Source organism: Dysidea avara, chromosome 3 (assembly GCF_963678975.1).
Source record: "Dysidea avara chromosome 3, odDysAvar1.4, whole genome shotgun sequence".
NCBI classification, from domain to species: Eukaryota; Metazoa; Porifera; class Demospongiae; order Dictyoceratida; family Dysideidae; genus Dysidea; species Dysidea avara.
Window position 1 is genome coordinate 24,280,172 of NC_089274.1, and position 72,089 is coordinate 24,352,260.

The 72,089-nt window shown below is 38.1% G+C and overlaps 6 protein-coding genes across 6 annotated transcripts; 3 read left to right on the plus strand and 3 right to left on the minus strand.

Moving 5' to 3' along the window:
* Positions 1-4,054: 4,054 nt before the first annotated feature.
* Positions 4,055-18,940, minus strand: LOC136250382 (putative leucine-rich repeat-containing protein DDB_G0290503). Its single transcript, XM_066042588.1, has 30 exons — positions 18,639-18,940; positions 18,028-18,177; positions 17,715-17,942; positions 17,285-17,410; positions 17,090-17,224; positions 16,526-16,612; positions 16,386-16,469; positions 14,950-15,180; positions 14,151-14,309; positions 13,922-14,047; positions 13,422-13,568; positions 12,864-13,031; positions 12,328-12,402; positions 11,526-12,266; positions 11,285-11,326; positions 11,186-11,227; positions 11,060-11,122; positions 10,688-10,813; positions 10,243-10,389; positions 10,143-10,184; positions 9,844-10,044; positions 9,702-9,785; positions 9,168-9,251; positions 8,580-8,726; positions 7,501-7,610; positions 7,287-7,319; positions 6,745-6,886; positions 6,379-6,524; positions 4,617-4,752; positions 4,055-4,338 (listed from the first exon to the last, which is right to left on the minus strand). Exons 1-30 carry the CDS (start codon positions 18,888-18,890, stop codon positions 4,243-4,245), a joined length of 4,350 nt encoding a protein of 1,449 aa, XP_065898660.1. The 5' UTR covers positions 18,891-18,940; the 3' UTR covers positions 4,055-4,242.
* Positions 18,941-18,951: 11 nt separating this feature from the next.
* LOC136250387 (large ribosomal subunit protein uL16-like) lies at positions 18,952-20,183 on the minus strand. Its single transcript, XM_066042592.1, has 6 exons — positions 20,051-20,183; positions 19,962-19,988; positions 19,853-19,911; positions 19,551-19,797; positions 19,213-19,375; positions 18,952-19,159 (listed from the first exon to the last, which is right to left on the minus strand). The coding sequence occupies exons 2-6, from the start codon at positions 19,982-19,984 to the stop codon at positions 18,998-19,000; spliced, it is 654 nt and encodes a 217-aa protein (XP_065898664.1). The 5' UTR covers positions 19,985-19,988; positions 20,051-20,183; the 3' UTR covers positions 18,952-18,997.
* On the plus strand, positions 20,103-44,916 carry LOC136250383 (uncharacterized). Its single transcript, XM_066042589.1, has 23 exons — positions 20,103-20,291; positions 20,343-20,411; positions 21,724-21,857; positions 22,558-22,619; positions 26,613-26,728; positions 26,785-26,858; positions 35,810-35,910; positions 36,445-36,520; positions 36,649-36,704; positions 36,930-37,147; positions 37,635-37,765; positions 37,815-37,911; positions 39,914-40,115; positions 40,581-40,695; positions 41,105-41,253; positions 41,431-41,516; positions 41,753-41,888; positions 41,962-42,080; positions 42,204-42,271; positions 42,319-42,395; positions 42,642-42,755; positions 44,027-44,195; positions 44,596-44,916. The coding sequence occupies exons 1-23, from the start codon at positions 20,152-20,154 to the stop codon at positions 44,820-44,822; spliced, it is 2,736 nt and encodes a 911-aa protein (XP_065898661.1). The 5' UTR covers positions 20,103-20,151; the 3' UTR covers positions 44,823-44,916.
* LOC136250385 (src kinase-associated phosphoprotein 2-like) lies at positions 44,869-49,543 on the plus strand. The gene is made up of 2 exons (XM_066042590.1): positions 44,869-45,018; positions 47,781-49,543. Exons 1-2 carry the CDS (start codon positions 44,970-44,972, stop codon positions 49,421-49,423), a joined length of 1,692 nt encoding a protein of 563 aa, XP_065898662.1. The 5' UTR covers positions 44,869-44,969; the 3' UTR covers positions 49,424-49,543.
* On the plus strand, positions 49,537-55,160 carry LOC136250386 (neutrophil cytosol factor 4-like). The gene is made up of 10 exons (XM_066042591.1): positions 49,537-49,690; positions 49,745-49,820; positions 49,973-50,129; positions 50,341-50,417; positions 50,735-50,886; positions 51,009-51,171; positions 51,375-51,473; positions 51,532-51,630; positions 53,435-53,562; positions 54,851-55,160. Exons 1-10 carry the CDS (start codon positions 49,662-49,664, stop codon positions 55,065-55,067), a joined length of 1,197 nt encoding a protein of 398 aa, XP_065898663.1. The 5' UTR covers positions 49,537-49,661; the 3' UTR covers positions 55,068-55,160.
* Positions 55,161-64,523: 9,363 nt separating this feature from the next.
* Positions 64,524-64,994, minus strand: LOC136248428 (uncharacterized). The gene has a single exon (XM_066040210.1). It carries the CDS (start codon positions 64,992-64,994, stop codon positions 64,524-64,526), a length of 471 nt encoding a protein of 156 aa, XP_065896282.1.
* Between the last annotated feature and the right edge of the window lie 7,095 nt (positions 64,995-72,089).

A 72,089-nucleotide genomic window follows, 5' to 3' on the forward strand; every position in this document is an offset into this window, starting at 1 on the left:
TGTCCCATTTACCCCTTCTGCCTCTGCAATAGCTACTGCACTGGGCATACAACTTACGTGTAGCCTTCCAACATTCACCATGCAAAATTCCTCCAGGTTGCAGCTATTACAGGATTCATCACAATACCAACCCTCTTACTCCTCAGCACAGGATAATCTCCATCAGGCAAGGCCTCTTAGAATGCACCATGACAAAGCCATCCACTTCATACATGCTCTGGCCAAACCATTTAGATTCATTAATACTCATATCAAAACAACGCAGCTCTTCTACCAGAAAATTAATCTTACACTTTATTTGGACTCCTCCCTCACAGATGCAGTAGCATAAAAACTAACAAGGGAGTGCATATTCCAGCAACCGATATTAAGCCAGAACTGATAATGGTTGTTGAAACAACCGGCAACTCCTAAACGACTACCTGTCATTGATTCCACAAACTTGTCCAGATTAAATAAACACTAAGAGCTCGCAAAACACAATGGCATAAAACACAGTACTTTGTGTGGGTACTAACAAGTCAGAATGGAACACCACACAAAGAAGCACAGTTATGTTGCCCTTCCCCCCCCTCTCTCTCTCTCACACACACACACACACACACACACACACACACACACACACACACACACACACGCACACACACACACGCACGCACACACCATGGCACACACAACACACAATCTTGTAGCTACACATCAACATATTATGGTTTAGCTACAGCAGCATTTCTACTACCGGCAGAGAAATACAAGTTGATTACAACATTTCAATTACATCTAAGAGACTTAGTTGGAACATTAACAGCAGAGTAGGATAAGCTGATGCAGGTGAGAAAAATTTTGAGGAGTTATAAACCATGAAAAATTTGATAAACTACAATCATGTCTTGATCATGATAGTAAAGAAAGGCAAAGTAAGATCGCTCCCCATAAAACAAATTCAAGTGGCACATCTTTAGTGTACTTTTCTAAGAGTGAATTAGCATGCATGGTCTTTATTTGGAGGTGGTCTTTATTAAGAGATGGTCTGAAACAGGTGACCAATGGCTGAAATTATCTACTACATCATTCCATTTCCAGTCTAGGATTCTATTCCACCATATCCCACTATTCCAGTCCACCTTTCCATCCCACTGAGTCCAGACGCCCGCATGCCAGGTCCAACTTCAGTGGCTGGTGTACCAGACTATACTGCGTTTTAGCTATTCTTTTACTTGAAAATTAATTACACGAAGTGAACAGGAGCTCACCTTCTTTAGGTTTTGTAAAGCGACTTTGACTTGTCCCAGCTACATGTATCGCCGGATGTCCGCCAAAAATCTTGTCGCGCCAAGTGAGACACAATATTGCGCATGCGCATTATTACCGCAGTAGGGTTTCCACTCAAAATTGGAAGTTGCTTATTTTTGGCGACACAGACTGACCTTTAAGCAAGTGCTAAAATCTATTATTGAGGCATAGTCTTAATACACGTAAATAACCAAAAGTGGTCGCGTGACCAAAAATCCCTGCATTGGACGGACAGCCTATTCAAAAATACGGGGGATGATCCTCTGCTTCTTGTTACATTTCCCGCCAATTCCAGGATCTCAACAGCTAGGTATTTCATGACTGCAGCAAGGTAGCCGTGGGATTGTTGGTCACGTGAGAATAGCTTATTTTATAGGCATCTTCCTATAAATTATTACAGACCTTCAGTGCTGGTCACTGTAAAGCATTAATACAATAATACAATACAGTGAAAACCCAAGCCTTGGTCACATGATCACTTTTGGCTATTTACACTATGTGTTAAAGCATATATTATCTATGGTTAAAGTGCTGTAAAAAACTAATATCCAGCATTTGGTTCCACATGGGGTACTTTGAGATAATAAGTCACTCTCTGGAGTTCCTTGGATATATATACATGAAATTGACAAGGAGAAAACATCCTGACTGCCTGGCAGACTCCTGTAAGCATTCGAGCATTAATCGGATGGCTGCAGGTTCGAGGCTGCGTAAGTCCAGTCATGGATTTTTCTCCTTTCTCCACCTTTTCAAACATACTTTCTGTAACAACCTTAAACAGGCTGTAGGACCAGGTGTCCTGCACCTTCAGCACTTGTGCTGTAAAGCCTTAATTATACAACCAAGTAGTAAGAATAATAAGAAATGCGGTTAAAATTACGTCATTACTGAATAATGAATGAATAAATAATAAATAATAAATAATGTTTGAGAAAACTACAAGGCCTAGAGACATGAACTAAGCGGGGATAGATTCGCCTATGAATGAAGGCACAACCGTATAATAAGTACGCCTGTTTGTGCTGATGACCTTACCGTACGTGTAATTCTATATAACGCCCGGCACCACGCCCTTGTTTAATTACAGATTGCTTGAACGAGAAGATTAGTAAACGTCCGCGGAGAGGCCAGGCGCCACCTTACTGGTAAGCAACAACATTACAAGTATGTTTAAACGTTTGTAACTGTGTCTTTTGTGTGAGGATATGCGCTCCAGGCGTCATGCAGTGAAGGACCACTGAGCTGATGACCAGTTGGGATACCAGCTGATGCACTTATAAACAACCAGCTGGAACAGCAAGGTAATGAGTAATGTAATACTTGTATTGTGGTTTTCTGATGCCAGTTAAACTCCCTTGCCTGTGTACGTATGCATATGTATCATTTCCACAGGTACACGCACACTGCTCTGAGTGTTTCCTATGGCACTGTTTATACTTGCCCAATGGGTAGGTTGCAACGTTGGTGTATGTACTTGGTTGTATGTGACGCGGTCCTAGTAATAATAATAATAATAATAATAATAAGTTACGCTGCTGCAAACAATCAAAAAAAGTAGCTAAGTTGTTTCAAAAGGTCAGTCGATGTGATAATCACCTGAAACAGCAAAAAGAGCTGTTTTGAGTTGGAAACCTAAAACGTACAGGAGAGAGAGAGAGAAAACCATATCAAGATGATCAAAAACACAACATACAACTACATATACCTTGGACTTGTGTGAACTGACATGCAAAAAGCACAGTTTATTTGTTGCTATCCAGCTCATTTACTAGCAGACATTTTATTGTGACAATCAGGGCCATAGCCAGACTTTTATCTGGGTAGGTTCTTTTAGAAGAAAAGGCAGACCTTTTTGTGTGGTATGATGCTGGATTACATCGATAAAATGGATTAAATAGATACTAGATTAAATAGATACTAAAAGGTTGAATTTGGTGGCATTTCAGTCAATAAAAAATAGCACAATTTTTAGTAGCACATTCGTATAATAGCTATATGGATGACATCTCTATGTCTAAATGTATTGGAATATCACAGTGAATCGGAGCACTTGATATTTATTAGCTTACTTATTAGTGGAATTAGTAAACTGTATAGCAACTAATATTATTATTAAAGCTTTACAGTGACCAACACTGAAGGTCTGGCAGCAACTTGTACTGCAACCTTTGGATTACCTAACCTAATAAACAGAATTGGAGACTTTTGCTACTGAAAATTAGGACTTGTGTACTAAAATTGTGAACTTTTTAACTAAATTTGTGGACCCTTTTACTGAAACTGAAATTGTGGACCTTCTTCAGAACCCCCCTGGCTACAAGCCTGACTGTTATCAGTTCCAACATCATAAACTGTGGACTATGCATGTAGCTATTAACTATATTAGCATTAGTCTAAAAAAAGTTGATGGTTTATAATGTCACATTCTAAGCTTACTGTACACTTAGAATGTGACATATTGTAAGCTGCTTACAACATAATGTGTTCAAAACTTACTAGACGTAACTGTATTCCCAGAATGTTACGTGTGATAAATGTTTGCAGAGATCTGCAATTGGTGATTTAGAACCCAAATAAGGTATATACTTAGCCCAAAAAGGGAGTCAAAAGGATAAAAGGTACAATTTTTCTTGAATCACATAAGCACCATGTGGATACTAACTCCACTCTTTCTGGCATTGTAATTCATGTAGTTATTCTGTGTAAGTGATTACAATCAGATTGGACATCACTGATCAGCTTGACAGTATTACAATTGGACTTTAGTGTAGTAGAGACTGATCATTACCTTGTTATGATACACAGGGTGATACATTGCATTAAAATTAGTACAAACATGATATAATGCAGAAGACCTGCTCCAGAGCTGAAAATAATGGAGTACAAATACAAACATTGCAATATATTTACAAAAATACATTATTTCATGAAATACATCATTTATTGAGTTCATTGATGTAGTGGGGATACTTCTTCCAGTTGGCTGGATAACTGACGTACCTTATCAGACCAGTACGCACTAGATTGTTGTAGTTGCATTGACAACTGTGAGAGGAGAGAGCAATATCAACAAAAGCAATAAAACTAAAAATTCAAATGTGGAAAGGATGGAATGCAAATGCAACAGTTTTGACTTTAAGTCAAATTCTGCAATACGTTTTGAAATATTTGTATTTCTCTATATCATTTTACAAAATAATCTTTTGTGGCACTAATTGTACAGTACAGTATATACTGGAGAGTTTGGGGAATATGACAAAAATGTTCTAGAAAAATGAGCAATACTACTGCTGTGATGACATGAAACACAGTCTAGTGCTAACCTCTCCTGCTCGGTGTATCCAGTAGGCTTTGTCAAGGGATGAGTCATGTGCAGTACGATGTGTGTCACTATCTACTCCACTATCACTGCCATTGTCCTTAAGTGAGATCCTCGGAACCTCATCCGATGTCTCAGTCCTAAAACAGAAAGCATAATTATGTATAGGATATGTAATGCACTGATGTACACCAGAATGTCACATGTGACTAAACATTATAAATAGTTAAATATGGTAAGGCTGATGGAATTTGTGCTGGAAAACACCATCACATTGAATAAGTATTACAATACTAACCTAGCCCCCTACGTGTGTGTGTGTGTGTGTGTGTGTGTGTGTGTGTGTGTGTGTGTGTGTGTGTGTGTGTGTGTGTGTGTGTGTGTGTGTGTGTGTGTGTGTGTGTGTGTGTGTGTGTGTGTGTGTGTGTGTGTGTGTGTGTGTGTGTGTGTGTGTTAGTGATCTGCAATACATTGCATTTTGTGTATCGCGTATCACCATCAATAAACTGTTCGATACGATACTGTATCACGATATTACAATGCAGTGATCATGGCTAGTTATGACCGGCATATTAGCTAATAGTTGTAACAATATCCAATTTATCTTTACCTTAAAGAGCCAACACTGATTCTACATTCGCTGTGTATGGAGTATACTGAATTTCTTAGTTTATTCAGTGAGTGATGATACTACAGTATGACAAAGAGCTAGTGTGTTTTGTATGAAAGCACTACATCTCTACTTGGATACCTGCCTCTATTACACCACTCAGACAATTAGCTATATACCACAAACATTTTAATGCATGCTCCCACAAAGGCTTGTCCGGATTACTCCGAATTTTGATGAGTTGTCAAGATGGCTAGTATCAGCAGATTGTTTACTGCTTAGTAGTGCAGTTCTTTATACTTGAAGTATAACCATTTAGAAGACCCTGGTAAGAATATTTTAGTCATAACAGGCATTAACAGCAGCACTATTACACGCGCATTTGTATGGCTTCTTGTAATGCTACATTTAAAGCACATGTAAATAGAGAGGCTTTCTATTTGAGTATCTAGATCACTGTTACAGTAATAGAGCAATCACTGACTGTTTCTACTAGAAAACTTTGATATATCGATATTTTCTAAGTACAGTATTGTATCATGATACTTATTTGCTGTATCGATATATTGCCATATTGATATGTATTGCAGATCCCTAGTGCGTGCGTGTGTGTGTGTGTGTGTGTGTGTGTGTGTGTGTGTGTGTGTGTGTGTGTGTGTGTGTGTGTGTATGTATGCCCCCTGGCTCTCATCATTAATTTGAGGTGGGCTTTGCTACTTTGTTGTGGCTAGGTGTTACTCAGTGGATTAGTAACGAGATTAGTAACTTTGTTACTTGTGGTAATAAAATTACTTTCGTTACTGTAATTTCATTACTTATACTTATATTCAAGCTACAATTGTAAAGTAAAGCACTTACAGTAGTTACCACAAAAGTAATAATTTACCACAAAAGTAATAATATTACATAACTCGTTACATAAGTAATGCGTTACTTCCAACACTGTATGCTAACCTAGCCCCTACATATGTATATACACATAATATCATACATAGTTGCAATTAGTTTACACATAAGACTATTCATTATACAGTGAACATTGACATAAAGTACATAGTTTAGACAACAGAATCAGTTGTGGTCACCGTAAACATTCATACCATATAATATTCATATATATATATATACAATCCCAATACAACACACAGTTACTCACAGTCCTCTCTTTAGAGCAGCTGCATATTGTGATTCCATTAGGAACCCACTGGTGGGCGTGGATGGCATTGGCTTCTCCTGATTGGGCGAAATGATGTCAACATCCACCCTGGCTCTCAGCTTGGCAATGGGTGAACTGCCCGTAGACTAAGTGAAATGAACATACATAATAACATTCCCTTTCGGCTGTGGTTTATATGCAGACCAATCTATTAAATTTACTGGATAACTGAACCAAGAATTCAAGGTACAAAGCTAAAACAACTTCACAAGCAGAAAACATGGTGCAGGCTCAAAAATATTGATACACACAAAATTTTACAACATCAACTAGTGTCTTAAATGCATTAAAACACTAATTTCTTACCCGTTGCTTTTCAACCCCATGTATGGCTTCTGACCACTGTAGTTTGGTTTGTAGTTTACTATTGGAGAGGAGCAGTGACTCATTCTTTAGTTGTAGTTGGTGTCTGTCAGCCTCCAACTTCAATATGACTTGTTGTTGGTCTCTGTAGAAGAAAGATGAAGTTGTGTAGTGTCAAAAGTTCAATAGCTACCAAGTGCAATTGTAAATAACAGCGAAGCCACATTTTCTTAAATTGAATGTAGAAAACAAACCTCCATATTATGGACTTTTGGTTCCATACAATAACAAGTACAATGCACACAATGGCCGCAAACTGTTAATATCACTACTGCTAATGTACAGTGTATTTGGTGAGAGGCAAATGTAAAAGATTAGGCCACATGTGTGAGACTACAGTGAAACTTATTTGGCCCCCTCTATCACTTAATCTGAGTGAGAGACACTTGCTTAGTAAGGCCAAGTCATTGGCAGTTCCATTAGCTCTCATTGCACAATATGCTTACACAACTGCACAAACTGACACAATGATTGATTTGTATCACCTGATTTTGTTGGCCATACTCTCATTAGTCAACCTGTTAAAATACAGTAGATATGAGTTTAATGAGTTATACACAAGACATGAGATGTATACAAATAGCATGCTACATAACCCTAAAAAAATCTTTCTGTGAAAGTTTCCTAGCTGTATACATCTGTGCTGTCTATTCTCCAGCCACACCCACCAAGAACCCCACCCACACAGAGTTCACATACTTCTGCTGTTTAGCCCATGAGGAAACATGTTGGGTGATGTCAGTACAGTCTTGCTGTAGTTTGGATGATAACAACTTGTGGTCCTGTAAGTCTTGTTGAATGGCTGATAACTGTCAAGAAGAAATGTCAACAACATTATTGTGACCACTCAAAGATACAATAACAGAACTATGGAAAGTACAGTACCGTATAGTAAAAAACTTTGGCGGTAAAAGTGTGACAAAACCCCTCTGTAAAAACTGGCAGAAAAAACTTTGGCAGTTGAAATAATATTTGCCAAAGTTTTTACTGCCAAAGTTTTTACTGTACGGTACATGAGGATATTACGACAAGGTGTCTGCTCATCAGTTAAGTAGTGTAGTAAGTGTATAGGTAGCTAGTGTTGTTGTTGTAGCAGTACTTTTGTAACTACTGATCTAATGACGTGCTAGCTAGGGCGTGTTTCGCTATCTCCTGCGATGCTGAGAGCGACCGTATTTACTTTTTCAGTGAACTCTAGTAGCAGAGGTTATCACGTATATCAAAGTATTTGGCCACATCCATTGCGAGACAATGAACTAGCTGACGTGCGAACGGGAAGCCGGTTGGAAATGCTATCCCAAGGAGTGCTTACAACTGTGAGACACATTCCTAGGAAGATCTTTAAAGTCAGCTAAATCTTTATTGCGTGGTGGTACGAGCTGACCTTCATCTCAAGTTCTAGTTACTCAATGTGCTCGTGTGATCATCTAAAATAATTGGCAAAAAAAACTTTGGCGAATTGAACGCTATTCGCCAAATTCGCCAAAGTTTTGGTAACTATGTTATAATGTTCATCTGCAAATACATCACTGTACTACATACTGGTGCTCTCTTATATAAGATACGGAAAGGGACAAAAATAGTTTACTAGCTTTGCACAACTTATATATTTACAAGTATCAAATGGTGAAGTTTTACCACAAAATAATTGATCAAAGGTGCCAGCGTCTATACTGTCACATCAACTAGCAGGTCAATAATCCTGCACAAGTTTTCTCTACTCCCAAAACACAAATATTTAGTGCTCCAGCTACCTCTTCACTAGCCACAACACATACCTGTTTCTTGGTGGTGTTGTGTGACCTCTCTGACTGTTGTAGTTGTTCTTGTAGTTGTGAGATCAAGAGGTCCACCTGACCCCTCTCCTCCATTTGGTGACCGAGCTTCTCTCTCAATGTAGCCACCTCTTCTCTCAACTCTGAACACTAAAAGAACAATGAACACAACCATAGTGTAAGGAATGCTTTGAATACAACAAAGTACAGTATTCATACTTACAAGGTAATGTTTTAAAAAAATACTTTAAAAATATTTTACTGTAAAACAAATTGATTGGCTGAATATCCTGTACATAAAACACTGACTCACTGAGTGAGTCATTTTTAAAACGGATTTTACGAGTCATAGCTCATCATGTGTTTAATCTATTGTCTTAAAATTACAGTCAGGAATAGTGCTATATTAGGAGTATAAAGTGACCACATTTCAGGCTGGTACCATACTCACTAGTCAAGTTATGCAAGTGCATGCAATTGGAAAAGCCCTTTTCGTAGATCCAGTCACAAACTACAAATATTAAACAAGGTGAAATTGTTTTGTTACAATATGGCAAGAGATACAATACAGTGTACAACTGAAGTATATACCTGCTCCTGAGTGGTGGTGTTTTGGTCATGGAGGACTCCAATTTGTTCTGTTAGCAAATCAATTTGTGATAAGCTAGTAGTGAACTGTGAGAGAAAATCATAAATGTACTATACAGCAATACACGCATATACAGGTATGTATGAGGCTGAAACAAATAGCACATTATTCGTTCATTAAGCAGTCAATCAGACGTTTACCTTAAAGAGCTGAAAACTGTCATTCTAAAGCACATGGATGCACATGAAGGACTTTTCATTGCATAACATTCAAATTCTAGTAGTGATTAGTGTGATATCCCTTTCTTAAAGAACAATTTGTTAGTTAATTTGAGCAATATTTTGGTCCCCAATAGTAGGCAACTCTTCAAATGGTAGAGAACCAATTTGATGTTTCAACAAAGCAGACAAATTAAATTAAACACACCGCGATTTTTTTTACCAGGCCACTTACGTATTTCTAGTACTATACTGTACACACATATACACATGACCGTTGACCACATACCATATACAAACACACTACACACACTTTACCTCTTCATTCACTCTATAGTGTGACTTCTCTTCCATTGATAATTTACTTTTAGTCACTAACAGTTCTTGTGACAATTGATTACTCTAAAACACAAACAAATCACACCAATAACAACACTTTGCTTCACTAACAAACGACTACCTTCTCTCTTTCCAATTGGTGAGCCATCTCAATTTCTGACAGTTCACGTTTAAGTCTCTTGCTCTCAGCCTGGTAGTCTTCAATGGAGGACTCCAGGAGGGAGCTTTTCTGTCTGTTGCTAGTTAGCTCCTTGCTTAAGAACGCTATCTCATTATCTTTCTCTGCCTGAATGTACTTGATCTTCTCCATTACCAGTGTGTGCTATAGTACAGGACACTCTTCTTCATATAATCTGTTGTATTTGCACGTGTGTGATGTGTGTTTGTGTGCTCGTGTGCATGCTATGTGCTACCACTCACCTGTTGCTGTTGTTGCTTTGCTGCATGTTCTACAAGATTAATCTGTACAGGCAGAACAATCACATATAGTGCTCCTGCACAAAGGTGGGGGGGGGCTCACTTTACTATGAGACTCAGCCAGCTCTACACTAGCTCTCTTGTAGTCTACTCTTGCTTGAGCCAGCTCTGTCCCCTGATCAGTACAACGCTGCTGCAACATTGTGTACTGGCCATTCAGCTCCTCACAACTTAGCACTGCACACCTCAACTGTGGGAATTGCAAAACAACTATAATCAAAGTCATCAACTATCAAATATTAGTATGAACAAAGTAATGAGCAAAAATTCACAGCAAGTAAAACTTTATTAAGCTATGATAAACCAAGCTATAAATAACACAATAAACTCATAATTATGATCACAAAGTAACAATTAAATCTTGTAATCAAAGTCAAGACCACAATCAAACTACAATCAAGATCAAACTACAATCTACTGTAGATCACAACACAGTTAAGCTCACAACTAATCAATACATTAAACTCAGGATCATCAATGGTCCTCACCTTCTCCTCAAGTTGAACTGTCTTGTTGATTGCCTCTTGATGTTGAGCTTCTAGTCGGCTCACATGATCATTGGTCAACTCCAGCTCTTGTTCCAGTTGACTCTGATTTTGTTGTGACCTTGAAACCTGTGAGTAATGAAGGGCATTAACTAGAATTGAATAGCAAACCAGAGTAAAACTAATGAACCTATATGTTATATAGATGGGAGCAAAAACAATGCATCCAAGCTACCAAACAAGTGTGCACCGCCAAAAAAAGTTCAAATACATGTAGTACATAGTCCCTCCTTTAAAGTATGTGGGTTTCAATATATGGCGTGTACATATACGAATGAATGTGTGGCACTGTGTAATAGTGTGTCCAGGTTTTACTTTGATTTCCAAGTCTCCTTTGACAATCTGTAGTTCCCTACATCTCTCCTCCACCTCAGCTAGCTATACAAATATCAACACGGAAAGATAACCACCACACATCACACCATGCAATACATTACCAACCTCCTTCCTGATTGAACTCAAGTCCTTATCTCTGTAAGCCAGCTAAGATGACGAGACACGAAGTGTGTTTAGTGAAAATAAGAGAATAGTTGAGTTTACCTTTTCCTTTAATGAGTCAATAGTAGTATGTAGCTTGGCAGACTGTGTAATAAACACCATACAAGTATGTCATGATGTCATTGTTACATGCTATGGTCATTGATAAACAGTGAGAACTGTTCTAATGGTCCATGGATGGTAACAAGCTCATATTGACCTAATGAAATTATTAGTTTTTTAAGGTTGGCTTGTTTAAAACAGGTCTCACAGTAAGTAATAAAATATTTGAATATGGTCTTACATCTTCACGATGCTCCTGCATGGCTTTTGTGTTACGGTCCGACTGCTGAAGAAGCTGCTGATGTAGGTCTGATATCGTGCTCCTTGTAGCAACCAGCTCCTCCCCTTTTTCTGTAACCTCATGTTGAAGCACTGAAATCTCATTGGACCGTTCTTGACACACCTTCTGCCATTCCTCCAAATCTGATGAGTGGCATTCAACAGTCACATGTAAATCTGCCAATGATTTTTGTTTAATCATCAACTGTTGGTTTAGTTTAGCCAATGCTTCATCTTTCTGTCTCAATTCTTCTCTCAAACTTTTTATTCCATTCTCCTTAGCAGAAAGTTGTTTTTTCACAGAAGATTCTTCAACTTTCAGTTGATTTGATAAACTCTTGGCATCCTTGAGCTCTGCTTTATAAACTTCTATGTCCATTTGTAGTTTAACAACAGTCTTTTCCTTATTTGACAAACTGTTTCGTAATGTTCGTTCAGTGTCGGCTGAACTGGCCATTACATGAACCAAGTCGGCTTCTTTTTTGGCCAAACAAGTTTTTAGCTTTTCATTTTCAGAATAAAGTAGGGATTTCTGATCTTCAAGATGTCCAATAGTGTTTCTGTGATCTTTTAACATAGTCTCTGATGATTGTAAGTCCATTTTGTGTGACTCAGTTAAATCAACAATTCTGAGTTCAAGTTGTTTTACTTCTGTACTCACCATCTGGCTAGCATCCGCTAATTCTTTCTGAAGGCCTTGTATCTGGTATAAAATTAGTTGAAGGAATATGATACAAAACAAATTTGTTAGTTACTATTCATACCTCATCCAGTAGCTTCATTCTTTCTTCTTCGTTAGTTTTACGAATGATTTCAATTTCAGAATGCTTGTTTTTAACCTGTGAATGCACAAAATACACTAAATAATAGTTTACACACTATTAACAGCATTATGAAGTACCCATGGTAACAGACTATTACCTTTAACATTTTTAAAGCCACAATTACAGTTGTGGTCTAAATAATGTAAACTACACAACTCCACCCTGAGATTCATAATAAAAGTAGCTGGATACAAGCAGGCAGGGCTCGAGTAGCCAAGCAAAGCACATACAGGTGTTCGTTAACAAAGTTTCTTGAAAATAAATATTTGTACAAGTCATTTCAACATACACCTGTGTCAGTTTCTGACTATAAAGATGAAAAAAAAATGATGTAAGCTGCCTGCAGAATGTAGTACAAGGTATCTGGTATAAAATTAGTCAATTCTTTCTTCCTATGTATAAAACAATAAGGGCTACAGTCCCCAGACCTATGCCCACACATGTGTCACTATCAGGTGGTCGGCTCCATGACTCACTTCGCTGCTAAGGTTTCTTGACGACTCCTCAGCAACCAACAGTTGCTCTTGTAGTTGGTTCACTTGTTTTTGACGATGATTAATCTCTTGTTCCAGACCATTGCGATGTTGTTGTAGTGAGTCAAAGTTGGTCTGGAGTTGTTGTAACATTTTCTCACGAGTTTCAACCTGAAATAATACAATACGTCAATTTTAGAGCCTCCATATAGAATGTTACTAACAGGTCTCCCTATAGTACTACTATAAGCACTAACATAACTGCTTTTGTATAAATATGGTAAAATTTGACTGTAGAATTGATCTTAGGATAGCTAGTGTCTTGGAGGAAGGCTCCCAGACCACCTTAGCACTTTTATCTGTCCTAATGGATGGGTTAATAAAACACAAAATACTCAGATTAACGAAATTTTGCCAAGTACAGTAAACATTTTGTTGGGCAATAGAGAAGGGATGACTTTTTCCTCGTAAATAAATATCCTGCCCTAAAGGGCGCAATAACGCAGCAATAGTAGTAAGTTTTAGAAACAGTGACAGAAACTATTATAACAGTTAACTAACTTGTTCAGTTAGACTTTGCTGTTGGTTCTTTAAGTCTTGTAGTTTAGTTTGGTGTTCTTTAGCAACAATTTTCATCTGTCCTTCTCCATGTGTGCTAGCCTGTAACTGTTCCTTCAGTTCTTGTATCAACTGTTGACAATGTTCCACCTAAAACAATGAGACAGCAACATGAAACATCAAACCCATTACTAAACTATTCATCCATTCGTGAGTAAATATACATAAACAATTATACAGTAGAACCTTCTATATTCCAGATACCTTCATACCATCTTATTATAAAGGTAATCTGTTCAAAGGGTTTAAATGTTTATGTGTAAATGAGACAGTGTTATGCATAAGTGTTCTAGTCATCAAGATGTTTACAGATCAGACTGTCAGAGGTACGCTTCACTGTAAATCGTACAACACTACAATACAAGTACTAACACATCAGACTAAGCACTAAACCTTTCAGTGTGAACTAATTAGAAACAAGCATCAGCAGTTGCTATGGTTACCTCTTGTCTGGCAGAGCCACTCTCATCTTGTGCTGTGGTCAGTTTCAGTTTAAGGTTAGCAGCTTCTTGTTGTACTTGTTCCAACTGGCTCTTGAGTAGTCTCATGTTGGACTCTGATTGTTGTATCTAATAATAGTAACAGGATTAATATAGTAACAAAATTACATAACAGGCAGGCAAACAGATGCTACACACATAATTATATTCTGCAAAATATCATCACACCCACCTGGTGACAGCTACGCTGATACTTCTCATCCAGAACTCGTTTTTCATCTTGTAGCTGATCAATTAGGACATCCCTATTGGAGAGCTCAATGGAGAGTAGTGACTTCTGTTGCTCTAAGTCAACCTCCGACCCTGATAGCTGTCTGCGCAACTCCTGTGCCTAGTGTAGTAACAATAAAGCTGAGCAGTGTTGAAGAGCTTAATACAGTTACAGTGAAACCTGTTATTAACGTCACCAATCTAACTAAAGGTTTAAAGGTGTCATTTGTGGACATGCTTAATGTGGTCATCTGTTAATAACTTGGGAGATGATGGGTTTCAGTGTAATAATCACACTTGCAGGGTCTACAGTGCTTAGCTAATCACTACACACAGTAGAATACTGAAATGAGTTCACAAAAAACTTGACAGAAAGTGTGACAGGTTAACCAACCTTGTGGAGTCTACACAGTACTAATCACTACATGCAATACTAAGTGATGTGTTGCTCTAAACCAGCCACCCAAAACAGTGAAGCCATTGTTACTTGAAATGACTTTGCAATGGAATGCATTATAAACACAATTCTGTAGATCACATAAGAAAAATTAGTTTGGTAAAAAGTTGTATAATCAGTAGTCTAGGAAGACAGCTTAAGACACTTCACATATAAAATTCTTAAAGATTAGGTAATGTAGGTAACTTTGTAGCATGTGAATAATAAACTAGCCTTCAGGATCATAATATACTACATAATCAATGGCCCTACATACTTGGTCCATGCAAACCATAAAACTGCCACCAATAATAGCATCACACACCTCTTGTACAGCAATCTGGTACTTCTGTTGAGTATTGACTAACTCTTGTTCTAGTTTCTCCACTGATGAGCAGTACTCATCTACCTTCTGCTGGAGAACGACACCGCGGCCTTGTGATCCTTGTAGCTGCTCCTCAAGCTCCTGCAAACACAGTTGACGCTGTATCACCTCGTGTTGTACCGTTGTGAGCTGTTCTTCCATCTCCTTCAGCTGTACTGACTGAGACTTTTGCTGGAGAAGGAATGAGATAGTAATAGGAGTCAGGGGTTAATCTAAGGGGGGGGGGGGCGGGGGGGCACAGGCCCCCTCTGGGTTAGCTATTGCCCCCCCTAGGTTTATACCTAAAGCCTTGAGAAATGGAAAGGTTTAATTGATCCCAAAGTTGTATAATCCAATGGTCAATATTCAATGGCATCACAGTAAAATTTCACCAAAATTGAGTATATTTACACCTAAATTTTCAAAATTTTCCTGGGGGAGCATGCCCCCAGACCCCCCTAGAATCCGAAGCGACTTACTTCGCCCCCTCTAGGTTAATATTCTGGGTTGAGCCCTGGGAGTGTGGTACTACACTACCCCCCATTATTACATCATACAGACACATAAGGCCCAGTATATGAAGTACTGGTACTTAAAAAAAGAACACTTGTCTCTGACTTGAGCACAAATTTAAAAGTGCTACTTTATAAAGACGTCGCTATGCAGACAGTTTCATATTGTAGTGAACATAAAATGCTATAGTGTAGTGTTTTCTTCAATTTTTACTGACTGGCAGCTATCTGTGAAAATTTCCTTCCTCAAAATTCATTGGCAATAGCATTGTTTATGAATGCACAAAAGAACCAAAAATCCCTCTCCCCTTTCTCAGAATTTTGAATGGCAGTGATCCGCAAAAAAAAATTGTCCTAGAAAATAACTTGCTACATGGTAAAATGCTGACAGCTGTAAGGATATTCATCATACTGTGAATTCCCTTCAACTTTCCTCAAGTCATTAGGAAATCACATGATAATTGTGTACTAACCACTACAAACTCAATCACCTCATTAAAGTGTTGTAATTGTACACCTAATTGTAAACATTACTGACTAATCACTTTTTATATTACATCAATACAAGACAATGGTTCCCATTGATGCATGCTTGTATATGCTCCTTCAAGGGATTACCAAATATCAAGCTTCAGAGAGTATAAACAAATGTGTACATGCAATTATCTTATGTGTGTGTGCATGTGTAATAAAATATCGCCTCAATTAGTACTTTCTTGCATGCACTAAAGATAAAGTTTCTAGCATCTTGCAGAATTGTTACACTAATATTAACTTGATCCACATTTCTACTGACTCAGCAGTTAATGTCCTTAATTATTAACTCTTGGTTCTATATTATCTATGTAGTCACACGTGATATACAAACAATTCCTGATATCCTACCAGATGGTCGAGCTGTTCTTTGGCAGCAGCAAGAACTGCTAATTCCTTCTGTAGTTGATCCAGCCGGGCATCTTTACCGCCAAGCTGTTTTAACACAAAACCAACAACCACAGTAAACAACAACAACAGGGACACTGTACCTGTTCTTGCATTGCTTGCTGTAGCTCTTGTTCCTTCTGTAGAAGAGCTTCCTTCTCAGTCAGCTTTATCTGGTACTGAGATGAGTTCTAAAAATATTACACATAAATATTACACATTCATAATACTAGTGAGCTTGAATATAGTGTGAATAGCTCAGGCTGTACAAAGCACTGGTTCTTCAGTTAAGAGCACCTATCTGTAATGAACAAAAACATTCCAAATGATGTTTGCGTTTAAGGAGCTCCATTTCACCATTAAATCTCAGGATAGCTTACAACACACTTTCTACCGTTTTACAGCACAGAATCTACCTCCAAATGACATGAACTGAGCAGTAATGTTGTTGAAAACATTAAATCTCCAAGTAAACTAGTATATATTGTGCACATATACTCTTAAGTATCAACTGATAAACGCATGTCCAGTACAGACACTTGGGGACCAATTGAGAGGTTTTGTTCATTGACAAAATGTATGCCTGGGGACTAAAATGTTTGGGAGTTGTTTCCGAGTCATTTCACTGAATGAAAAGGTTTTAAAGATTACGTTGCACTATTGCTTACCTCTGTCATTCCTTGCAGGGCAGTTTCCATGGCAGCAATCTCAGACTGCAGTTGTATAATCTGTTCCTTCTTCCCTGACTGCCATTGTTCCAACTCTGCCTCCAAAACTGCCATCCTTTCTACTGTGTTCTGTTGCTGTAGTGACAAAAGAAAACTCCTAATACACAAATCACATGATCCACTAAACAGCCTTACCTCCAACTCAACCTGAGCATGTTTAGAACGCAGGGCATCCAGTTGGGCTGTCGTCAGCACTAGTTGGTTTTGTGACTCTGCATATTTCTGCTGTAGTGTCTTCAGCTCTTGCTGTTTGTGTGTTAGCTGCAAGAAGTAAGAGGGTGGAGCTCAAAGTACATAACTGAGCTCACATGTTGATACAATAACACAATTAGGTCACATATGTGTGAAGTAAAAATATAGGGTTGTAAATTCACATACATATATACATGGCCTACACTACACTATACTCATGTAATCATGCACACACAAAAACACATACATAATATAGCCTAGTACACACATTGATTTGATAATAATCTCAACCCGTTCAGTAAAACTTCCACAGTACAGCAAATCACAAAACCAAACAAGAAACAGAGCGAGTGCCCACACATACACACAATACCTGCTCCTGTGACTGTACCACAAGCTGATCCAATTGACTGCTATCATCAACACTGGTTAAAGCCATACCACTCAAGTGTACTAGACCAGATGACTGGGCTTTGGCCAGTGTGGTCAATAACAAATCCAAATCTTGTTGAAGGACAAAAACCTCCTTGCTTTTCTCTTCAATGGCTGACTTCAGCGATGCCACACTACCTTCAAGTAGTTGACACTTGTTTTCATAATCCTTCATGTGAAAATACAAAGGACATTACATAACAAAACAGCAGTCAAGAAAGGTTATATAACAGAAAGTGGGGTCCTTTGCTTACTCTTGTTGTTTGTAAGGAGGTTGTCAGTTTTCCCTCTAGAATTGACAATTTCTTGTTGGCTTCTTTTTCCATTTCATCCATCGTCTCAAGTAACATTTCATGTTGCTGGGACAACTCTGCAACATATGCTTGAATTGCTTTGAGCTTCGTCTGAGTAAACAAACAGTAAATAAACAAAAGTAAAAAGGATACCGTGAGTGACATAAACACAACACACACACACACACACACACACTACGCTACACAAACAAACAGTACAACACACACTATGGTGTGTGTACATGTGCATGCACACAGTACCACGAATGCACACTCCTATGTATAAAATATATTTACCACTTTTAAGCTAACATCTGCCAAAGGCAAGCTACCCACTCAGTTTTGACTACAAGGAAGCTTGTGTTCAATAAAACACTCAAGTTTTAATAACTAGTGTAAGTACATACAAATAACCTAAAAGCGGAATTGGTAGGTCAATTCAAATTTTAACAGTTCGCTTATGTTTGGGCTATTAGGGAAAACCTTGTCAACTTATCTCCCTAAGGCGTTCATGAGTTACGCCATCAGCACATACACTCAATACACACCACGTGGCTAGCAAAATCAAATACCCTTTTTTCGCCTTCATTTTCTTCCTGTGAACCATCGTGGTCCAGCGTCGATATACTCAGTGTCTCTGTGTAGAGTGATCGGAATTCGCTCAGAACATCCTCGCCGGCTTTGTCGGGACTTGAAGGGCGTTGATCGAGTAATTGTTTCAGTTCTTCATCGTCGTATTCCTGGTCGTATTGTTCAATAGTTATAGACGATACTGAGTCGGTTTGCGGACTATTGGGCCGTTCGTTCTTTGGCACGCCCGACATTTCTGTTGGCCCCCTAACGCTTTTACACACGCCCCGTTTACTTTACGTAAACTACACCGGATAGTATGACCAAAAGATTTATCACAAAAATTTTTATTTCAGTCTTGTCAGTAATTCCGTTCTTGTAGTCTTTCCCATGCGGACAGCGGTCCATGATTGTTGATGTACTTGGCATGGACACCACAGGGAATCAGCCTACCATCTTCACGCATTTCGTTGTAGTCCACTCTATCAAACTTCGTAAAACCCCATTTCTTTGAAACAACAATCTGTAAACAAACAATGGTAACATTTTCTAAGATCAAAAATACACATACTGTACCTTTTGTCTGCCTGGAAATTTGAACTTGGCCCTTCTGAATGCCTCCATACATGCAGCCTGGTGATGTTCCTTTGAACGGATTGACATGATTGGCTGACCGATGTTTACTCGAGCCACTGTTCCCTGTGGCTTGCCAAAAGCTCCTCTCATACCAGTCTGCAGCCTATCACAAAATAACAGCTCATAATTACACAAGGTTAGAGATATTTTTCTGTAATATAATCATGCAGGTCTGGTCCCTATATGGAACTGGTCCTCAGGAAATTAAAATTACCATAGGATATTTGATGCTTCAGGATAATGTGACTGCTCAACTAAATTACTATTTGTCAACCTACCTATCAGCCCCAGCACATGACAACATTTTGTTGATACGCAGCACATGGAAAGGGTGAAGCCGGATACGAATGTGGAACTGATCCTTGCCACAATTCTTCACCATGTATTTGTTGGCACAGATACGAGCTGCTTCCAGAGCCTCAGATGACAACTGCTCATATTCATCAGATATCATATGAATACACAACGGGAAAGTGTCTACTGGTGTCTTCTTTGCACCGAGATCATAAATCCTTATTTTGGCGTCTGCCCAATACATGTCAACATAATGCAAAACACAGAGTAAACGTCACAATTTTACCTGGTACACCTCTACAAAACCTCGACTTTGGATAAGGCTTGTTCTTACAATATCGGTAACTAGAGGATCAAGCGAATGATGACAACCTTTTACCCCACAACTAACTCACCATCTAGCCGGTCTTCTGCCCATTTCGCTACACGAACACACAAAGACAATAGCAAGTGTTGATAATATATAAACAATAGCTATGCTAACCTTCCCTAAGAGAAGGATGACAGCGATTAAATATTACACCACGACCGGGTGAAAGAGTAAGAACACACGTGACTGTGTGAATTCTATTTATTACGCACCCTATGGCTACCAGACAGCGTCTAAGAAATCTGCTAATTCCACAACCAGATTGGTACCAGAGCGGGCCTTTTCAGTATGACGGAAGGTTTCTACTGGGCTTCATTCCGGGCTTTGTATTACTCTCATCTGTGCACGGCACATCGTGAGCTGACCAACATATGCTGTTTTCTTATTTATATTTCTGCTATTTTAGATTTTTCATTATCGCTGCACCGCTAGTGTTGCTAGTATCCGTCCTGCATTCACTCGGACATCATAGATAGTAAGACTTTTGTACATGTGAAAAGCATCCTTAATTAATTTAAGGGGGTGGCACTCCAACATATCCTGTATTAGTACTCTGATCTTCGTCCTCGGTCAAAAGTCAAGCAAGAAAATTGCAGTAGGTCAAAGGACAAGCTTTGTTTGTAAATGTGTACCACAATTGATACTTTAACTGTAATAATTTTACAAAAATATGCAAGAATTTGGTCAAAAGTCAAGCGTGGATTTTAGTGTAAATCAAGGGTCAAGGCTTATTGTTCGACTTTGATCACTTTGACTGAGGACGAAGATTGGAGTGCCACCCCCTTGTTAATTTGAATGCTCCTCAAGTAAAAGGTATCTTGTATGAGTGAAGGTATTTGACAACCAAAAGATTTACCGTGATTCTGGAAACTTTATGTTGTTTTGATTGTGTTTCATAGATCCCTTGATTCATTATTAATGCATTGATCACTTGATTCCTGGTTGTTGATACTGTATAGACTGAACAGCCTTTGCATTGTGGCATTGGCTTGTGGTAGTACTTGCAACTGGAATCAAGTTTTATCGACAAGTACCCCCATTGCTTGATTACAAATTAAGTAAAACGCAGCTTCTGATGTTATAATTACAAATCCTAGTGGTTTTATTGCCTGATGTGTGTGCCTTAAATTTAGACAATTATGTAAGAATGTACGAGGCACTAAATCATACAGAGTTCTACGTTATAAATTCTTGATCATACCCAGATCAATTTTCTGGCTGGCATTGATCAAATTTATTTTATGAAGAGTTTTAAATGATCATCAACGAGTGCTTTTTAACACAAACCAAATTAAAGACTCAAGTCTAAACATGTGATTATTGTTGCATGTCTATTCACTGCTCTCAGAACCATTATTTGCTATGTTATAGCTGCTAAGATTTTTTAATATATGCAAATCTTTGTGGCACACGACATGTGAACTCATAAGTACCATTTTCTCTGAGCTTGTAACACAAATATGAGAAAAGCTCCAATTTCCATGTAACAGGCAAGAATTGATCAAACTTTTTATCCAATATATTTATTAATTGTTGCTTTATGAGGTTCGTAGTGGATTATGTGTTGGTCCACTGCTGATAACAAGCAGCACATAATCTCCACAAGATGTGTTACCTTTGTGTCTTACGTATCTGCCACCATGACAAGGAAATCAGAAAATCAGAAAGTCTTTCCTGAGACTTTTTATTGTAAAGCCTATAGTTAGCTTTGCACTTTGGAGAGTGGCTAAAGCCTAACAGACCTATATATGTACATTCTAGTCTTCTGGTATGTTTCTTTCTTATAGTGCAGCAGTGGGAGCTGCCTGTTCACTGTTTGCTGCCATTTTTGCCAATGCATATCTGATGACTCCTCGTATTGTACAATCAGTGGCCAACATCCCGCTGTTTGTGTTTCTACACCTCTTTGTCATCTTAGTAGGTTAGCGTGTGTGTGCTTACACGTTTGTTTGTGTGTGCGTATGTGTGTGTGTGTGTGTGTGCTTACACGTATGTTTGTTTGCGCGTGTGTGTGTGTGTGTGTGTGCATGTGCGTGCTTGCATGTATGCTTGTATGTGCGTACTGTAATATAATGTCTACATTGCATACATGTATTGTTTACCAACATAGTCTTTACAGTTATTTCATGTGTTAATGCAAAAGGATAAGAAATTTGTACATTCAGTGTAAACATTGTTAATAGTGCACAGCTATAGTATACATAATTGTATATCCACAGTATTTGCTCAGAATAGTGTTGCAGGGGTACCGTAACTATACGTCCTTCAAATTGTGTACACTATGGTAGAGTGTACTGAAACCAGAATACTACGTACGTCTACGTACTACTAGCTATAGTACCTTTATATAACAACACTGTTCCTAACTGGTTTTATTAACATGGTTTTTCTTTCACTGCAACGGTCACACCACCACTGATTATTCACCAAATGCTAACTGAGCATTCCCTATTTGAGATTGCTGCCTTACAATTGCAACACTACTTCAAAATTCAATCTTTATTTGTACAGAAACGGATGTTTTGTTTTTACACTAATTTTGTTGACTACTAACTTGTGAAAATTTTAGTATTCTCCAACAATACAATACTTGTTTTATACACTCTGTTCTTTCCCCACAGCACTCTGGGGTCTGTTACACTTGGAGCACTTCCACAAGAATGGTGATGCCTCATTTATATTGGTCAGTGAGTTTATATAGTAACACATATGTGACTTTTTGTTGGTGAAACGCATCTTGCTGTGTCCACCAGATTAAAGTCCCTCCAGTATCATCATGATCCCAATACTTCGTGTCAGTAGTGATCAATCAAGCTTGCTAAATTATAGTTTGCCAGTATGGTTTATTCAGAGAGTTGGGGGTGATTAAAAATTATTTGAACTGAATCTTGTATGGAAACTGGAGGCTTGTTCATGGTTGCAGTGATTCAGCATGCTTTAGTGACATGCCTTCAGGTACGACATACCTACAATGAATCCTTCCACTATCAAACAGTACAGTAGTACTGTTTAAGTAGGATTTGCATCAAAAGTGACGTACGCCGCCAAAAATACTGCCTTTAAAAACCAGCTTAGAAACTTCTTATGCGACGAAAATCACTTTTATGGAATGATATTAGTCCATCTAACATCAAATGTAGCATTAAAAACAAGAAAACGCTTACTGGCAGCCAGATATAGAATCTTTTAAAAAAATGTCAAAGCTCGAAATTTCGTCTCACTCACTGACCACAGTCGCAAGCCTAGAGCCCAAACGAAGCAGCACACGGTCACCATTTTATGCCGCAACAACAAATTATTTAAGGTGCTTAGACTGCGCTACTGTACGGAGGTACCGGTACTCCACGATAGGTCACAAGATCACGCCCATTCTTTATTCTACATATTATTGATCTATCGATCGAGACCACAATGACCACGCCCCTTTTACGCTAGCTGTATTTGTGACCACACACCTTCAAGTTGGTAAGCTGATTCAAGATACTCTAGCCTAATAATCGATCACAACCACGATGACCACACCCCTTTTTGGGCAAGCACACATGACTCGAGATACTCTAATACAGCAGTCACCCTAATAGAACAGTCACATGTTTATAGCTAGCTGTATGCTTTAACAAAAAATTAAACAAACTAGTATATTAAAAATTATAAATTTAACAAGTTGATGTTGTGCTACTTCTACAAACCAGGCACCATGCAGCTAGCTAACTCATCTGGAATTAATCATAGATAGTATATGCTACTATGAATTAACCAACTTTGTATTACTATTTTACAATAGGGTAGTTTTGGGTTGTGCAATAATATTATTAGCTAATTCTCATATTTTGTAATTCATGAAATTTTTGTAATTCATTCAATTATGTTGCTATGCACTGCTAAGGAAGCACTTGTTAAACAAACTGCTTTATTATGCACAGAAGTATCTTCTAAACTGTTTGACTATCGTGTTTTTTCCCACAAATTCTCTTGACAAAACCTCAAAGTTGCTCTTCATTTTTGTTCGTGTACGTAAGGAATACGCCCCCATTCAACTCGAAGCGATCGGCTATTCCTGGTAGTGTATGAGGCCTGCACCGTTGTTTTTCAGTTGTTAAACACCTGAAAACCTCAAAGGGAAGGTAGTTTACAAAGTCTGAGGAAAGTCACCACACCCGTATTTCAGTCCGCTGAAAAGAAACCACCTCAGAGCAAAGTTCACTTGTGCAGAAGTTTAATACAGACTTCAATTCGCTTTTACTTCTTGCATAAAAGCTGCTTTTACCATTATTTAACGATTTTGCTCACGTGGGTGCATACGGACAAACATACTTAGATGTGTAGATAGGTAGATAGGTACACACACACACACTTTTACGAAAACAATTTCAGTAAACCAGGCACGCCTGGTTTAAAAATGAAGTAGGGATCCAAGTGATAAAAAATAGTGAAACAAGAGATGAACAATGGTAGCTATTACAGCATAGCTCAGTGGGAAATCCCTACTATGGCATTAAATCCCTACTTTGGCATTGAACACAAAATAATTGCTATACCATGCCAAAGTAGGGATTTCCCACTGAGCTATACTGTAATAGCTACCATTGTTCATCTCTTGTTTCACTACTTTTAATTGCTTGGATCCCTACTTCATTTTTAAATTTATAATTTTTAATATACTAGTATGATATATAGCTGCTATAGTATGTTCACGTTGAGCTGAATCCTGAAAAACAGCTAAAAATTAAAAATGGATTTTTTTCTCAACAGAGTTAACATTTCAGCTAACCAGATGATTATTGGTAACAGCAAAGGTGTCAACAACAGACATGTACGGTTTGGCTCCATTACAAGTTCGGGAAAGGGCTGTAATGGACACTGTACTTATATGACTTCCCCATAGGAAATGTATTGTGAAAATTTTGATTGGTCGTAAATATTATGTCAAACATTTGAACAAAAAGATTTCAAAATATTTTTAGCGGATCAAGCAGTACTACAAATGAGCCAAATTTCAAGATCATGTGTAATTGCATCCGTGAGTTATTAAATGTTTTTGAGGATTCAGCTCAACGTGAACGTACTATAGTTGGAAACCACGACGATATTTAATCATGTGATACACTTGTGACAACACAAGCTCTGCCCCTCTCATCTTAAAGTTGGGGGGTGCTCTAGCCCCCCCTCCCCCCTAACTTCCACTGCCACTGTTATAACTATGTCTAAAATGTCCAACCAGTTTGTATGTAGCTGTTTTATTCATCACATGTATCTTGGTGATGTACGTGCTTGTATATACAGTCAGTGGAACCTCAGTTACCCGGACCCCACTTATCCAGATTCTCGGTTACCCGAACTACGGAAGTGACTGTTCTATTAGGGTAGTTGATAATATCAAGAGTACATAATAATAGAAGAGGGAGGCCCTACTCTATTATTATGTACTCTTGATAATATTGATATTTTAAAATTGTTTTTAATGCAATTCTAAGGTTATTAATACACAGTTTCAGAGATAAGAACTATTTATGGACCACCCCTGGTCCCAAGGGGTTCGGTTAACTGAGGTTCCACTGTAGATATTACTGGTCTGTACAGGCTAATCTGCTGCTGAAATATTTATGACATAGACTTTGTAACAATATTGTGTTAGGAAATTTACGCATAATTTCTTATGATGTCTGGAGGCTTAATGAGGTTACTGTCTATAATAGAAATCTGTGGTGGGGTTTAGTTAAATGAAAATCAACAAAGCCAAAAATGAAATAGCCTTACTGTTAGCTAGCTTACTTTCTGGACAAGTGATGCATTAGTGACACTACACAATCACTGATTTCAAGAGTAAATTTTATTATTCACAGCCACAGTTTGCCACTTTCTTTTGCTCTTCTTTACTTGCTTTACTTAGAGCTTCACTATTAATAGCTGACTTTTGTGGACAAGAAAGGTGTCATTGGTGTTGATACACTAAATATCATGCTGTGGTGCTGACACTATCAACTCGAAGAGGCGGTATTATGGCTATAGATGCTAGCAGCCATAAGCACTTCTTTTGCTCTTTCCTTACCTGCTTCACTCAGAAAACTTTTCTTTGACTACTTACTTAGAACAAGCCAACATCAGTTTCTATGGCCTCAGTAATTAATGTGTGGATAGCTCTCGCCCACATCGTCCTTGGGTCATTAAATACGTAGAAACCTTGTCAGCCCATTCTAACTAAAGCTAAACAGGATTGGCAATGAACCAGGCTGGGAAAAGAAGCCCATAACCTTTTAAGGCATTTCTTTTTATAGAAGTTTTGGTCTCAGTGTCATACATAAAACTGACATGCATACCTACACTTACACAAGTAAATCTTTTATGGAGTGGCCCGTTTGTGAGAAGGGCCATAGTACAATATTCCCTCAGTTATCTGAACGCTGTTTTATTAGAGTATTTCATCACTAGTGTGCCTTCTATTGGAGTAAATATGTTTTTCTTTGGGTAATTATACAGAGAAATCTGTGTATAAATTAATGTGCTTTGTTTATCCAAACAAATTTATGCACATCTGATCTGAGCACTTTTGTGTACACTCCATGAGCAATGGTATGTGTTTGGGTAACCAAGGATCCACTGTATTATTTTTTCACATGCATTATTGTATTGACCTCATCACATAATAACATTGATGTGGTCATCTTTTTCCCTCCAGATTTTAGAGCAGGCTTTGTTTATTGGTTGTCCTCCGTTGTTTGTGTTCATGTTGACATGGAAGTGTTACATGTTATTTGGTATTGATGCTCTCCCATTGGGTGTCTGCATTGCTAGGTGAGCCCCACCCCCATTTACTGCAATAATGTATTACATGATATTTGTGTGTTCAGTTGTTTAGCTGTTGCCTTGTTTGTTACACCAGTCATGTCTTCCTTCTCCAAACCAAACACACCATTTGATTCAGGTATATATTTGTGTTCTATACTGAATGTTTAGTTGATCTTGTTGAAGTTATAAAATTGTTTCAAGGATGAGTGAGGGATTCTGTTCAATTTGAGGACAATTTTTAGAGCTAAACCATAAAGCAGTCATCATAGTTTTCTGGTTATACACTGGTGTACATATCAGGAAAATTACGAGGGCACGTGGTACATCTGATATGTACCATGCCAATTGCAGGCTAAGAGCCCGCGAGCAATTAATCACCCACAGGCAAGTCCTAAGGGTATCACAGAAAAGTTCAATTAAACATTTTTATAATGTTTTACAGACTACTTACAACAAAAATGGGGATACGCTTCACTGTAGAGTGTTTACTTGAAAAGTGGGCGTGGTCCATATTTGAAAATGCGGCGAAGTGCTTGTAGCACTAGTTTTCACCTTAATCCAACATTTCTCAACTCATAGGATGGCAAGGGTGACAATTTGCTTCCATATGAGTGCTGTAGGATGCAAAATCGGATACATGGCTTTCATAAGGTGACCAACAATAAATTCCCACAATCGATTTTGGCTTGAGTTTTTATATAAAGGAATTGGCGGTACTGCTCCCACATCAAGGCCATGGTTTGGTACATGTAAAATGTACCATAGCCAGCCAGGGTTTAACTTAAATGTACCATAGCCAGCCAGGGTTTAACTTAAATGTACCATGGCCAGCCAGGGTTTATAAGATATGATTTGCCTTTGAAGTTATGTGGCATTGATGTGGTGAACTAGCTACTTTGATGTGGTGAACTAGCTACTTTGTATATACCTCATCCAGCAAAATTAAATCAATGGTCCTTAAGTAATTAAGACCCATTTGCTGTGCAACATCAGTTTCATATATTATTTCATAATTAATTATTTTGTAATTCAATATTTTTATTATTAAAAAAATGTGATTAAGGCAAACCATATTAGACTACAAACAGTCCTTGGAACTATTTTCTCATAATATTATGGTGTTTTTTTTCTGAAAAGTCTTTTGACAAAGCCTTCAGTTAGCTCTTCATTTTCGTATATGTACAAGAGGGACACGTCTCCTACTCAAAAGGATATGTCATTTGTGGTAGACTACAAAACCCTCATTGTCTTTTTCAGTCATTTCAATACCCATACAACTAGCTGTTCAAAATGTATTTGGAAACCTGTTTCGCCCGTACAGTAGCACTTGAAAAACAATAGCAGCGCAGTGAAGAGGAATTACAGTGGCTAACCTGCTAACGTTCATAAGACAAGACTCTTCATTCTTATGTAGAAATATTCATTGCAAATACATAAACACACTGCGAACGCAATTCAGACACAGTGCATGTGTACAAAAGCAACACAGATGCAGCACTAGTAGGAATGCAAACACTCCACTCAAAGAATGCAGCACAAAACAACTACCCGACAAATGCAAACACAACAGGAGCATTTGACTGTTACCGTATTATGAATTGGCATTAAGTACGAATGCCCCTCAGAGTAAAGCCTACCTGCCTGTAAGAGAGTATATTGAACACTCGTTTCTCTCACACTAGCTGCTCATTGTAAAAGCTTTTTGTTGTACTCGGTTTAATTTTGCCAAACCAATTTCAAGAAACCATGCAGGCGTATCCGAAAACAACCTACCTGTTAAAAAAAAGCTACTGTATCTATTAATAATTTAATACCATTACATTTTTTTGTTTAATGTTATTTATTTGGAAATCATGTATAGTAAAACTACAATGGTGTAATGTTTACTGCATGTGTGCACCATGTGTGTACCATGTGTTTACATGGCACGTGCAATAACAAGAAGTTATGCAACATTTTTCAATAAGTATTTACAAGAGATATGTGTCGTCTACTATGCATTACTATCATTCAACACTGCTGGCAGTCCATAATACATACATGTGTGTATATACAACAGTTGCATGTCATGTACAGTGAAGCACACATCTCTAGTATGACTGGTATGGATAACACATAGGGGTTATGCAGCCAACTACATAGCTATTTGCACTATACAGGGAAAATGCGAGTACTCAAATACTTCAATCCTTTCATGTTACCACGGTTCAGTCAGTTGAGAGACACTCCCTACACAGGCAATACACCTTCTTTGTAAGCAAGAGAAGCACGACAATGATGATGATGGTAAAACCTGCTGCTACTATAACCATTAAATTGTAGTCAAAATTAAATATGGCCTGAACCACATACAAGAAATAATTTATGCCAGTTGCTGCTCCCAGCACAGCAGTGACTTTGTGCATAAGAGATGACAGCTGATTATTATGGATTCTGGCATCTCTGATATCCTGCTTTAGCTTGTACATGTGGTAGAGGTAAGTGATAAACTGTACAAGTTTGATCATCTTATTGATGGCAGCATTACTATGATAGTGTCGTGGCCACCAAATTTAACTGATATACACTGACCATTTGGTAGGAGCACATCTTTGTAATTACCTATTGCCACATCAAAGCAAATGATTCCGAGTGTGTAAACTGCATAAAATCTGAAGTGATGTTGTGAAGTCTCCTTTGACATTGGTGATCTTAGCTTGTAACTGTGATGCATGGTAAATGCAATGTGATTGAAAACACACGCACCGGATGCTTCATAGCTGACTACTGATAACAAAGAGCCATTTAAGAAGAGATAGCAGAATACCAGTGAGTGGGTTGCAAGTAACCGTCCTACCAGTAAGCCAGTATATGGGATGGACAAGCATAGCACAGCAGCACTGCAGAACATTATCAACTTTCCAAATAAATTCTGTAACTCTTTGAACATTGCGTGGACAGCAATAGTGTACCCACTAACTACAACCAATAGTAAATGCATTACCACTACTACTACTATGAGAAACCAGTGATCATCAAACCTGCCGGCTGGTTTGAGACATGGTAGCACATTTTCTTGCTTGGCAATCCCAGTGGAAGTGTGGCCATCTGTTGGGGTAGTAACAATGAGACTATCAGTAGTGTAGACAATGTCCAGTTGATCATAACAGTGAAGTGATGTTACCTTACTGACTGTAGTAAGGATAACAATGAAGAGTACAGTAAACCAAACCATCAACTTTCTTGTTCTCAGATCCGCAGTGATATTGCAAATAGCTGAGATCAAAAAATATGTTTTGAAAAACAAACTGTAAGCACAAGTTTACCTTTAACACAATACTATTGTAGTGCCAGTGTGCTGTAAACATCTAGTAATATTTTCTTGATATTGTGTTGAGTATAAGAATGTCTTTATTATGGGCAGCAACAGGAGCTACTGGCAGCAAATACTAAGTTATTTGGCTACTTTCTTTCGCCTTTGCCTCTATTGACCTATATGTTCATTGTCTTCAATTAATTCGTATTTAATTCCATTGTCTGTTCACTGAGCTGCTGTTACAAATAGTTTTATCTCATCTTTGGATACTGAACATTTAGACCCAATCCGATGCAATAAAGGTATTTGAATATCTTGCGTGCTTGTACATCGATTTTAATCACACTGTAGCTAGAGAAATGTTTCTTCGACTTGTCCCTGGTGTCCCCAACCCTTGCCACTCCTCCTCTGCTCCAAATTTGAGATAAATTACTAACTACAATTATTGTTCTAATGGAGATTGAATACAATGTAGTCAGGAGGTGTGGTTACTACTGCTGCTGCAATATGTGATGTTTGTGACAACATTGAAGAAGCTAAAAACTATGGAGAATTTGGTGAAGCTTTCTACTCCAGTGACAGTAGTGCGCGGCTCAGAAAGAAAAGAGATGACATCCCATTCATCTCGTATCAGCTGCTGAAGTAATCCTTTTCAAATTTGCTTGTCTTTGGATACCAGCTTAAGGTGGCGGTCAAGCGGCTAAAGTGCCTCAGGTAAAGCGCACGCCCTACATTATAATAATGAATGAAAACAATTCTTCGTGCGTATCTCAACAAGTCGGTTTGAAAGGTAAGTGAAAGAAAAAGCGGTTGTCTTGTGCACTAAGAAACACAGTTAGTTACGGCGGTTTATTTAAATAATACTTCTACAATGGGTAGTACGTCTCGAAGGCAAAAACGAACAAAGCAACGAGTTATTACAGCTAGCAGGAACGCTATAAATGCGAGTTGGAGCAAAACAAAGTGTTGCACAAGCGAAACTCCAGGTGATACTCTTCTGTTGCGTATCATACTAGAATTTCGTTTAAATAATGTATTTTAATTTCAATTTCTTACATACACTTTAAATATATTTCAAAATATTCATTCTTGTAGTAGCAGGTGCCACTCCTACCGAAGACCACAGCTCACATAGCCAGTATCCACCAACTAGCTCTGAACATAACATTGCCAAAAGTACAATTTCAGAGGTGCCTGTAGGTCAACCGCCAACTTCAAGTACATCACGCCTGGCTGGTAGTAGAATTATCAACCTGAAAAAGTTACATGATGCCATTCATACCATCATACAACATACCCTCTCCTGTCAATCTCCAGTCGAACTCATCAGAGAAGTATATAGGAGAGGACTTGGTAGTACATTGCTTGCCAGGTGCAACAAGTGTAACAAGGAAATTGTGTTCAAGACCTGCAACAAAGTAGAGTTACAAACACCAGAAGGGACTATTGGTCATAGTAACCTTGAGGAGGTTATGTGTACCATTGAAGTTCCTTCAATATCCAAGCCAACATTCATCGACATCGAGGGGCTCTTGGGATCAGCTTTTGGGGACTACTTGAATGAACTCATGTTGGAAGCTGGAAGAGAGGAGAGAGAATTAGCAATACAAACAATCAATACCATCATGACGTACCAGCTATTACTGTAATAGTTGATGGAGGATGGTCCACAGGCATTCCTACAATGCGAATTCTGGAGTAGGAGTCATATTTGGTGCTGCTACGAAAGAGCTTCTGTACATAGGTGTAAAAAAACAAGTATTGTGCAGTATGCTCTATAGCACACAAGAAACATACCAAACCACCTGATCACAAATGCTTTAAAAACTGGTCAGGATCATCTACATCTATGGAATCAGATATTATTGCCACAGGATTTAGACAATCTGAGAGTATGCATGGTCTTCGATATACAGAAGTAATTGGAGATGGAGACAGTTCCATTCTTCATACCATACAGACAACAGTTGAGTCATATGGCAGAGAAGGTGGAATGTGCAAATCACGCCGTTAAGTGTTTCAGAGCCGACTAGAGCAGCTAGCAAAGGACTTTCCATCTTTCCGTGGACGAGGTCGTCTAACCAAATCTGTCATAATGAAAATCACACATGGTGCAAGGTGTGCTATTCTAAAACCAACAACATCACAAAGCTATGAAATGATCTTCGAGCAGGTCCAAAGCACTATTTAGGATACCACAAAGATTGTGATCCATCTTGGTGTTCAGAAGCTGCAAAAGAAACACCAGTCAGTGTTAATCTGCATGACTTGCCATCTAACCTTCTCTTTGAGATAGATTGAGCTGGTGACCGTCTGGTAAACAAAGCAGCTCAGCTCATCAGCAACAGCACAACCAACTTGAGTGAATGTTACATGTCGATCAGAACCAAGATGGATGGTGAAAAGCAAGTTAACAGGATTCAGTCAGGATCATTTCAGCATCGTTGCATGACAGCAGGATTACCAAGCAGTTTGGTCCATCATACAAAGTCAGTAGAACTGGTATCCATATAAGTACAACGCATCCGTGGTTGGCTGCTTCTCCTGATGGTGTTGTTGAAGATCCTACCCAGGCTGAAGGAAGACGATTTGGTCTATTAGAAATAAAATGTCCATATTCTGGGAGAACAATGACACCTGAAGTCGCATGCCAGGAAGTTAACCAGTTTTGTAGTTCTTTAACAGATGGTCAAGTCATGCTAAAGAAAACACACAACTACTATTACCAAGTGCAAGGCCAATTAGAAGTTACACAGTTACCCTGGTGTGACTTTCTTATCTGGACACCACATGGAATGTCTTTACAGCAAATTGAACGCGATGAAAATCTCTGGACAACAGTGTATCCCAAGCTAAGATCCTTCTACAGGGAATATCTACTTCCAGAGATAGCTGATCCAGTGTTTAGTAGTTGCCAACCAATTCGACGGCTTGAGTCACCTTGAACAATATAATACATAAATTATATTTTTGTACACAACCCTAACCACGAATATTTACTATATTATTACTTTATAAACCATACTTATATATACTGTAACTCATACCTGATTTATTGGCAAGCATCACATAAACCTTAGAATAATTTCCAGATGCGTTGACACAAGATGCATTGTCAGACAAATTTTCTTATTAATGCTAGCTAAAGACCTGGACAGAATTAGCATGTATACTTCCAGTTGCAGCGAGACACAACTAACACGTTTCAGTAGTATATCGCCTGTAATAATAACAGTGAAGTACACCAACATTGTCCAGCCTCCAAAACTAAAGTGGCAGAGACAACAAATAGAAGAACCACACTTTATCTCATGATCAAAGGTAAGAGTTGCTCGTCAAGTAAATCAGGCCATTAATGGTCCATCATTTTTGAGTCGTAAACATCACTGAACACAAGGTTGCGAATTTAATAGAAACATGTGTGTTGGTGATGCAATATGCTACGTAATTTCGTGCAATGCATTCTTGAAACTTCTTCGATTTTCTAATCAACTTTGTTGCCAATGCAATTGTCAGAATCGGTTATAAAGTTTTATTGTGGAAGATCGAAGGTATGTGAATGTGCACGCGTATCGTCGTAGTGATCCGAACTTGTGAATGCAGTGTTTTTTGGTCCAAGTTTCCGAGCTCTCCTTTCGCTTCCACTTTTAGCTGATTCGCAATCAAACTCTAAGTATGCAGAAACATACACACCATGAAAAGAAAGTCAATACTAGGATATGGACCCCACAATGGTTGGCGTGATGGAATAAAGTTGCGCCATTCATCCTACTATAAAATCGTTCTTGAACCTTCACCGTTTGGGATGTGCTACAACAATGCAGAACAGCCCATTTTCTTAGTGCTTATTTCGGTAGCGAAACTAAATTCGATAATAAGTTGGAAATCACAGGGTATTTTTAAATTTAATTAATCGAGTGGGCGGACACTTGACTGCCACCTTAATTGTATATTCCAGAAATAGGGTTAATCTGATGACCAAAATGTACTGATAGAATTGCTTTTTGGTAACAGATAAACTCTGATGAAATGGTTGATTGGACTGTTGCTAGTAAAGCCAAGGAGCTTTCATTCAATGACAAATTTGATAACTGGAAGGCCCTAAGTGAGATGTACCTAGATTCTAAAGCAATGTATTCCAAAATTGGCTAAGGAAAGAGTAACTAAAGTGTTGGTCTGGGTAGCAGTTGAAATTGTCTTGTCAAGCATTTCTACTATACGGCTGGGTGACATTGAAAATTTAACACCACAGTATTTCATGGAGAGAAAAACTGTGGTGCTTTTATATGGTTGACAATTCTGATAAGTTGCATATTTCATCCAAAAGTTACATCTTTCAATAAGTGACTGTTATATTAAGTTTAGGACAGAATTAGGGATGAAATGTCCACTAGTATATCTGCAGGTATAGGCAACCTTCCTTGTTTTAGTTATTCTTGCTTCACCAACTTTAAAAAATGTCACTTGTTTTTCTTATTCTCTTGTTTCACCAACTTAAAGTTCCTAATTTTCCCCTCTACTTGTGTAGACTATGAACATGACTATAGTGCAACTATCATACAGTGTGGTAGTACTGTATAGTAGGGATCATGAAGGTTTGGGCTTTTCTGCCCTAACATATCCAGCCTCACTTTTCTGTTAAACCCAAACATGCCTCCAGAGTGACCCCAACACTTCCAAAGAGTTTCAATGAAGTTTGATATATATATATATATATATATATATATATATATATATATATATATATATATAGACTAAATGACTTCTAACTGATGTCTTCACCAAGCATTACTCAACTATGGTTAAGGCTACAAGCTTGATTTCTTCACTGTTTGATGCCGCTTCTGCCCAAGATGTGCCTTTTTTGCCAACCGCATCAGCTACATTGCATGCATTATAGACTTATCTTTGCTCTCCTTTGCAGTAACGCCAATGCTGTAATTTCTGTAGTGTGCCTGGATTGATTGCAGAGGTGCTACTCGTATTGATCTTTGTTTGTAATATATAACTGCTGAAACTGAAGTGGAATGACAAATTTGCTATTCATATGGGCACACGTTCAGCCACTCGATTAATTTTTGTAATGTGTCTGGCATCATTCAGTTGTGGTATGTGTTGGTTCACCAGTAATGAATTAACTGTTATTATAAAAAAGTAAACAAGCAAGTATTTAGAAATTTTACAATAGGTAGAAACAAATTGCAATGAAACAAGGGAGGTTATCTACATCTGTGGACATTTAATCCCTACTTCAGTCATGGCTGTGTAGTAGAACCTCCATTATCCAAACATCTGTGTGCCAATTTAACCATATAAGTGTTCGGTTAAGCGAATTTGTTCAGATAAATGAAGCCCATTCATTTATATACAGAGTTCTGTTCAACTACTCTAATAGAACATTCACCCAATGCCAAATACTCTAATAGAGCAGTCACTTATGCTGTTTAAATGATCAAGAGTTCGGTTAATCAAGGGTTCAGTTAATTGGAAATCAGATAATCGAGGTCCTGCTATAACAGGCTGCATATGAGCTGAAGTAGATGTCCACTAGTAGATCTGCAGGTCCCTTGTTTCATTGCTTCTTTGATCCGTACTCTAGTGTAAAATTTCTAATTTTTGCTAGTGAGGGGACTTTAAATAGCTATGCTTTTGATTTATGTATAATCTACACAATGAGTTGAAATTTCAAATGGTACATCAACTAATGGATCGGTCACTATCGGATATCTAATGTTGTGTTTGTCATTGTATGTTCAATTGTGCGTCAATCACCATTGAGTGTTCACTTCCAGCTGTGGTCCAGTACACTTCACTGTCGACATCATTGATCTTACTGTCACTGATGTCACCCATCATCACCTTCCTGTTCTCCAACCCATCTCCATCACCTCTGGTGAGCTATTTGTAATATTGTAATGCAAGAAATATGACGGTATTTACAAATTACGGTGTAGTTTGCTAATTGGGCTTTAAAATGTTTCTGTAAGCTTGAAAGAAGTAATTTTTCTTGTAAATTTGATGGAAAAAGAACAACTAGGTTCCATAGAAAAAGAGCAACTGTGGTTGCCCAAAATATTATAGCAAGTAAACTTACATATCAGTTTGCTGAAAATGTTTGTGTGCTTAAATTAGAGAACAATTAGCAGGTAGGCATGTGCGGCTGACATCAAGAGCACAACAAAAATTCAGACTGTTCTATTAGTGTATTTGTAACTTCATTGCATTCATTCTATATTAGGAGTGACCATTCCCCTGGATGTAATTTGTGTTTGACTTACATGTATAATTACAATAGTTCAATCCACAGCAGTTACTTGGTTAAGATGTAGATGGAATAATGTGTGGTACTGTAGTATTGTTGGGTTGTAAATTTGAGTGACCATGTTATAGAGATTAGTAGTTGGTGTTATGAGTGTGTCTGTTGTAGGACATGGTGTGGTACACTAGTCTACCAGTGTTACTGTTGTGTGTGTTGGCTGGTAGTGCACTACAGTATTGGACTGGTGAGTGTCATTCTGTCTGTTATATATATGTGTACGTGCGTGCGTGTGTGTGTGCATGCGTGCGTGCGTGCGTGTGCATGATGTGTGTGTGTGTGTGTGTGTGTTTAGTACAGTCTTTCCTTCTCAAGGTCTTCCACAACATGCTATAACAGTTCTTTCTATATCCTCGGGATTTGTTGTATGGGTAAGTGTACATTTGCTGTATACATGAAGGATAATGGTTTGGTGCTTTTTACATTTGTTTGGTTGTCAGCATAAGAAACATATATAGTTCATTACATAGCAATGCAAAACGCTGTTCACATCTAGCCATTCAAACATGTGCAGCAGTTTCTCCTTCCAAAATTTTACATACACACACAAGCATGCACGTATTTTATTTATTTAATATGGTTTATTTTTGCTGAAGGCACTTAGTTCACTGCCATATCAATCACATGGTGGTTTCCTAAGTCAGCAGCCATTGGCTATTCCACTGTTTGGTGCACAACTCTGGTTGACTTCTACTTCAAAAGGAAGTGGAGATAACTATGATCAACACAAGCCGCCATCTTTGATGTCACCAGCTGTATTAGCAGTGTTTTTCATCTATGTAGTGGCTTTTGTGGGACTACCATGGTCTATAAGGTGTGTGTCATGTGCATGTTGCTTGTGCGTGTGCGCGTGTGTATGTGCGCACACGTAATGTGTGTGGTGTAGTGTATACTGTATATGCATGCTTGGTTTCTGCTGTTGTGTCTTTGAGCAAGAAACGTTTCTCACATTGCTCCAGTCTACCCAGCTATATTAATGGGGACCTATGCTAACTGCCCACATAATGGGTGAACCCATTTGCCATCATCATTAAGATGCAGTATAGCAACTACTGTACAACTTCCTACTGGCAACTATCCTGCTTATTGCCAGTGTTGGCATGCAAGTAGTGAGTTACATGTAGTACAGAAAATTCCTGTTGTAAACCCCAAAAGTATTTAAGTAAGCTCCTAGCCCAAAGATTCAGGTCACAAGAGTGTTATATAACAGTTGTAAACTATGTATTTGAGGCTTGACAAGTGTTGCTGGCAAAAGCCAATGCTAGCATAGCTGTCTTACTTGTGTACATTTCTTCCAATAGTTACAAGCTCCAGTCATCTATTCCACTGGGACTGGTCCAGTTATCAATCTTCATACTGTCAATATCCAGTCTGTTAGTACTAACAAGATGGCGTACTATGCCTGATATAGCCTGGACATGTTATCATGCAGGTTAGCTGGTAATTGTCTAAAGTTGTCCATCTTCTCTTCCTGTTGACAGTGTTTATCTTATTTGAGTTGTTGCTAGTCAGTGAGGGATCATACCCAGTTCTGTTTCTAGTGGGTACTGCTTGTATTGGAGGCTACCTTGTGTTCCGGTGAGTTAAACTATTAGAATACCATATTGTCCATACATGTCACAGGTTTCATGTGAGGCTCAAAGTTTACAAACATCCCCTCACAAATTTTATCTCTTGTAAAATTTAAGACATGAAATATACGTCTCTATGGATACCCTAGATAATATGTGACTGGATTTTGGAAAAACGATCCAAATCGCACATTAGAAGTTTCGAGATAAACGGTTTTAAAGAATTGAAGCCAGCATAACTCTCCAAGGATAGCAAGCACGCGTATGAAATTTGCACAAAAGATGCATCAATCTGTTAGCTTTCAAGCCACTTCCAGTACCTGTAGCTGCTTGTACAGTTTCCCGCCAAATAAGATAGAAAATCTGAGCAGTTGGACGAGCGAAGTAGTATCACGAGTGCTCACAAAGGGGTGGAGGCTGGGGGGTGGCGGGGAGGGCAAAAGATAGGCCTCAAAATGGAGGCAGACCACGATTGGAGTCCAGACACGAGATTACAGGGCTGTGCTGGCTCCTTAGTGGCTGATATGTAGCAAAATCTACAGAGAACACGTCTGGCCAACATTATAAGGCTGTCCACCAGTAAACCACTGATTCTTGCCAAGCCAGGTCCTTCACAAGGCCTGAAACCGCCATTTGGGTACTCTACACCACCCAGAAAAGACGTCTATTAAAACCAGCCTCGTGTAGTTTGAGTAGTGCTGAGGGTCAAAACTCGTAGTACGATAGTGCAGCTATCCACTGGTGGTGTTAGTTTGATTTTGCCTGATGTGCGATTTGGTTCGGTTCTGTAAAATCTGGTCACATATGATGATATATTCACTCAAAGCAAAAGATTATGTGAACTAGTTGCACATTTTACAAATAAGCATTGCACTTTTGTGACTGGATCTGAAAAAGCCAGACATACGTATTAGCACAGTCCAAAAAATTTTAATAAGAATTATTTATTACAAGGCTGCAATGCGTGTGTGAAGTAAGGTCTTAAAAAATTTTGGGTATCACAATATTTGTTAACATAAGATTTCATAAGGAAACGATATATATGAGTGTTTGTTAATGCCGTGTCAGAAATCCCATGTCAGAAAAATGAAGTTTCTGCGTTTGCCCATGTGATGACCATGTGATGATCAACCTACTTACTTAGTAATGTCATTTACAATGATTCAAGAACTGTAAAATATCACATTTATTAGTAACCTTTTTGTGTTATATTTTTCAAATCTATTTTTTCTGTTGTTACTACTACACTGAAAGTCCAAAAGTTCTCATCACACAAGCTGAAGCTTTACCTTGGCTATGTAGATACTATAGACGTGAAAGAAGCTATCACGTCAGATTTTTGCAGCTCCAGTCACATATATGTGACTGGCTGACCAATAACCGGTCATTTTCACACATTCCTTGAATTCCATTTTGTTGTTTCACTACTACGTATCTATAGTAACAAAGGAGCAGGCTGCCAAAATTTCGGTCTTTTATGATAAATAGTCTTGCGAGTTAGTGCTAAACAGTTGGAACAGCAAGAAATTCGATTTGTACAGCAACAGTGTGGGAAAGGTAATTGTTTATAACACACGACTGAAGCAAGCTATGAGGACAGGACTTGACTCAATCTATTCACCATGAACTGGCAAATCCTTCAAGGTATAGTGTTTTACCTATAGTCCATTTGCACAAAGAAGAAGGCCATTTCAACAAAGGTATGACTATGGTAAACTTTATTTTTACTGCATCGTAAATAAGTGCTCTTAACTCACATGACAAACACAAAACAGCGATATTTTTTACTATCAGCAAATCAGAAGGTGTATAACTTATATTGATTTGATCTCTGTGTACCAAAGTGATTAAAGTATGTGTAAAATTTTCTATTTGGCATGCGTATTTTCACCCAGTTTATTTCGATACATTTTCGCAAAAATAGAATTTTGCGAAAGCAGCTGATTTTCACTCATCCGGTCGTCTGCTTATGGTGTGATACTCTGTCTGTCTGTGTGGTTGTCCTTTAGACTTTGGCAAGTTGGCAAGTTGGATCAAGTGATTGCATGTGCCTGTTTGTCGGCTCATGTGAGCAAGTTGTCAGTGCTGATCAATGTAGGAATGGGAGTGGCTCATCCTGCACCATCCTTTACCAGAGACATCTCTGTGTTGTTGATCACCACAGTGATAGCCAATGGACTATTATTTGAATACAAAATGAACTCCACTAAGGTGGGTTTGGTAGTTTCTTGTTAACACTATGATATTTGTCAATTGTGTGGTTTGTCAGGCAGAAACCAAAGATCAAAGATCATAATTATGTGTTTGCATTTATTTTTTACTTGTGTGATGATTGTCTAAAGTTTTATACAGTATATGTGTATCATACAGTATAATATGTGTATCATACAGTATATGTGTATCATACAGTATATGTGTATCATACAAATACCTATAAATATGAGATTGTGTAGTATGCAATCTTCTGGGCTTGCCCTAATCAGGACACTGTGTATTAAGGTAGGCGGATATAGTATGTTTAAGCCAGCCAACTCAGTGATTCCTTGATGTGTCATGTTTGCACAAAGTGATCTGTTTAATATTTAGCCACCTGGTTAGTAAGAAATAAAGACTACTAGAATGTACTATATGTGCATGCATTTACATGTGGTCAGTTTTTGTGTCTTTCCCAATTAGTTGTTGGTACATTGTGGAGTGTTGAGTGCTGGACTATTACTATCAATGGATGGTGTTATTACTCCCCTGTGGCTATTGTTGACTAACGAGCATCCGTCAACTAGTGACCTGATTAGTAAGTGTACTCTAATAAGACACCACATTGTGTAAGTGACTAGTTTCAATAAGAGACCACCTTATTTAAGAGACTAACTCCAATAATAAGAGACTTTGTATAAGGGAATGCATAAAATAAGTACTGCTTGAACAAATAGATCACCCTAGTGTATATTGAAAATCCTAGCTCTATGGTACCTTTTATTAAGAGGTTATATAGCATTAACATTTGCAGCATCAGGATCTAGCCTTTTATCTTGGCAATTTCACTCTAGTTCCCTTAACCTGTGGCTGTACCTTAAATGAGAGACCACCAGGTGTACACAGAGATGTATAAGCATACAAATTTACTGGCTATATATACAATTCATGCAGTTACAGAACTAATATACTCTAATAGAGCAGTCAGTTATTGTGTGTCCTCACAGCTCTCCTGACAATGTTGGTTGCTGTCTACATCCTCCTCATTGCCCCGCCCATCTCATCACATGATAAACTACCACACTATGTGTCATCACTGTTGCTAGGGACAGCATTCACCATGGCAACCCTGCAACCAACCTTCAGTCCCATGCAGGTAATGTATTGATAGCTGAATCAACTTATTGAATTTGAAAAAAAAAATCATAATTATCTATTTAAAGACTAGGTAATTGGGGGTTTGGACTACATCTCTGTTTTTATCTTTTATAATACACAAGCTATCACCGTGGAAACCCTAGCTGTGTCACATGTTATCTGTTCTATCCCACAGTTATCCTACTCCATGTTCATTATTGTGTTGGCATGGTTTCAACAAACTGACCTTGACGTTCATCCACTAGCGGTGGCTGAAGCATGGTAAGGTGGTGTGTGTACATGTGTACGTTTGTTTGTACGTATGTACATTAATGCATGTGTGTGTGTGTGTGTATTTTAAAAGTTTCATGAATATTACTTAGTGTTGGTATATCAAAGCCCTGGTATATAAATATAGTTTCACTTATGTAATTGAATCACTTGTCTGAACACTGAGCTGTCACACAGGTGTTCAGATAATATGGAGTATACAATGTTGACAACATGATTGTCTACAGGTTGAACATCACAAAGTGGATAGTACTTGTGTCAATGGTTGTCGTGGTGATGGTTGCTGTTAAGAGGTTACGTCGTGTGATGTACCTGTCTATGACTCTGTGTGGGTGTGCCACTGGTCTCCTAGCAACTGTGTGGGTATGTGAGCATTGTTGTTTTAGTTTGGCCTTGTATACAAAGATACTTCATATATATTGAGTTGTTTCTACAGTTGTGCAGTACTAGTCCAATCAGTTTGGTTGGGTTGCTATTTGTGTTGTCATGTGGTCTACTGGGTCTGGTGTTGACTAGAGTATATCATCATGTGATGGACACACCCATTTTTATCATGTGAGCAACTACTGTATGATGCATACGTGTGTTTAAAAAATAATTTGCGTGCGTGTGTAGTGTAGTGTGCCTTTGTGTTTGCATGTGTATAGACTATCTTCTCTGTGTCTTTGTTTCTACCAGGTTCATATTGGAATGCTTACTATTTGCAGTAACAATAGCTTTTGAGTGGTTGTGGATAGCATCTCCAAGTAAGAGCCACTCCCACTTACACACATTATTATACTGTCCTATTCAGGTATGTATAATACTCCAGCCACCAAGCTGTACTTAGGTGTATTCTTATTAATTGGCATAGTCACTCGTGGTTTTCTGGTAAGCTATATAACTGTAATCAGTAAAAGATCCCTATCCAGTGTCCACGTGTATGTATGTGCATCGATTTTTAAAGCTGCATGAGATAGCATGTCTCCATTTATACAGGAACTTGTACCCAAACTTTCACCATTTGATTTGTATCTTACTATAGAATGAATAAACTCATGAAAATTAGTTCATTAATTAGGGTTTTAGTGTAAAGAGAATTATTAGTTGTGTGTTAATTGTTTTCTCCTCTCACAGATGCAGTTCCCGACCTCACATCACTTCCAGTCATCTGTTGTGGTCAACACTAGTCTACTACTGGCCTATCTGATGTTGTTACTCAACCCCATCCATCAGAATTTTGAAGTGTCTGTGAGTGAGACCAAACTTGTATGATGTGTAATCCAACAGTAATGGCTTGGCAACATCAAACAGTGCAGTAGTACTGATCACCCCCCAAAAGTGTGTAACTACGTCCATTAATGATCTAGGTTGACTATAACTATCAAGCATGGAGACCACACCTCTATTTGAACGTGATGATCCCCCTCCCCCTTGTTGTTCTAGTTGAATTTATAATGATGTCACGTTGAAAATAAGGAATGGAGACCACACTCCTTGGTAGACGTGAGGCTGACTCAAGATACTCTAATACAGCAGTCACCCTAATAGAACAGTCACAGTTTTTATAGCTGTAGATGTAAGCCTATTGACCTTTAGTACATCACTATACAATCTGTATTGTTGTACAAATTTATATGTGTGTGTGCGTGCGTGCGTGTGTGTGTATTATCAAGAGTTAATAATAGTAGGGAGGGAGAGTGTCTAACGCTCAATAGGCCTGTATAAAATGAGCGCGTAAGACAATCTGGCTTCTTAGCCAGACGTGTTGATTGCATGAAGGGAGATGTGAAATGAGGCAAGCCGCAGAAGGACATTATCGATACTACTAGCTGTTCACGAATCAGTCTCATGAGCAACGTGCGAGGCAGCGTGTGCAATCAAACATGTCGATTTACGATGAACAGCCCTCGGTACTGGCCAAAATTGAAGCAGAAACAGTTCAGCATAGCAAGAAGAAGCGTCAGAGAAGATCAATGAGGAAAGCTGAGATGAAGCACACTCGGAAGCACAGGTAGAATTGCATCACGAATCTACTGTTCAGCCACGTCCCGAGGTAAGGCCCAAGAAGAAGCGTCGGTCGAGGAGTGATGAGCTGGAAGTAACCAAGAAGAAGTGTCAGACGAAAGCAATGGCAAGGAAAAGAAGCGGCGCCGATGAAACACAGCCTGAAGAATCCCAACCTAAGAAAAAGCGCCAGATGAAAGTTATGAACGATTTCTCTCTGGTTCTTCCATCACTCACTGGAGTAGCCATCTTCGCATCACTGCTTTCTCACCAACTATCGATTTTGCAAGGCCATACAAAATGTGACATAACGTGTTTATTGCGGTCATCAACACTATAGGAAATTACAAAGATATACGATAATAAGCGGGGTGCTCTACGCGCTCATTTTATACAGGCCTATTGAGCGTTAGACACTCTCCCTCCCTACTATTATTAACTCTTGGTATTATAAAATACTAATAAAGTATATACATGCTTTTTCATTGTAATTGTATTCTATTGTATTCACACAGGTCCTATTCTCCTCACTGGTGTTCTTGTTCAGTTACAACACCTCACAACAACCACTACCCCTTGTGCTGACCCTCTCTGCTGCCATGGCAACACTATTCTCCATTGCATACATCACAGCATTCTCACAACTCTGGCACACCAGTGATGCTGACCTGTACCCTATCATCAGTAAGTTGAGCTAACTAACCTGTAGAAGATGGTTTTGACCTAAATTTTGTACAATTTAGTATGCACAATTTTTTAATGAGATAGAACAAAAATACTGACTAAAGTGATAGTCACAACTGCTAAGCAAAAGCCTTATTATCTCACATTATAAATTAGTACTGGAATTTGGTGTTTCCCCTAACAGTGATATAGCTATGATGTTTCTGTTGCAATGGATACCAACTATTGTGATTAAACAGACAGTGCAAAACTATATCATGTAAAATATATCTGAATAGCAACAGACTGATTTTGCTACGCTTGATGTCATTACGATAATAACGTCAACTATGAAAATAATGTACTGACAATAATGTATCGTCATGTTTTTGTTTTATCAATTTTCTGTATCTTCCCTTAGTGTTCACTATTGAGATATTGTTCCTGACATCCACGCTGCCGTGTGATGTGTTATTTCTGGACACAATATACTCCGACAATGTCTACATGTCTGCTAAAAGACTGATGTTGCTCGTCCTGCCCAGCTTGGCGCTGTTGTACTTTGGTTCCAGCACGGCTAGTTATGTGTTGGCTGCCATTGCTGTTGTTGGTGCCATACTGTCATACAGACCTATAGTAGAATATTAGGTGTATTTTTTATATCTGTGTTAACAATTTTAATTATGTGACAATTAATGCGGTTTAATTACGTGTGCACGTGATATCAATGTTTTACATGTGATGAATTTCCGTCCGCCGTTTCAGTATTCCAATCTTGTTTGAAGGAGCAGCAGCATGGCTCTTACTAAAGCTTTTGTAACTTCTGTAGAGGATGGATTAAATGGTATGACATTGTATTTAATACTGTGTTGCTGTTGTATTTGAACAATCGCGTGTATGTTTCTAAAAGTTGCCCAGTGATTTGTAAAACAACATAGTGCACTGCACGTTATCGTGTTGGTTTGTTTGTGTGGAGGATTGGTGTTTTTCTTCTTGGCGTTTTCATAAGCAATAATACAATTTAGCCGTCGATCTGTGGTCCATTGCGGCTAAGTATTCAATTGTCGCTCAGTTTAATGGCTTCATCATAAACTGGCTTGGTAATTAAAATGACGTATGGGCTCATTACTAAGGGAGTGTGTCCTTTTGGTGTAGTTTGTGTATTACAATAAAATTTATGCTCAATTGGTGAAGTCTAAAGGAGTCTAGCAGTAGGTGTCTCAGTGATACTAGACCTTTCTGTGCTACCCTCGCAGCCTGCTGTTGCTATGACTTTGAGTAGTAGCAATAATGACCTTCCCCCTCATCAAAATTGTGGTAGTGACTAATATAAAACAAGAATAGCCTGGCCAAGTTGTAGTATCACATAGCTGAGAAGAATTTGGGATGTTTACGCTCTTGCGAATAAAGTGGTGGTATCAGTTATCCTGAATCATTACAGTGGTAGATTTTAGCATTGCATTGGTTGGTTGGTTGGCATGGTGTCTTACTCCAATGATTCTAGAATTATACTAGTGTACTGTCTATTTTCATGAAAAGTATTGTCAATAAGGATTGGAGTTAGCCATATATATGTTTTGATAAATAACCTGATGTTAACTTTCCCCATATATATGTGTGGCAGTCTATAAAATGATTATGTTTGTGATGGGTAAGAGAGATGAGACATATTCCCAGCTGGTGAGCTAATGAAAACAGCAAATTTCAGAGTTTTAATAATATATTTTTTTCTTTGCATTAAAACTATTGTGGTACAGTGCTAGTGATTCTAACACCATGTTGAGTGCAAGTCAATCACACTACTGTTCATCAGGTGGGCTGGGGATTGTACACCAATTAACAATGAGTTAGAACAAATGCATATTGTATAATAAGCTATTCTTTGTTTAGCGAGTTTACCAAGTGTTCACATTGTATCCTATCCCAGAGAGCCCACCTTGTCCTGTACTACCCAGCCACCCATGCGCTCAGTCAAGCAAAGTTCACTCAGAAACACACACATCATGGTATAGATCATTGAACTGAAGTCATGTTATTTAGGCTATATATTTTAACCTCCAGGCAATCAGCTACAACCATTCTTCCTTGCCCTATTATAATCCTTTCATGTCTGTAGCTGGAGTGCTTATTCATTCTATTTCAGTATGCATGAGTGTACGAAACGTGATTATAATGTATCTTCACTGGATACTAGTAGTCGGACTGGTGTACCTTAAGATGGCATTCTAGTGATGACACTGCTTAAGTTTGTGACAGTCTTAGGGTTAAACCAAGATGCCTATAGGTATACAAGTTTTTGAGATGTGATGTACTAAAGATTTTACATGAAATAATAGTTGAGTAGTGCCTCTACTACGTTAGCAATCTTTGAACTGCTGGACTTGACGCATATGTTTAAACAGTTTTGTATTCCTTATTTTGCCTTATTTATTGATATTTCCCTGATCTGTTGTCCTCTTTGAAAGTTGATGCATGTGCTTAAGTTTTAGGTTGTAGGAAAAATGAACGTTGGTACACTTTTGAGCTGTAATAAGCAAATTGATTTTTCTTGTGCTCCTCAGCTACTAACAGTATGTGGGCAAATTTTCCCAAAAAATGTACAGACAAGTAGCACGTAGACCCAGATGTCCCATCTAGTGAATATAATGACAGTGCTACAGGTATATAGCTAAGGTTTATGGTAGGAAATGAGATATCCAGTGACCTTTGTAAACTAATTAAACTATGAACTTCCTGCCCTTATGTCATAGTGTGTGGTACATGTGTCTGAATTTCCTGTACCGTTGTCATAGTAACACTAAATGTATACTGTGGCTTCAATGTTGGGGAATTTTATTGTTACAACACCAATTAATAATTAACCACATTGTATCATTACATGTACACAGGGAAATTTGGTACAGTTAAGCACAAAAATCTAATGTAGACTATGGTATGTACATGTTGAGCTGAACCCTAAAAAGCAACTGAAGGATGGAAAACTGAAATTTGGCTCATTTGTAGTGCTAAAAATATTTCAAAATCTTCATACAAATGTTTGACCAATAATAGATTTTACCATACATTTTCCTACACAACCTATTATGGCCCTTTCATGAACTTGTAGTGGAGTCAAACCACACATGTCTGCTCTTGACACCTTTACTGTTGCCATTATCAATTTTCTTGAGTAAAAATCCATTTCTTGCTCAGGGCTGAGCTCAACTTGTATGTACTTATTTTTAGTACAGTGAAACCTGTCTATTCCAGTCATCATAGGACCAAAATTTTCTGACCTCGTTAAGGAGGTGGCTACATTAAGTAGGTCACTTTGTACACAGTTGGTACATGTGGAGATTTTTATAATGGTCAGTTTAGACAGGTGACCTCTTTATGCAGTGACCTGATTACACAGGTTTCACTGTAGTACTTTGCATTAAATGTTATATACATAGTATTTACATACACTGCTTGCAACAGACAGGGCACTATGTACACATCTGCACATGCTAACTCTCTCTCTCTCACACACACATACACGCACACACACACACACACAAACTGTACTAACTTAATTATTACATTTTTAGTCCAAATATGATTCATGTGTTATTACTCTCTATGTAGAAATCAAGGGATTTCTTTCTGGTGATTTGTCTTGTGAGCGGCTACAGCCAATAAATGAGAAGAAGCGTAATGACATGGTGCGACTGATTGACAGTCTTTTGATCAATGTCCACTCAGTCAACCCTTCAGTCCGGCCACGTATGAACACACCATCATCTACCAACACAGGACCAAAACCACCAATGAAACCTCCAATAAAACCAGGAGGACCTGCAGCAATCCCTCGCACGTTATCACCGGCATATGAAGATGACGATGACCAAGAAGAATACCTCCCTATGCAGCCAGGATCTCCCGAGATTGAGCCGGAAGATTACGAGGCTCCGAGTGAAGTGGTTATGCCAGATGGTACCACATTAGGGTCTGCACAGACTGAGCAGGAAGCACTAGCTGATGAGTTGTATGAAGAGTTGCCAGCAGAAGATGGAGCACAAGGGAATAATGGCGGTGATGAAGAACCCGAAGACTATGAAGACCCAGCCGTTGCTAGTAGCTCTTTTACTAGCTTGACCAGCAATGCAGTACCCCTGCCACCAAAGTCATCTACTCGTATGTCACCTGAGCCTCCTGGTTACCAAGCAACCGGTAAACCTGCTGAAGAAATAGATGGCCTTTCACGTCCTGAGCTATGGCAATATGCAAAGACCATGAAAGATAAGAGGATTAGCACTAGCGACTTAAAAACAGCAACTTGTAAGGGAGCTCTTGAGAAATTGGGTGGTCGAGGGCATAACACATGGCAGAAACGGTTTTGTATTTTAGATGGTCCTTTAATGTACTTCTTCAAAGATGAGAAGAGCAAAAATTTCAACAACCTCATCGAGGCTAGTTCATACAATGTATCTGAGGCTCCAGACAAAACGAAAGAGAAAAAGCATCAATTTTCCTTCAAGTTAACTTGTCGCGAGTCTGGGAAAGACTACTATTTCAGAACAACAACTGCTGATCAAAGGGCAAAGTGGATGAGTGCCCTACTACATGCTCAGAGTGCAGCACTGCCATCTAATTCACCATTAGCAACTGACCTCCCTGATCCAAGCATGCATACGTTGAAGCATCCATCTATCCCATCAACTGCCCCTACACCTTCTCCCATAGATGATGAACCAGAACAGGAATCTTACGAAGAGGTGGCTTCGCCAGATAATCGCATTCCAACAGAAGATGATTCAGATGAAGAAAGGTTTGTGCAAAAGAGCCACCTACCCCAGCCAAGGATGGTCGCTCCTCCTACCATACCCAAAATGCCACAACCTTCTAATGAAACATTTGACGCTGAACTATATGACGAGCATCCTCAGCCTGAAGAAGAGGAGGAGTATCTTGCCTGTGAGAGCCAGATGCAACAAGATATTATTGAATCTGCTGCTTCTCCTATTGAGATAATAGTTGACACAGATGAAGTTTACGAAGCTCCGAGCAATGGGGTGGATCTTGAGAAGGTTTATATGTCGTTGTACAATTTCACTGCTGAAGAAGAAGATGAAATGACTTTACAAAGAGGTGATCTTGTGTTTGTGCCAGATAATGCCACCAACTCGGACTGGTGGCTAGCTGAACTTGTTACGCCAGATATTGTCAAAACAAATGAGAAGGGATTTTGTCCTGCAAACTTTCTAACCCTTGCCTTTGAGCAGTTGTAATTTTTAGTTTCTTTTACTTTGTATATTTATACTAAATACTAAGCCTTGCTTTTTGTAATTACAATTTAAAGTTCGCAAAATTTGTAATCGAAATAAATATTAAAACGCGCTAATGGCCACGTGACCAAGTACGAATTAAACGCTGCAAGAAGCCATTGAGTACATTCATCGATCGTGCACTCAACTATATAGACGTGTAGGCTGAGTAGTAGCAATATCTTTAAATAGTTTTTGTAGAATGACTTCGAAGAAGACGCTCCGACAGACGTAAGTGACGATAGAGATTACGTTTCACACTCGATTTGTGTAACTTCTCTCTAGAGAAGAAGAGGAGGAATACGCTGTTAACGCTGAAATAATTGATGTGGAGAAACGAAAAGGAATCTCAAAATACTACGTGAGTGTAGTACTACAAGGCATAGCATCTCTTAGTATCTAAAAACTGTGCTTTAGTATGCCTTAGCGGTTCAAATTTTACAGCCATTCCCATTTACCTTCCCTCTCTTTTCACGCACAAGTATGTATAATGTTACTACTGTGTTATGTTAGGCATATGTCATTGAGGTTACCCTCAACACTGGATACAAGTACATCATTTATCGACGTTACCGCCAATTTAACGAACTCGCTGGTTTATTGGACGACCGGTTTGTCATTGATGCTGGAAGTATAAACATCAAGGATCGGATACTACCAGACTTGCCAGGTGAGCAATGTGTTAATGGTCCATTGCACTTGTACAATGTACTATATAAACCTCCAAGTTTATGCTTGGTTGCTAGGTATTTAAGTGATGTCAGTTGAAGAAGAGTGTATATGGCTTTTAGCTAGGATGTTGACATCATGGTGTGTACACTTGAACTTAAAGAGTGGGCAAGATACAAATTAGACCATTTGCTTTCATATTGCTTCAATAGGGAAGATTTATCTTGGCCGCAGTTCGGTGAGAGATGTGGCAGAGAAACGTCAACCTGAATTGAATATTTATTTAAAGGTTTGTGATGTGTATATGTTGTGTGTGTACGTATAATGTGTATATGTTGTGTAGTGTGTGTGTGTGTGTGTGTGTGTGTGTGTGTGTGTGTGTGTGTGTGTGTGCGCACGTGCATGTGTATTTGTGTATTATGTGCATACGTACATATAGTGTTGTGTACATGCGTGTGTGCTGTGTGTATGTATGTGTAATAATATGCAGTGTGTGTACATGTTCTTGTGCACTGTTTCACCCTTACATATACATACATTCTGACATACATCCATCATATAATGATATGGACATATTGTTAGAATGTCACTTAACTCTATTCACAGAATCTGTTAGCACTTCCAGGCAATATTTCACAAGATTCTATTGTTGTTGGCTTCCTTAGACAGACATCAAAGGATGGCAAAGAGTACACTGGTAGCAAGCCACTGAAAGGCAACACCAGTTCCAATAACAACATCGTAGTGAAACCAGAGAGGTAAGTAAACTGTGTTTGTACTTGATTATAAACCACATTCATTTCTTAAACCCCCATATTTAAAGTTCAAAAAATCAAAAGTATATGAATTGCATTTAGATCCACGTACGTCTTTCTTGCAGGACCAGTCCGCCTAGCAAGCCGGGGAAACCCCTACCTCCTACTCTCAGAAAGGCAAACAAATCTTCAGCCCCACCCAGACCTACACCTCCGAGAGTTTCTGCACTTACCAAACCCAACAAACCTCTTCCTCAACTGATTACAGACCGAAGTCCTAGAGCTAAGGTATGTTAACGTGCTCTTGTGTATGTCTAATAGACTATCATCATTAAAACTTAGTACTGCCTTTTTGAAAACATAAAATTAGTCGGTATTGTTGTGGTTCTTAAAAGTTATACAACTTTTAGATAGTAAAATATGAGTGTTCCCAGAATTGAAGTTCAATTGATAAAATGTTCTAGATGAAATATCATGTATGTAAATTTTAGGCAATCTACAACTACGATGCTCAGTACCATGATGAACTGAGCTTCACTGAAGGTACCATCATCAAACTGATCCACAAAGTCAGTGCTGAATGGTATGAGGTAGGTGTGTGTAGCTACCCAGCCCCACCCACCTTTTAGTCACATGATCCTACCACAGGGTAAAGTTGATGGGAACACTGGACTGATACCATCCAACTATATCGATGTCATTGAAGATGTAGCATTTTATGACATTGAAGATGACATACAATCTAGTGTAAGCCGTATAAATAGATTTCATTGTTTGTTTCTAGGGCAATAGATAATGCAATGTCTTGTAGTATTGTTTCCCTGCTTGTATCATGTATGTATTAATAGTGACTTGTATGGATGTTTCACTATATCATCTGTGACAGTGTGTAGTGTTGCTTCTCTAATGGAATACTCTAGATCGTGTTGAATCCTTTGTGAGGAGGAAAGACAACCTTGTGAATTCATACACTGATCTAATGGGTGCACTTTAAATCTCAGTATATGAGATAAGTTTCAAAGTGCTTGGCATTGGTATGACTTTTGTACTAAAACCTCTATAGTGTCTCTAAAGATTGAATAATGTCCCATACTATTGTACCTCCTCATACAATATCTCATGGTCAGTGTCCTACAGTGAGGTTTAGTACAGCAGAGGAAGACTGGTTGAATTGCATTGTATAGGTTAAAGCTCATATTCCTCCAAAGATCACTTTAGTTGGCACTTGTCCACAGTAGAATTCTGTCTATAGCAGCCAATGGTCTTGTATTCACTGTTTAATATAGGCAGTATTGACTAGCTAGTGTGCTGCTGTTCATTTTATTGATTCCAGTTTGCATAGGATTTCATTACAATGAAGCAAGAGCATTACTATGTATTAACCATTCTTTGTATCTGTAGTACATGTACTTGTTGATATCACTAATCTGTACGTGGTCCGTTTCTATAGATACCTCTCTATCTGTCTGTCCACTACTCTTACATTGTGTAGGAACAGATTTGTGAAGTACGGATTACTAAGAACATTTTTACAAGCCCTGCGTAGTCTGTCACCATTGTTAACTGTTTTTGGTGCTCGTGTTTGTGAGGTGTCAAATTTGGCTTTTTCATATTACATATGATTTGTTAAATTTAATATTATGTGTTGGAACCTGTTGGTGTGACACTTGTTGCATAAGAAATTCAATACACTTAAAATATATGTAATTGTTGTAACACGGGCATGAGGGCTTTGCCTGATATGTATACCCAACTGTCCAAGGGTCCCGAGGGCAGAGGACATACATATCGGGTAAAGCCCGAATGTCCCATGTACAGCTAATATGTAACAATTATCAGGCTGATAGCCTGTACAGGGCGGTCAATCACCCAAGCCAATACAAGTGCAGCCACTCGATATTTTATATGTGTGTACCTAAAATTTTCGATTATGGGTCACCAACTAGTATGTTCTGGTTACAATGAACGGATATATCCTAGAGATATCACGGAGAATTTCAGTTATGCGAGTTTAATGTTGTAATCAATGCTATTGAATCGTTTATGGAAAAGCACAGAGTTCACTAAAGGCCTAGATAGGTAAGCTTGCTTGTAGAGTGGTTACTCCGTGCAGACTGGTAGCTTTGTGATGGGGAAATGTCTGTATTCGAAAACATGCTGAAATGACCGGTGAATAAGCTACCGCACTAGTTCTCACCTTAGTCCAATGGTTTTCAACTTGTAGGATGGCAGGGATAACAAAATGCTCTTTGTCTGAGTGGTTTTCAAGGCAAAATCCAAGTCGTGCATCCTAATCACGTGAGTATTAATTGATCCCCATGATCTATTTTGACGTCAACGTCTATATAATCACTGCCCAGTTGTAGCCCAGCTACATTTTGTATATGTGTAGCCTGGCTAGCTGGGCTCCATACGAAATGTATCCAGGGCGGCTCCTTTGATCTGAGGTGTGAAAGTGTTACATGTATATATTCATGGTATTCATTTGAAACTTTAAAGTGTCCATATTATGCAGTTTTCTCTTTAGTTGTTATGGTGATTTGTTGTTTAGGATGAGTGGGATGATGATGATGATTTCGGCAAGATCACATGTTACCATAACGATGTGCCCCGACAGATTGAAGTTGACTTGAGCTATATCAGTCAACCAAAACTGAAACAACTGAAGGTTGCTATATGGTATGTTTATAGTGTGTATGTGCTGACTGTGTGTTTGTGTATGAGACTGTGAGTACTGTGTGTGTTGTTATTTTTGTAGTGAGTTTGTGTGTGTGTGTGTGTGTGTGTGTGTGTGTGTGTGTGTGTGTTGGTGGTGGTGGTTGGTGCGCTAGCCTGTAATCGCAAGGTTTTGCCCAGTTGCTGTTGTTGTTTCCTTAACTCTATCCACATTGTCCCATCCATATTCAGGTGGTGTTGTGGTCAGTGTGGAACTTTGGGTTTGGATATGACTAAAACATGGAACAGACTGGAAAACAGACTCGCAAACGGACTTGCCTGAAGACGTTTGTTTGCCATAAAAACTCACTGTATAATTGCTAGAAAGAATATAAAATGCAACAACTACCTGAAACAAACAACCCTGAAGCATGTTCATAAGCTCTGTGCTTAAATATAGTATTAAATATTAGTATTTTTGTGATTTAATTACAGTGGGTGTATCTTGGAGTTTCCAACTACTCCAAATTTGGTTGCCATGGTTATTGTGTTACTCATGGTACAAACTACACATTTTATGTCACAAATACTTATTTAAACTGGATACTGCAATTTGATTGGCTCTACCACTATAGTGGTAGTAGCACAAGTACCACATGCTATGATCGCCAGACCCTTACTCTAAAAGCAAAGGGGTGGGCACTACCAGACTGTGTATAATGGCACGCTGTTGTTTGGATTTTGTGTTCTGGTTGATTGCTGAAATCAGTTCGGCCCCTGCTTTTCAGTTTTACAGGTGATAGGTGAAGGCTTTGGGCGAGACCGCATTGCATTTAATTAGCTGGCAAGGTGCTAGCTACTACAAATACAGTCCATGTTATTTTGTTTAGTTCAAACCACTAACAGAGACAACTTTGCTATCATAGGCGCTCCCACAGGGGGCGTCACAGTTTTTGCAGGACTGGTAGCTTCCAGATCACATTCAGAAGTTTGTTTCAGCTGTTGTTGTTTAATATTCTTTCTAGCAACTCTATATACACTTAGTTTCTATGGCAAAATAACGTTTTCACACATGAGTGCTGTTAATGGAAAATGTTGACTATCAATTCATTAATTTTTCTCTTCAAATGTGTGCTGTATAGTAGTATCTCCCGTGGCTTTCATTATATGATGACTTATACATCTGACCGTATACACAAGGAACATAAGCCCGAATGCACTGGAATTTTAGCACAGAACTTGTTATCTCAACTCCAGTAGTGTGTATTATACAATAATGTTGGTGTGTAACTGTCTCTTGTTTAATGTGTAGTCAACAGCTGAAGGTGACCAACCCTGTCGTCAACTACAAAGACTCTAGTGGGGATTTAGTTGAAATGTGTGATGAAGAAGACATTGATCTATTACTAGAACAAGGCACGCACCCCAAGAAGCATCATGATGATCACCACGCCCCTTGGGCTCTCTACATCACTAAACCCGGTGACTATTCTGTGTACAATACTGACCCTCATAAAAAGAAGAGATAGCAGCTATAAAACTACCTTTTTATTTTAAGTATGTGTAAATTAAACAGACATTAATGATGTAGCTGACTATACCTTAAAAAAAAAAAAATTGGACGGTATAAAGAACTTCATTTAGCTAGGTAGATTTCATCTTTTATTTATTGTAAGCACTGTCACCCTTTGGACCTGTGAAATAGCAATCTGGGGTTGAATCTATTTGAATGCAGAAAATGCTTTACATACCATCAGCACATGACTGATTAAACTCTACATACTGTAGAAACTATGGGAGATGATCGTGAATGGTTAAAATAATTCCTGCACATTAGAAACTTTGTATTTCACAGGGAATGGTTAACTCAGTCTTGTTTATCTGAAGAAACTGATACCAATTCAATGTACAGTAATCTGCAAAAGTAGTTACAAAAGCCAGAGAGCATAACAGGTTGCAGCTTTTGGTGTTAGTTATAGAGGTCCCTAAGGAAATTTTTGAACTTGTTTCTTGTGCACTTCTTGTTCCAAGTGACTATTGTATTAGAGTCTTTTACTTGCATGGTAATAGGGTTTGGAATCTCTAAAGAATAGTAAAGATTTACTCTCTGCTGGACCCCTGAGGCAAAAGCTTCGATTCTTGTACTGTAGGAAGTACTATAGGAATGATTCTCACAATTTTGCATTCACTTTCATGCTTGGCATTAATTTTGCGGTTCATTTCTTCCAGATTTTAGTGTGTCCTGACATCACCAGCTATACCCCTGTGGTATGGATACCCAGAGGCTATATGCTAATACAGAACTTTGACATTTCAATATTCATGCAATCACATGTTCAATTTTTCGATGATAGTTTTTGTTTCAGGGTTTTAATATGAAAATGAAACTATTGTATACAGCAACTGAGAAGATTAATTTTGTAGGTATAGTAGTGCTTGAAGTAGTTTCTGAATTTTATAAAGGGCAGACTATACTTAAGTGATGGTTCTGTTGCTGCAAGATAATACCTGGTGGTATGGCAAGAATTCTTGCAGATCTATCATGATACATTCTGTACTGCATGGAACCCTTTACCACTAAAGTACACTGAGTTCATTTTATACAGACAAACAAGCTTACATTTACAATAAAATGTAAAATGCAGTTGACACACTAAAGAAGTCATTTTAGTAGTCTTTACTAATGAAAAGATGAATCTCCACAAATCCTTACTTTAATATCCTTGCTAGTGGTCAATGATATCTTGAAACCACAGTAGGCCAGGATTAGAGCAACAACTGTTTTCACTATCTCCATCCCACACAGGGTCACTGGTGAAGCATTCATCAGCACTGACTAGAGAAGATGACCCAGACTCGCAGTAGTAGTTGTCATGGACAAAAGCTGATGGTGATTGACCAGGAAATTCAACACGTGGACAAACAGGAGATATACTGTCATCATCACGTTTGAAATTCTCAGTATTACCAATTCATAAGACCAAATGTGCTTACGTTGGAGGCCATAAATTATAGACACACCATCGATATGGACCGTTAATAGATCTTGATGGATATCTGCAAGCAGCAAATGCATCAGTAGATGCTTTCTGGGAACCTATCACCATTCCACGTACACTGTAGTAGAGAACATTGTTAGTATAAGAAATAGTAGAATAGCACCCAGCACTGTCGTCCATTGGGACAGTGATCATCCTTATCAGCATCAACATTGGCTATCCTCTGCATTCTAGCTACATGTCACAGTATACTATGATCACCTCTACTTAATTGCATAGTAGCCAGATGTACCACGTGTTGATGGGTTTAGCTGGTAGATTTCTCTTCCTGGTACAGCAACAAGACTACCACTATAACAACTATCAGCTTGTGTTATAACTAGTATACTACTAGTATAGTATTACTGCCAAGTAATAAACACCATCCATCACTTATCAGGTCGCTATATCAACAGTTAACAACTTGTCTTACTACTGTGTTAATACTAGTAACACTTGATGTTATTTTTAGATTATCTTTCTATTACCTAATTAAGTTCTTAGCACTAATGTATATAGTTTGAAATTATGTCATATACCCTTCACTTGGCAAATTAAACTTTTGTTGATACCCTGATTTCTATAATACAACTTCATGCAAGAAAGTGTCAAGTCAAAGGAAAGAAGTAGCTACACCTGTTCTCCACAATTTTTACTGGCCCATGCAATTAACACCTCAGTACTTTATGTGATAATAAGCAAACTGATTTTGAATATGTATATATACATCTCACAGCATGATTTGATATGGACTGATACTATTTGTAAATCATAGTGCAATACCCCTCAAATACTGGCTATGGCCAATGCTGAAGTTTTAATCTTTTGCAGGTAGTCATACATGGATTAGGTGCCTTTTGCTGTGCTACTGTACTAAGTGCTTACAGGTGTCTAAAGGCTGTTTTGAGTCAATATTGCCAAAGGAGTTTTTATTAACTGCAAATAAATCGAACCTTAGTTTTTAGCATGGGTGGTCACTGAAATAACACGTTATTTCACAATTATAGAAGTTATTATGATGTATGTCATTCGCAATGCAAACTTCCTTAATATCCATTCAGTTCCACAAAACCTTTTTGGTGATAGAAACTTCCTGTGGGTTGATGCTGTTTGTTTTTATATCTGACCATGAGTGGGTAAGAAAGAATTAAAATTTTCCACTTGATTGCAACAAATGGTATTAAAATATGTTTGCCATGAAAAACTGCAGGAAGTTTACAGCAACAAAGAGTATTTGTAGTGTATCTGACTCTAATTTTATTGTGAACTCAATGGTAAAGACAGTGGTCAGAACAGTATATATTATGCTGTTTGCATGGGGTGAACACAAACGAGACACATTTCTGTAGCATGCCACACATTAACATCAAACCCTAGCTGCAGCTTCAGCAATAACTCACAAAATGTTCAACAAACATTCTACAGAAGTCCAGTCCAAAACAACTTGTTATCTTATTACATACTAGTAAGCGTGCAGCCTTAATTCTCTTATAGTCATGCATGCAGTAGTTGCTTAGGAATGGACTTGATTTTCAAGCATCTTTACACCTCGCTACACTATATTCTACACTTGGCTACCAAGTGTCAATTAGTAGCCATCATGCACTCTGGACTACATGCCATATAAGGTTAACAGTGTATACACTTAAACTTTAGAAGAGGAAGATGTGGTAAAGTAACAGTAAATTGTCCATGGAGAGTTAACATCATGGCTAAGATAATAATAGTAGCTAGTACATACATGCAGTCATGGAATTTAGTGATCTTATTGCATGATCACAAAGCAGTTAGCTATGTGGGAGTTCTTATATTAGATAGCAGCAATCATATAAGATTGGAAGCACTGAATACAATTGAGATCACAAGTACTAAAACTTGACAGGAGTGTAAATTCTTAAATTTCAAGGGGTTATAAGCAGTTTCAAATGGGGTCTACAATGAACCCTGATAGCTGTATGGTTAAGGAATGTTTCACATATGGACAACTCGTGCATAAGTGGCTATAAATTATATTGCAACATTTAATTGGACAAAACTGAATTGTTTCTACAGACCTGCTAATGTTTGTGAGTAATATACAGTAACCATATGCAACTTCAGACATGAAAGTGTCAAGTTAGCTATGTATATACCTCTAGTCAACTGAGAGAAATGATTATTGTTTAATGACTTCACATATATAGCTACCCTGATCCACCTATATATATCATGGATAGAAATTATGTACTTATTACATTTTGTTCTTGACTGAATCACCTTTATATACATACATATATAGTTTAGTTAATATGCTGATATTGTCACATCATGTTACTTAAAATGGAAACTGAGGTAGTGTGATGACTTGGAGCTAAAAGGAGAAAAAGTACCTTGTAAATGAAGTGTTGTAAGTTGACAATTGCATGCAACATGCATGTTATGATATTTGTTATGATATAGAATTTACTTCTAGAATTATGTATACCGTGTCTGGGTTTTGAGATGTGCAGATACTCCACTCTAGATCTGCTATCGTCTCTTAATGAAACAGCCCCTGTGTACGTGTGTGTGTGTGCCATACTAAGCCTGACCATGAGTGGGTGAAGAACTCATTATTGGGGCAGTATATACACTGTTAAACTACGCATTATTTAACTAGAGAGTCATGTAGCAACACAAACTTGAATTGTTTAGTGTCTTTGATCCAAATTTCATTGAATGTAAAGACAACGACAGCCAATTGGTGGCATAAACAATGGACTATATGGCACACACACATGCAGTCAATAATACTTTACAGTAACACTAGAAAGTTGCCACATGTAGCAGGAACCTGGATTTATACGTAGATATACTGCTATATAGGTTTGATGTCTGTCAAAGTATAGCAGCTACCAGACATGGTAACAAAATATAAATACTCTGAGAAAAAATTCAACACTATATTCCTTCACCAACTACCAACTGTTAGCTACGTACTATGGCTTCAGCTATGTAAAGTTTTGCATTATGTGCTTGCAAGCAGATCTCAGCTACTATATATACAAACAGTTTGCTGTGAAAGTTCAGAGAAATACTTGCTGAACACTATGTCATGCACTGACATTTTGAGCTAGGGAGCTGATGGATTAATTCATGTGGTGAATTGTTTACAGTTTGGTTTAATGTAAGAGAAGTGCATGTGGCTGTATGGTGGCTGTTATTCAGGTTCATCCCATGCAAATTATACATCATTGTTGTTACTGTTCTTTCATGACCACTGTCTTCACCATAGCAGGTAAACAAGTGCATCATGGAAACTGATGAGCTCATTGAGTATACTGTATTTGAGTATTGTTTATTAAGTGGCATCAGGTGCAGCTATGTACAAGTATTCATGCACTGTTGTGAGAGTCCTTGTAGTCAGTTGTAAACACATAATCTTATTTTGAAATCTGGGTGTAAAATTCATGTTCCTTCTTCGCCTACTTCTGGTCAGGTACAAACTGCTAAAACTCACAGGAAGTTTTGATTTTTACTAAAAAATGTTTTAAGGAAGTAAACATATTGGGAATATGACTTAATACTAATTACTTCCTTTGTGAGATAATACTACACATTTTATGTTAGTAAGTGCTGTTGTGTACATTGTAAGTAGCTAGCATAAAATATCTTGATAATGATTTGTAAGCATATAGTTCAATAGTGAAACATGCACAATTTAGTGATCCTATTGCATGATCACAAGCAGCAGTTAGCTATATGGGAGTTCTTAAAGATTGGAAGCACTGAATACAATTATAGAGATCACTGTTACATGTACTGAAACTTGACAGGAGTGTAAATTCTTAAACTTCAAGAGGTTATAAACAGTTTCAAACGGGTTCTGTATACCCTCCTATAATAAACCCTGATAGCTATATGATTAGATTTGTGAAACAGTGTACATTTTGCTGCCTCATAATAGTTGCACATCACAATTAGCACTTTATACTTCAGATGTTGTGGCACATGCTTAATTATATGCCATGAATTTCTGTAATTAATAGTGCATATAAACTGTATATGGTTGAGATAACTCATGCACAACTCACAAGTTACAGTACTATAAATTATATTAACACTTGAATAATTGGACAAAAAATTGTTGTTGTTTCAGTTATTCTATAGATATGGTAACGTCTGTAAGTAATAGAGCAACTATATTGCGACTTCAGACATGAAAATGTCAAGTTGTGTAGCTATATACTTCTAGTCAACTGTTTACTAATACTTAACTTACCGCGGTCCACCTGTCACGGATCATAGTATAAAATTTACCTCAGAGCATTAGCTATATACCATTGAGATGTGCAGATACTCCATCATCTCTTAACAAGACAACCCCTCAATTATTATTTTAAAGAGTTGGTCATGTGCGACCAAGAAGACTTTATTACCTAACAAAGTATAGATATTGTTTATATACTCTTGGGATAGCTATATGGTACTGGGAACTTCTACCTTATAAGAAACCTATAAAAATATAAACTTCCTATTGTGTGTGTCGGCTACTAATGAGTGGGTGATGAACTCATGCATTATTGGGGCAGTGCATGTATATAAATTTTATGGTATTCAGTAACGAACTGGAGAAGGGTCATCCATAGCAATACAAAATTGTGAAGTATCTTTGATTCAAACTAAATGAAAGTTAACTAGTGGCATATACAATGCACCGGCTATATGGCACACACATGCAGTGATAATACTTTACAATAACACTAGAAAGCTGCCACTGTACCATATGTAGCAGAGACCTGGCTATATACGTGTCAAAGTATAGTTACTACATGTTAGCAAAGTATAAATACTCTGAGAGAAGAAATTCAGCATCATATTTCTTTGCTAACTGCCAACTGTTAGCAAGTATGATGTCTATGGCAACTGTAGTATAGCTAGTATTATGACTACATAGCTTCAGCTAGCTGCATATAGTTTTGCATGCATTTGCACTATATGTGCTTGCAAGCATGCAGATATCAGCTAGCTATATACAAACAGTTTGCTGTGGAAATTTAGAGAAATTAATACTTGCTGAACACTTTAAGTCATGCACTGACATTTTGAGTTAGGGAGCTGATGGGTTAGTTCATGTGATAAATTGTTTCCAGTTTGGTTTAATGTAAGAGAAGTGCATGTGATTGCTATTCCCATGTAAATGATACATCATTGTTGTTACTGATTTTTCATGACCACTGTCTTCACCAAGTAAACAAGTACATTATGGAAACTGATGAGCTCACTAAGTAGAACCAGCTGCTCTATGTACAAGTAGTCAGTCCTTGTATAGTCAGTTGTTAACACAACTATTATCTTGTTTTGACATCTGGGTGTAAAATTATGCTTCTTCACCTACCTATATTTCTGGTCAGGTACAAATTGCTTAAACTCACAGGAAGTTTTGATCATTACTAAAAATGTTTTGAGGAAGGAAGTAAACATATTATTCAAAGAAGCAAGGATGCATAAATTATGACTTATAATAACAATTACTGTCTTTGTGAAATTTTATTTTTAGTAAGTGCTGTTGTGTGCATTATAAATATGTATAGCCGGCATGATATCTCGTCAATGACTGAGCAAGATTCAAGAGCACAACACAATTAGACAGCATTTGTAGTATTGTAGCTATGCTTTACAGTGAATTGAATGACCTTAACTGACAAAATTTCTTAGTTCACTGACTGCTTATAGCTTACAAACATTTTGGGATAATTTGTGTTTAAAGGAAATGCATGCTTGGGCTTGATTTTCACAATGGATATAATATTTAAACTATATAGTTTCTATTTGGCAGGAAATCTTTAACATGAAAGTACATACTATAGTATGCATGTACATAGCTATTTTTAAAAACACAGGCCTGGGATGCATGTACAGCTACTGCAGGTTCAAGAGGAGGCTTATGTATTTACATTTGCCTCTCTGTTTAGTCAACTTTACTGTAAAAAATGGAACTCAAGTGTACTTTGCACACAAAAACAGTGTCATGGGGCACACTTTTTGTGTGCTGGCAATACACTTCATTTTTTTAGAGTGTTGACACATTCTTGTCTGAAGTTGCCACAGTGCATGTTCCAGAAAGTACGTAGTATGTTTATCAAAAAAATATAAAGGTCAAAAAAATAAATTTGCCAAGTGTTGTATGACATCATATCTAACTACATTGAGATCATAATTTCTAAGAACTATATGAGGTAGTAGGAAGACAATTTGATTGGCTAGAAATAATATTCAGTGAGTATAAAAGTGCTGGTATTAACAGTAGTAAGACAAGTTGTTAACTGTTGATATAGTGACCTGATAAGTGATGGATGGTGTTTATTACTTGGCAGTAATACTAGTTACTAGTAGTATACTAGTTATAACACAAGCTGATAGTTTTTATAGTGGTAGTCTTGTTGCTGTACCAGGAAAGTCTTGTAGAGAAATTTACCAGCTAAACCCATCAACACGTGGTAAATCTGGCTACTATGCAATACAGCCAGATTCAACAGAGGTAATAACAGTATACTGTGACATGGAGCTAGAATGTGGAGGAGAGAAAGGATGGATGAGGATAGCAAATGTTGATGCTTCTACTGGTAGCTGTCCTAATGGATGGAACATGATCAGGAGTCCAGTTAAAGTTTGTAGAGCTACCAACAATATAGCTGGATGTTATTCTGCTAATTTTACTACTTATGGTGTACCATACAACAGAGTTTGTGGGATGGCAATAGGTTACCAGAAGGGAACTACTGATGGATTTGCCGCTTTATTCCACAAGTCAAAGTCTATTAATGGTCCTTATCTAGATGGTGTCTCTATAACTTATGATACTCCGAGGAAGCACATTTGGTCTTATGCAATGGGTCACAGTGATAAGACTGATCAGCTATCAGCATACCCTGTTAATTGTCCATGTTCCCAGTTTCCAGGTCGATCACCACCATCTTTTGTTGGTGATCACTACTACTGTGAGTCTGGTACACTAGAAAATGATGGTAATGGTAGTGGAACATTTTTCACCAGTGACCCTGTGTGGGACGGAGATGGCTGCTCTAGTGAAAACAGCTGTTGCTCTAACCCTGGCCTACCATGGTTCTATCGCCAGGTACCACTGACCACTAGCAAGGATATTGAAGCTAGAATTTGTCGAGATGAGAATCTTGGCAATGAAGACATTCTGGTTGGAAAAATGCAACTCTATGTGCAGTAGTTTGGATTCAGTTCTGAATTAACCTTATTGACTGTATGTAGCTATGTGCATATGTCTTGATAGTTATTGTTTATAAGATGTCTTTGTTGAGTTTACAACTTGATTAAATAAGCTACTGCAGATGGTTATTGGCATGCTCATGTATATATACAGATCATAAACAGAGGTCAGTGCCTTTAAAGGCACACTGCATGCATGAATACACCATCTTATGAAACAGCTGAGCACGAGATGCATTATCTGATCATGATGTATATATATATATATATATATATATATATATATAATATGTATGACTTCATATTAATGAGTACATTATAATTGGGGGGAAGGGAGGAAGGAAATAAAGTCATTATTATCAATTAAAGTGCATTCTAATCTTATCCTTAAATCATCTACGAGCTGCAATCAACAATCTTTGATGGTAAATTGTTCTAGAGCTTGATTGTAGAAGGGTAGAAGCAAGATTTGTAAGGATCTACATAGACTGCTGGTTGTGTGTATTTAAGATGGTTCCCCCTTGAAGGTCTTGATGGCTGACAAATGTAAACAGATGGTAACAATTTCATTAACAATTTCATGAATAATTTTGTAAAACATTATCAAATGAACTTCCTTGAGTGCTGGACCACTGCAATTTTGACAACATGAATAGCTACTACTACTACTAATTTTCATTAAATTTCACATGTACACACAAAAGTACAGTAATTAATATGATATATCAGGAATACAGCCTAGGATAATCATATATTCAGTCCTCGAAGGATAGATGTTGTTCCCAGTATAACGGCCATCTGCAAGGAGGCAAAAAGTTTGTCTTCGTATGCTGGGATCTTCTTCAAATAATTCTTTGAGGCCATCCCCGTAACTCCAAAAACAATAGGTATTACTTGCACAGGTTGGTGATATATTTGTCTCATCTGTTGGACAAGTGGCTGATATTTAGTGATCTTCTCTTCTTCCTTCATAAGAATGTTCATGTCCGCTGGGCATGAGATTTCCAATAATAGTATACCAGTAGTGCCCTCCTTTAAGAACACCACTATATCTGGACGGTTACTCCCAACTGTTGTTAATGTTTGAATGCTAAAATCCCATAAGGTCTTAGCTTGCTCATTCTCCACCACTGGCAAGGGCTCATGAGAATGCCAACTTGCAGCAGCAGGCAAACCAAAGACAGAGCACAGATGCCAGTGGAGAGCCTGTGCTACCATATTATGCCTATTCAGATAACTAGAAGGAGCCAGCACTGGGCAACCATGCAGCCAGCAAGTGCTTCATGATTGGAACACAATCTACACATGAGGGTAGGGACATTTAACTTGTAGGGACATTTAACTACTACTACTACTACTACTACTACTACTACTACTACTACTACTACTACTACTACTACTACTACTACTACTACTACTACTACTACTACTACTACTACTACTACTACTACTACTACTACTACTACTACTACTACTACTACTACTACTACTACTACTACTACTACTACTACTACTACTACTACTACTACTACTACTACTACTACTACTACTACTACTACTACTACTACTACTACTACTACTACTACTACTACTACTACTACTACTACTACTACTACTACTACTACTACTACTACTACTACTACTACTACTACTACTACTACTACTACTACTACTACTACTACTACTACTACTACTACTACTACTACTACTACTACTACTACTACTACTACTACTACTACTACTACTACTACTACTACTACTACTACTACTACTACTACTACTACTACTACTACTACTACTACTACTACTACTACTACTACTACTACTACTACTACTACTACTACTACTACTACTACTACTACTACTACTACTACTACTACTACTACTACTACTACTACTACTACTACTACTACTACTACTACTACTACTACTACAAGGGAAAGAGGGTGAGTGTAGAGTTGGCTTTCTTACAAATAATATTAATATGTATATTAAATGACAGCTTAATTAGAATCTATTGTGACACCTAAATACTTTGCTGTGTTGACTGATGCCAGAAGAAGGCTATGCAAAGTGTAACTTGTAATCGATGGCCTCCTTTTCAAAGTTACTCTAAGAATCATACACTTGTTGATGTTCAATAACATTTTCCATTTGTTCTTCTATTCTTCAAGCTTTGGTAAATCATTCTGTAAAATAGCTGCATCAGCAGAGGAGTCTATTTGTCTATATAAAATGCAATCTTCTGCATAGTATGTCAGAATGTGCACTAACAGACACATACAAAAGTATAGCAGAGCAAATAAAGTGGTCAGCTACTGCTACCATGAAATCTAGTAGCCCAGCACTGGGACACCTGTCACGTGTTACAAGTCATTGCAGGCCATGCAATCCTGTACTAGCAACTTGCATGTTGCTAAGTACTATTCGTATGTCTTCAAAAGTGAAGGTGTGTATAAAGTATGTAGTTTTGCGTTATGTTTGTATGAAGGTATACATCAGTTGCATTTTGCTGAGTTTCTTTAGGTACTCATTAAAAACTGTGAGGTGTTTTGGGCCATGGGTTAGTAATACACGTACCAACTTGTGCCACAACTAACATACTACAGTAACTATCTATTGCCAAGTACCATCACTTGTCAGGTCTGTGTGTAACGTGCGTAATCTATTGCATGTACTTACATCCAATGAAAAATTAATGTCAGTCAGGCCATAGTATATGTTCTATAATGTGAGGTAGCTATAGTTTGTTTTATCTTAACAGCTTCTTAGTACTGAATATTAATATTAATAGAATTGTCTCTTTTGCCAGCTATTCTTTTGACCTTAATCAATAAATAATGTCGATATGGCTAATTCTAGACTGCTTTTACAACTTTGGATGCAAAAATGTTAAGTTACCTGAAGGAAAGCAAATAGAAGTATATAACCACAGTGCATGCCCTCCAATTGTGACTGAATTTGTATAATCCATGCGTGTAGGCATGCCCAAACTCAGTGTTTGGATGGTCATTCAACGTGTATTTTAGTGGAGTAACTGGATGACTGGCTACTCGATACCATCTGGATCAATTGATCTTGGTGTGTGATTGCTGAATAACTGAAATGTTATCTCATGCACAAAGAAAGTATTATAATATACATGCTAAATATTCAATTCCCTTCTTCAAATCATTTTACACGTTTCTTTTGAGAATGGAAATGAAATTCTTGTGAGTAAATATGTTGTTTGTTTTTATAAATGTATGACCACAGTAGAATCATTTAGTCATCATGCAATAAGTTAAATTAATCTACCTTCACCCACTTATGGTCAGGTATAAAAACAATCAGCATATAATCACAGGAAGTTATTCACTTCCTTCCTCAAAACATTTTGGAATTATACTATTTCTTAGAAAAGACAAGAAAGCAACTGAAATAAGTCCACCCTAGCTTCATGGCCAATTTTTGTACATGTCCTATCCATTCTTGCGAAAAGAAACTAGTTTGATTATTTTCAGCCATATGCTTAACTCAGGCCTAAGCATGCATGGCCTCTAAACAACACAGTCAAGTATCCCAAAATTTTTGATGGTAATTCAAACTCTAGTGGACTAACTAAGTGACTGATTTAACTGATGTGATTCATTGTACCATGCATGCATGCACTGGCTGAAAACACAGCACATGCAATAACACATAATACTGGCCAATGCACCTTTGGTTACATGTAGTCGTTATTTATAAGATCAAGCAGTGTCTATTGCTATGCCAAAATGTATGCACTTAAAAACTAAACTTGTCTGTGTGGGTGGTCATTGAAACTGAAATGTCATTTATGGCAGCTAGTATAGCTTCCTAAAAATTTAGTTACTCCAGTCACATTCTCAAACACTTTCAAATATCACTTTTAATACTGTTAAAAATTCAGTGCTCACACAAGTTTACTGTATAGCTAATGCATACAGCTACTGAGATACTCTAATAAGGATTTGGGAATTGTGATGATCACTATGGACTGAGACAGATCATTACAAATTAGTTATACCAAGTCATTGGTTTTGATCTGACATACTTTTAAAACTGGTAGCTAATACTTTAGATAAGGTATATCATACAATTTATTTTCAGATGATGTATTCCTCAGGAAACCAAAATGATACTGCTATTAGAAAGAGTCCAATGGAGATGCACCAAATATCATACAGTACGATAGTAACTGTATAGTAGGGACCACAAAGGAGTAGGCGTGGTCCACAAAATAATATCACCAAAAAATCCCCTTAACAATAATGAGGCAGTATTGGTTAGGTAAAACTAAGCCCAAACAAGCTTTCAGATCGACCCAAAATGCTTTCAACAAGTTGCTACGGAATTTTAAAAATAATTTATTTAATGAAATTTTCTAGTGACTAACTGACTGATGCCTTCAGACAAGCGTATAATGGCTAAGGTTATGGGCTTGATTTTTTCACTTTTCAACGTCACTTCGGCCCGACAGGTGCCTTTTGGCATATTGCAGTATGTACAATGCATTCTTCATGGACTTACCAATGTCCTCCTTTGTGTCCCATTCATCTCTGCTGACAGCGAAGTGTCAATTTAGTGATAGCACGTGATGGCTTCCCTTCATAACGGAAATCGTCCGTATTTGTCTTAGTGGCTATTTTGATAACAGAGGTGCTTTTCAAACAGTTCTTTATTCGTACTGCTGTGTAACGGGTTGAACATAGCCGACAACGAAGCATAATGGATACTTAACTTTTCAGATGATAATTGATATAACCAGGTAGTGGCACCATTTCTTTTGGTATGCGTGGATTGCAGAGGTGTTTTTCGAACAGTTCTTGATTCAAAATGCTGCGTAACGGGTTGAACAAAGCTGACAACGAAAGCGTAATGGATACTTTACTTTTCAGACGATAATTGGGGCGGGCGGTGCCATTTCAGATGCGGTATATGTGGGTTCACCAGTCATAATAATTATTTACAAAAAAGTTAACAAAAAAGTACACAGAAAAATTTGGAATTTTCAACTAGAGTAGGGGCCATAGCACACCAATAAAAAGTACTGAAACAAGTTGGAGTAGTGCACGATATTAAATCACAGTAAAACAATAAGAAGTGTTAGCTATATCCCTACTGTGCATTTCCATTATGGTATCATGAGCACAGTAGGGATATAACACTTCTTATTGTTTTACTGTGATTTAATATCATGCACTACTCCAGCTTGTTTCAGTACTTTTTACTGATGCGCTATGGCCCCTACTCTAGTTGAAAATTCCAAATTTCTATGTGTACTTGTACATATTAAATGACTATACATCTTCTTGAATTTCTGATAGTGACTACTAGCTAGCTACATACATTGATGTTTATGAATTAAATGGCCTTTTTTGAATCTTTAAAGCAGAGCCACGCTGACATTACCAAGTACAATTTTTGTTGGCATCTCTGATGTCACATTTACTTTAACAGACTTCCATGTTTGTGGAATGTGGATCTTCCACCCTCACTTTGATATTGTCTATTGTTAGTGCATGCAGTTTGAATCCTGGGGTTGGAGAGATTTCTTTCTTTCTTTGGCCTATTTTCTGCCTTATTAGCCATGTTGAGCTGGTAGCTATATATAATGTCAAAGTTCCCACACAATTATAGACTCAAAGGCTGCATCATAGGTCAGTGCTGGTCACTGTGATATCAATGCTTTGAGAGATAAACTTTTCAACATTTTTATAGTACTGACCCATGCATGTCAGACACCTACACCTCCCCTATGATACAATATGGGTGCTACTGTGCTAGCAACTAGGCCATACCAATCTCTCTGTACGTTTCAGTTGTAGATGCAGCAAAGAAAAAACAAGTTGAAACTGTGCTACATAGCTAATTCTAAAAACCTGGTACCCAGTTCCCTTGAATTAATCAACTCTTCATTACTTCACAGAACACAGCGCTAAGTAGAGCTATTGCCTCACCATTAATAATTAGTAATGTGTTCTATGTAGGTGGCCAGAGTGGATGAGTGGCTGCAGGATTACACTGCCCTCTGTGCTGTTAAAGATAGCGCCAACTTAGTAAGGAAAGAAGTGATTGTAGTATTCCATTAATTTAGGCCACTCCAAATGAGAGTGTAGTTTCCTGCCCTCCACCCGCATTGCATGTGATTATTGTCATTATTTTTCCAAAACCACTTCCTGTGCTGCTTTCTGGAAACTTTTCATGGAGCCTTTTATTTTGCATTGCTAAACAGCACAATGAAACCTAAAAATGAACAGTTATGGTGGTTGCTGGCTTGCAAAGAAGCCATTTTCATGACCTTGAAATCCTCTCAAGATTGAGATATTCTAATAGAGCAGTCATGTCTTTAATAAGCCTCCTGCTTGCACTGAATAACGAAAACATCAGGACGGGAAACTACAGTCTTATTTGGAGTGGCCTCTTGTTGATACACACTATAGCTTGTTCTCAGACCACCAAGCCAGTCATTGAAGCCTTAGCAACCAACATTCAGTTGTGGTGTCTCCAGAATTAGTGCTCAAGTCCACAAGAGCCAATCGTTTGGTAAAGGTGTGATCAAGGCCAGTACTAGCCTGTTGTCCACATCAAAGAGTATGGATGATGGAAATACCACATCAAAGAGTATGGATGATGGAAATACCACATCAAAGAGTATGGATGATGGAAATACCACGGTAACAATACCTTCAATCCTTCATTAATAGCATTAATGACAGTGCCCTGACTCCCTTGCTCACTTCACTTTCAACATCTGGTAGGCCATACTAATGGCCTGATTGACTTTAGCTGGTCCTCGGAGTGCACGGCGCTAGAGTTGCACTGAGTTGGTGGGATCGGTTATGCCATAGATAATGTACCTACTGACATTGTCAGTAGGTATATTTATATCTATGGTCATGCCAACCAATTGACACACAATGTGACAAGGAGAGACGATGGTGGTACGTGACGCACTTGGGAAGCAGCTCAGATTCTATCTGTTCGTTTCGCTACTAAAATCATAGATAACATAGTACAAGATTATCTATGCTAAAATATTAGAGTACGAGTGCATCGGTAAGCATTAATTGGAGTTACACGTGAGCAGGAATATAGCAGGAAGTATGATTCCTGCTCAGAGCTTATACTCAGCTCAGTGCAGTCCAACACTTAGTGGATAACAATGTCGACAAAGTCAGAGGTAGTGTGTAACTTGTTGTTAGCTAACTTATATTGTGTATCTACGTGTGCGCCTTTAGGAATAAATTGTTCAAAAAGAGCGGAGTGAAGATGCCGATTAGTGTAAAAGCAGGCACCACCATTGCAGCGATGTGTATAAGGTAACAGCTGTGTTCCGTATTATGTGTGCTGTAAGACTAGTGTGGTTCACTCGGTATTGATGCACAGGAAAAGTTGCTTTTAAATTTATAAGATTCCACAGCAAACATTGTCACGCATATAGTGCAATATGACAGGTTCATGATTAGTGGGGAACTGGAGGCCTAGTGACAAGCTACATTAGGCCACTCCAAATAAATTCTCTGTTTCCCGTCCACCGCCCGCATCTAGTTACTGTCAGTTCTAAATATTCCATTATTCTGTATTCTTCCATTATTTTCCGGTTATTGTTGCATACTGACAGGCTCACTTGAAACCATGTCAGCTCACGTGTCAGCAGTGCTATCAAGTCGGCACAAACTTCATGTTTGTGCTATTTTTGCAACTTAAAAAGGAAGGAACAAGCTTAAGCATGCTTTTATGCAGTTTATTAATGGTCGTACCAGGAAAATAATGGCTTGAAAGCTGCCAATCTTGTAATGAAATAATGGAAATGGACCGCCCGCCCGCATGCAAATATTCTTGAGTCCAGGACGGGAAACAGAGAATTTATTTGGAGTAGCCTAATACTCACGATAAACAAACAAAAAAAAGCATCCACAATACGCATGCACGAGACATATAGTTGTCAAATTACACAAATACAACTAAATGTCAGTTCAGTCTTAGCCCACTCTGTCATTCATGCAAGGGTTTTACTGGCCACTGCTTGGAAGATATTCCAGAACATTCCATAGGTAGCTGGCGAATCTCTTAAGAATTGTTGTTCACTGGCTGGTTACTGCCTGCTCTTGTTTCAACACTTCTAAATGGCTAAAGTTTGTAACATGCCAATTGGTGTGACCATTAGCAGTTCGAATACTGGCTGGTCTTGTAAGACCACATCCCCATTGTAAGTCCTTCAAGATAGCTAATCGCCACTTTATCATGGATGATTACCACATCACTAATCTTTATGGTCTCTTTGTCAGATATACTGTTCTCTCAATG

What these genes read in the sequence shown, in the direction of transcription:
- LOC136250382 (XM_066042588.1), bottom strand. Translation starts at nt 18,890, where the DNA reads ATGTCGGGCGTGCCAAAGAACGAACGGCCCAATAGTCCGCAAACCGAC. An exon ending in CAAGAAACCTTAGCAGCGAA is followed by an intron (nt 12,403 to 12,863) that starts GTGAGTCATGGA and finishes GTGCATTCACAG; the next exon opens with GTTAAAAACAAGCATTCTGA. An exon ending in TCATGGGCTAAACAGCAGAA is followed by an intron (nt 7,320 to 7,500) that starts GTATGTGAACTC and finishes GTATTTTAACAG; the next exon opens with GTTGACTAATGAGAGTATGG.
- LOC136250387 (XM_066042592.1), bottom strand. Translation starts at nt 19,984, where the DNA reads ATGGGCAGAAGACCGGCTAGATG. An exon ending in GGCAGAAGACCGGCTAGATG is followed by an intron (nt 19,912 to 19,961) that starts GTGAGTTAGTTG and finishes TTGATCCTCTAG; the next exon opens with TTACCGATATTGTAAGAACA. An exon ending in TCATGTGCTGGGGCTGATAG is followed by an intron (nt 19,376 to 19,550) that starts GTAGGTTGACAA and finishes ATTTTGTGATAG; the next exon opens with GCTGCAGACTGGTATGAGAG.
- LOC136250383 (XM_066042589.1), top strand. Translation starts at nt 20,152, where the DNA reads ATGGCTACCAGACAGCGTCTAAGAAATCTGCTAATTCCACAACCAGAT. An exon ending in CCTCTTTGTCATCTTAGTAG is followed by an intron (nt 21,858 to 22,557) that starts GTTAGCGTGTGT and finishes CTTTCCCCACAG; the next exon opens with CACTCTGGGGTCTGTTACAC. An exon ending in ACCCATCTCCATCACCTCTG is followed by an intron (nt 35,911 to 36,444) that starts GTGAGCTATTTG and finishes TGTCTGTTGTAG; the next exon opens with GACATGGTGTGGTACACTAG.
- LOC136250385 (XM_066042590.1), top strand. Translation starts at nt 44,970, where the DNA reads ATGGCTCTTACTAAAGCTTTTGTAACTTCTGTAGAGGATGGATTAAAT. An exon ending in TGTAGAGGATGGATTAAATG is followed by an intron (nt 45,019 to 47,780) that starts GTATGACATTGT and finishes CTCTCTATGTAG; the next exon opens with AAATCAAGGGATTTCTTTCT.
- LOC136250386 (XM_066042591.1), top strand. Translation starts at nt 49,662, where the DNA reads ATGACTTCGAAGAAGACGCTCCGACAGAC. An exon ending in GATACTACCAGACTTGCCAG is followed by an intron (nt 50,130 to 50,340) that starts GTGAGCAATGTG and finishes TTGCTTCAATAG; the next exon opens with GGAAGATTTATCTTGGCCGC. An exon ending in TCAGTGCTGAATGGTATGAG is followed by an intron (nt 51,474 to 51,531) that starts GTAGGTGTGTGT and finishes ATCCTACCACAG; the next exon opens with GGTAAAGTTGATGGGAACAC.
- LOC136248428 (XM_066040210.1), bottom strand. Translation starts at nt 64,994, where the DNA reads ATGGTAGCACAGGCTCTCCACTGGCATCTGTGCTCTGTCTTTGGTTTG.